This window comes from Bemisia tabaci, chromosome 7, assembly GCF_918797505.1.
Source record: "Bemisia tabaci chromosome 7, PGI_BMITA_v3".
Classification (NCBI taxonomy): Eukaryota; Metazoa; Arthropoda; class Insecta; order Hemiptera; family Aleyrodidae; genus Bemisia; species Bemisia tabaci.
The window spans coordinates 11885198-11946145 of record NC_092799.1 but is presented as its reverse complement, the minus strand read 5'-3'; the positions used below and the strand labels follow the sequence as shown (position 1 = coordinate 11946145).

Genomic DNA, 60948 nt, shown 5'->3' with positions numbered 1-60948 from the left:
TAAGGATATAGACTATATAGCTTAAGGATTGCGGATAAATTCAATAGGGGGGAGGGTGCAATGAGAGTATGTACAAATGTAGATATGCACATATGAGATATTTGGTGAAAGAAGGAGATTATGACAACAAAAGAAGTATAAATATGCGAATATAGACTATATAGACTTAAAGATACGCCAATAAATAAGATAGGGGAGGGGGGGGGGGGGTACAATGAGAGTATTATAGTTAAGCATATATGAGTTCTTGTTAAATGAAAGAGATGTTGACACCAAAAGAAGTATAAATATACGAATATAGACTATATATACTTAAAGATATGCCAATAAATAATATAGGGGAGGGGGGGGTACAATGAGAGTATTATAGTTAAGCATATATGAGATATTGTTAAATGAAAGAAATGTTGACACCAAGAGAAGTACAAATATAAGAATATAGACTATATAGACTTAAAATACGTTGACAAATTATATAGAGGAGGGGGGGGGGGGGGGGGGTACAATGAGAGTATATACAAAATGCAATTAGGCATATATGAAATGTTTGTTAAATGAAGAGGGATTTGATACTAAAGGAGTATAAACATAAGAATATAGACTATATACGCTTAAAAATACGCTAATAAATAATATAGGGGAGGGGGGGGGTACAATGAGAGTATGTATAAAATGTAGATAAGGGGCATACAGTGGTAGAGAATAAGTAAAATTAGACAGCAGTATGTAAGTATAGAGTGCAGAAGAATATGAGACTAGAATGTGCAAGCAAGTTTTAGGACGAACAGATACATGAAGATTATATATAGGGAGTAAATAGACATATATAGAGTATAGAAGAGGGTAATAGTAAAAATTCGCAGTACAAATGAGAAAGCAAAATGGGAAGAGAAAATAAGCATAAAATAAGTAAATATAATAGTAGATAGGTGGGTAGAAGGGTCTTACAGTAGCTAATATGAGTGAACATGAATATATGAGTAAGTAGATAGGTGCATATAAGGGTCATGATACAGGTAAGTGGTCATACATGAATAAATACGTAAAATAGAGTATACAGAGTTAAAAGTTACAGCAAAAATTGAGGTAATTTAAAAGTAGGTGTAGATAGACATATATAGGTGACATAGAAGTAATTAAAGTGTATGTACATTATAAGTAAGGGGAATATGCATATAAGGGTTAAAATATATAAGAAGCATGTACAATTGGTGATTATATGAGTGAATAACATCGAAGTGAGGTGAGAAATGAGTGAGTGACATAAGGGTGTTCATGTGGGGATTGGGATGGGGTCAGTGTGCTGAATGTCAAAGATGGTGCTAAAATAAAAGGGAGTTGTAAGATCAAATAGCCAGTCTAAATTGGGTTGGGTCCTAAGTTTAAGTTCTCGTTTTAGGAACATGAAGGACAGTGACGGAATTGCCGGATTAAGAGGGGAGTAAACTGATTCGTTTGAGGAGGGCGAGTGACTTAGGTTGTTACATAAATTAAGAGATAGGGAGGAATTGCATGAATATGGTTTGGGCCGAATATATTGATGTAAATCTAAGTATGTATGGGTGTAAACAGATATGTAATCTTTGGGATTTGTGTGCCAATCAGTGTAGTCGCTTAAATAAAGCCAATATAGCTTAAAAAGAAATGGTGCTTTTAAGTTATTTAAAACATAATATTCACTTTTATAGTATAAAAGTTGAGCTAGTAATTTATTTCTGTAAGCACGGAAATCGATAGTATAGTTACTTCTATGAAATAATTTAATGTACAATTTTCGTGCTCGTAATTCATGTAAATTGAGAACAAAAGGATTTTTACGAATATAAGAGATAATTTTATGAATCCAATGCTGCGGAATGGCTAAATCATGCGTTAGGAGGTGAATGACATATGAAGATTCATAATTTTCGAGAGCTGATGAGAAATGTGCTTCTAAAACTCTGTGGTCATAACACCATGTGTCAGTGTGTAAGATAAGTTTCTTACAGTAAAGAAATTGACATTGATTGAATATTTCAGGTTCGTCCCACATCTGAAAGATAGAAGTGGAGGTTAGATAACAAGAATGAGGGTGAATGGAATGACAGTTGCAGGGGCTGCATGTGCAGCAGGGAGACGAAAGTGCAATAAAAACGTCGTAAAATTGGTGAACAGAACGATGCGCTTAAATGAGAAGGGGGTTGGTACAAGAAGTTGCCAAATGGGCAGGAAAATTCCACGGATTACAAGGTTACGAGTTACAGATGGGACAAGAATTTGTGGTATGAGTAAAAGTTATGACGTAGTAGTTTTGAAAATTTTTCTTAATCAGTAAGGAATTTGGGAAACTCCATAATTGATAAGCGGAATGTGTGATTAGTGAAACTAATTTGGCTTGGAGTATCTGTTTATAAAGGAAATATGAATGTTGGAATTCTAATACAAGTGTAGTACAAAAATTCTCGTTTAACCCTTTGAGGGCCGCGCTAGGAGTACGGCCGCGCACCCCCCTAGACCGGGTTAGGAATGGGAGAACATGCAATTTTGTACTAGTTTCATAGAACTTCCCGTTGCCTGCAAATTTATGGTCCAATCGACTTGAAATTTTTTCAGAGGTATCATGATAGTTGTGAGATTGAAGAAATGGCAGTAGATTTTTTTAAACATTACTTAAATTTATTAAAAAAATTATCAAAACTTTTAAAATGGAAAATTTTTGCGAAAAAAAAACGAACCTGGAAATTTGAAGCCCAGGCTATAAATATATTTACTGGTAACTAATAATTACTGAGCAACTCCATGCTGTTGAGAAACATTGTTTCACATAAAAGGGCAACAAGTTTTAGTATAAAACACCATACCAGATGATAGGTAAAGTGATTAAAGTACCGAGGCAATTATAAAAAAGAACATTAAAATTTTTTGAGGGTGTGATACTCCTTGAAACAAGGAACCATGCACAAAGCAACACCACAGTCACTGCATTCAATCCTACTTTCTTTTCTCTTTCTGGGATGAAGAAGTGAGTTGGAACAGACATGACATACTCTAGTCGGGGCTTGCTTCTTTGGATTTGGAGGAATTTGTGACGGAAAATGCCTATCAATCAATCTTGTTGGCATCTCAGAGGACTTCCTGCCACCTTTAGGAGTTAAATTTGCTACTTTGTGCTCTTCAATGAGTTGTTCTATAAGATTCAGTCTGAAGTTGTGAAGAGATATCTTCTTTTTGGTCACAGTTTTGTACAAAACATGAGCATTTAACACAGATAAGTCCATCAAGTGAAAAAAAACCTTTTTGTACCATTTTATGGTCTTGCGAGCACTCTCAATGCTACTCAACAGCATGTCCGTCTTATCAACAGCACCCATGTTCTTATTGTAATTGACAACGCAAGAGGGTTTAAATTGGTCCTGCCTATTCTTTTTTTGCACCAATGTGCTGTCAAATTGGTCCATGGACGTCAACATGAGGACTTCTCTCTTGTCCATGTACCGCACGACCATCATATTCTCTGTATGTCTTTCTTGCATTTCTCCTCTCTCCAGTTTTACAACTTTAGGAGGTTTTTTTCCTGATGAGTTTCTGAGTTTTTTCTGCTTCACCACAAAACGTGGCATACCTTGCCTGTTGGATTTGACGGTGCCACATAAATTAGTATTTTTAAACCGAAGGATTTGGCAAAGAGTCGGGCTGGTATAAAAATTATCCGTAAATAAATTATATCCCTTCCCTAAGTACGGCTGCATTAATGTCATTACCACACATCCAGATTTGCCGGCTTTGTAATTGTCTGTGTATTCCGTCTTAGAACCTAGGTAGAGCAGGAAGTCCACAATGTACCCGCTGAGGCTGTCGCACAACTTATAGAACTTGATGCCCCACCGTGCTCTCTTTGTCTTTATGTACTGTTTGAAAGAGAGCCTTCCCTTAAAAAGCAGTAGACTTTCATCAATACATATATTCTGACCAGGCTTATATAATGCCTTGAATTTAGCCCTAATGTAATCAAGAACACTGCGAATTTTGAACATACGGTCTCCGTTAGTTTGATCTAAATTAGACGAGAAATGAAGGAAGCGCACAATAGCAAGGAATCTGTTTCTTGACATTAGCTGAGAAAAGATTGGATGTGTAAAATGGATCTTGTGGACCATGCTTCTTTCATGTCATTCAAGCCATGCACAGCAATTAAAAACCAAAGTCCAAGGAAGAGATACAGCTCACTGACATCAATGTCTTTCCAAAGGTTCACTGAACTGTGTTCGGAAACCCTACCGAGCGGAGCCTGGTCACCAACAAACTGTTGGAAACTATTAGTCTCGTCTGCAATTTTCTGCACAATGTCAGGGGACACAATCTCTTTGAAAAAATCCAACTCTGTAGAATGCTCAGTTAGAGTAGACTGGTAGCCTGGGTTATCTTCAGTAAACTGATAAGGTTTTGGCTTGAACTTACCCCGACGTTTCCACTTCACATTTGCCGGGTCAAAAACAAATTCTGGGACAGGAAGCTCAGCATTTTCTTCAAAATGAGATTGCACATCGTCAAGATGAGGTGCCATATCATTTAGACAATATTGAACTCCATCAAGACCATTATCAATCTCTATATCGGGCTCACTGTCATCTCTAGATTCTAAATCATCCGCGAAATCTGTATTGTCTTCATCCTCACTTTCGTTTTGAGTTATTATCTCTTGAATTTCAGAGTCTTTTAGAGACTCCATTACGAAACAGTAAAACGATTGACACACAAGGCCAGTAAACACTCAAAAAGTCGCACCATAAACGGCCAAACATTCGGCAAAAACACGCAAAGACTGAACGAGGTTAGACTAGCTTGTTTACGAATCTCATGCGTGTGACTCTCATCTTTCACACTGGATTCCTGAGAACCGATAGTGGCGCTCTCTGTCAAGGATAAGATAAAGATGTAGTTCATATCCTTGCCGACAGAATGCATATGCTGTATGCTCAATTTCATTGAAAAACAAGGGAGCTAGAGCGGGAAATACGAACGCGAGCCGCAGCACGAGAATACTCGGGCGTGGTCTGTGACGGTGGCTTTCCGCAACCCGAGTATTCTCGGGCGTGGTACTCAAAGGGTTAAAAGAATGTTTTTTACAAGAAAAATATTTAAGAGAAAAGTTTCAAGAGATTCCGTAAATTCCATGTTATTTTCACAAAGGCATATGGAAATTTTAAAACTAGTATCTGCAATGAGAAGTAGTTGCAGTGAATATTTGTTTTCGTGTACGAGGTTGATGGTGTTAGCCGTGAGTAAGCATGACAATGTTGGGTTTTCTGACAAAATTCTGATGCATCTATCAAAAATTGTATTTTGAAAGGACATATCAGTTGGTGGGAAGTGAATCTCTATTTTGACAGGTGGGGTGCTGTGATTTACGTCAAACAAGCTGAACATCAAGTCTAAATGATAATTGACAAAGCTTTTGGATTGCATGATTGTAGATGCACAGGAATCTGGAAGGATTTAAAAGAGGAAAAAAAAAAAAAAAAAAAAAAAAAAAAAGGGTTACAAGGGCGAAATGTGTAAGAAAGAGAAAGTTTATAGGAATAAAGGAAGATAAATATGTGATAGATGTGACTACATTGCAGTTACAAGGGACAATGATCCAGGGGGAATGAGGTGGGGTATTGACAAATGTATGTATTTGAAGAATAATTGTAGGGTAAAATGAACTTGGCAACCATGGAACAGAGAAAAATCGGACATGAAGTGAGTTGGGGGATTTAGATTCTGGGCGTACGTGATAAGTTATTTTGTTTTTTGTTTTGTTTTACACTCAACTCACTCTTTTCGGTTTACTTTTTTTTGTTTTGTATATTTTTTTTTTTTTTTTTTTTTTTTTTTTTTTTTATAAACACATAGAAAAGGTTACACAAGTGGAAAGGAAGAAAAAGATGCCCCCCAAGTAGAAAAATGAAGAAAAAGATACATTGTGACTTATAACTAAATTGGTATAAACATTACATAAAAAGAAATTTAATGGACTCTAGTACATGTTTTTCGGAGTCTTCGGTGCGGCGTCTTGTGGCATTTGTATGAAGTTGATATAAGATATCCGTTTCTGTATGGTGGAGAATTCTATTTTCGAAATCTTCATCGGATTCGTATGAAGATTTGGGTAGTGGGAATCCAAAGTGGTTTCGTACTTTGATGAAAAGGGCTGTATCCGGGGTTCGGTTTCTGAGTAAATACTCGATGAAGAACGTTTTGAAGATCTGTATGTACAGATTTTCAAGGGCCGATCGGAGATGTTGTTTTTCCAGACAAATTCGAGCGCGTCGGTTTAAGACGTCTGAATGGAGGCGGTCTAACTTTGGGTTTAATATGTCGGCGAGCGGGAGCTCATCCCAGAACGTAGGTACAGTTACGGGAGTATCCATTGCAGCGTGATTGCTGAGTTGTGTGTGCACTGAACGGGCGTTGAGAGCAGAATGAGGCTCTTTTTGGTTTGTGGTGGCGATTTTGGGTGATGTGACGGTAGCAGAAAGGGATGAACAAGGAAGGTTAGAGGGTGTGATCGGTTGAATGGAAGGGAGTGAATATGGGTAATGTATTAATGTGGTGGTATGAGGAGGAGGAGAAATGGAGGGTGTAGGATGCGCTTAGGAAGATTGAGACAATAGATGCAGATTGGGATTTATGACTGTGTGAGTGACGAATGAATGGGATGAGGGTAAATTGAGAGGAAGATATGAAAAAAAATCAATAGTTGAGTTGAGCGGGGGAGGTAGAAGGTTAAAGTTATGTTATACAAAATTTTGAAAGAAGGAAGTTAGTAGATGTTAAGAGGTATAAGGTAAAAAGTAAACATGAATTTTATGTTCAAGGGTATTTAATATTTCTAAATTTTGTTGAAGTTGGTCCTTTTGTGAAAATTTGACTTTAGTCCAGGGCCAAAATAAGGGAATGTTCTCACGAGCTTGGCGAAAGAGGCTATAAGTCAGTGGGAGATTATTAGTAATGGCATGAAGGAATAATCTTTCAACTTCTGTAGCATAATCATGGAAATTTGCAGAACATTTTTCCTCTAAAAATGCGATGTGGTTATGGTGTGTGAAGATTTGTTTCCAATTTGACAGAGAAAAATCATTTGTTAAAAATGGTATGCAGCATTTGTCAGAAGTAAGGTTGAAATTTTGAATAGAAGGATCCATAGATGTTAACTGTTTAATCGAGATTATAGGGGGTGGGGGAGGGGGGAAGTATCGCGGGCTGTAGTGTGAGTTCAAGTGAAGGATGGGTACGATCGATCACGAAGTTTACTGATAGAAAGATAGTGGAGTTATGATTAAGTATAAAAATTACCTTTTTTAACCAAAAAGTTGGTAACTAGAAGTTCTTCACTAAGAATGGAAACAATTATTGTAAAAATTGTGTTTCTTAAAATTTTGCAGTTAAGGGAGTTACTAAAAATAGTAAAATTTGTGTGAAAAAATTGTGATGGCAGACGAGAATATTTAAGCGTTAAAATGTCTGAACTCAGGTAGTTTGGCTAATGAACGCCAGTTAAGGGATACTGTCAGCCAACGTAGTATACCTTTGTTCGTTTTGGTAGTAGTTAAAATGTCTGAACTCAGGTAGTTTGGTCAAATGAACGCCAACTAAGGGATCTTTCAGCCAAAATAGTATACCTTTGTTCGTCTGAGTGAAAGTTGTAAAGTCTGAACTCAGGTAATTTGGTCAAATGAACGCCAGCTAAGGGATCTTTCAGCCAAAATAGTATACCTTTGTTCGTCTGAGTGAAAGTTGTAAAGTCTGAACTCAGGTAATTTGGTCAAATGAACGCCAACTAAGGGATCTTTCAGCCAAAATAGTATACCTTTGTTCGTCTGAGTGAAAGTTGTAAAGTCTGAACTCAGGTAATTTGGTCAAATGAACGCCAACTAAGGGATCTTTCAGCCAAAATAGTATACCTTTGTTCGTCTGAGTGAAAGTTGTAAAGTCTGAACTCAGGTAATTTGGTCAAATGAACGCCAACTAAGGGATCTTTCAGCCAAAATAGTATACCTTTGTTCGTCTGAGTGAAAGTTGTAAGGTCTGAACTCAGGTAATTTGGTCAAATGAACGCCAACTAAGGGATCTTTCAGCCAAAATAGTATACCTTTGTTCGTCTGAGTGAAAGTTGTAAAGTCTGAACTCAGGTAATTTGGTCAAATGAACGCCAACTAAGGGATCTTTCAGCCAAAATAGTATACCTTTGTTCGGTAAGAGTCAGGTTTGTCAGCAATCAGGTTGAGAAAAAGAAGTATGCAAAATAACTGGCTCGGGGCTAGTTTCGTCTATTTCAGGATTAAATTAATAATCAAGAAAATCATGGACAGTACTTGTCGCGTTCTGAATGGAGCAGAACCAACTTTCCCATAAACCCTGGTGAGGTAGCTATTTTACAAAATTCTGAGAAATGAAAAAAAAAGTAAATTAAAATTGGTCAGTGTTGGTAATTAAGTAATAGAGTAATAAAAGTTAAAAAGTGTAAAAGTTCAAGAGTTTGAGAGAAAGAAAGGAAAGGGAGAAAAAAAAAATTGTGTAAGATAGCTGGCTCGGGGCTAGTTTCGTCTATTTCAGGATTAAATTAATAATCAAGAAAATCGTGGACAGTACTTGTCGCGTTCTGCTTGGAGTAGAACCAACTTTCCCATAAACCCTGGTGAGGTGGCTATTTTACAAAATTTTGAGAAAAGAGAAAAGGAAAATAAATTTTTTTAAAAAAAATAGAGATGAAAAGAAGCAATGAAAATTATGTAGAACAACCGGCTTTGAATAAATTTCGGTTATTTTTACAAATAATCTGAAGGGATATAAAAATAAAAGGTTAAAAATAAAATAGAAAGAAAAAGAAGTTGATAAAAAGAGAATGAATTATTAAATCTTTAGGTTTTCAGTTATGGAGCTTTTAGTCAAGGGGACAAAAAAGGTTTTGTGGAGGGGATTTTTTTTTAGTTATGAGAGGTAGTTGGTGGAGATTTTTGAAGAAAGTAAAAAAAAAAAATTTTGGATTAATGGGGGGGGGGGGGGTTTAAGTTCTTTTTTAGTTGCGAGAGGTACTTAAGGAAAACTGCGCCTCCACCAATGTGAGAAGATGTTTGGGTTGCCTTTAATTAATATGATGAGTTTAATAGAAATTTATGATGGATTGAAATGAACTGCAACCAAAACAACTTTCACCTTCTTACCTAATTTATTCTAGATAAGGAATTCAAGGGAAATTAAATGAAGAGTCGGACTCAGTACGTTTGAAGTCTTTCGGCTATGTATATTGAGGAAAATAACAGATTTAGTATAACAGATATTACAAGAAAAATGGAGTTACAATTAATGAATTTACAGATAAATTGGTTACGGAAATTTTAGTATGATAGTTGGAGTGGAAAAATTGGTAGAGGAAAGATATGGGAAATAATGAAGGATTTTTAGGATGATGAGATGTTTTACCTTAGCGCACCATAAACTGAAGATGTTGAAGTTTTGCGTGTAACGTACGCGGCCGGATTTGCGTGTAACGAACGCGGTCGAATTTGCGTGTAACGTACGCGTCCGAATGTAACTTACGTGTTACCACCGAATTAACACTTAACGCGTGTAAAACGAAGTGAGTGTAAAGTACTCGGACTATTTGTGTTGTACGTAACACCGTCGAGGTTTGAGTTGTAACGAAACTCCGTCGCAGTTACTAAATTGTAACCGGAGCCTTAACGAGACTCAATCGAAACCACTAAATTGTGGCATAGTGCTTGAGGGCACAACCCTGGGTTTGGAGCAGAGATGCTTTAAGTAAGAAGGATAAAATAAGATTGAGTCAAGAGCGCATCGAGATTTGCTGAGGACATCTCGGACGCTTGACAGCGCAGGACATGAATTCGACATCGCATGAAGAATTTCGGCGCCTACGTTATTGATTTGAGGTGACTCATCAAGAAAGGCGAGGGAAAGAATTCAGTTAGCAACAGAGACTTCGGTTAGCAACAGAATTATTGACCTCACACTGTTAGCACCTCCAATTACTTCCCGCTTCTTTGTAAGTGCATACACAGGAGGCTTGATGTGTAATAATCTGTTTGAACGCCTCGGAAGATTGAAAAAATCGAGAGGAGGGAGGGGGGGGGGGGGGGGGGGGGCTGAGGTAGTAAAACATGAGATCCTTCAGTTGATAAATTTGCAACAAGTTCAAACGAATCATCTAGGCTGATAATTTCTGGCGTAAGAGGGCGGCTCATTTACTGATGACATATCATATTGTTTCAAAGTTAAAAGGCAGTAAAAAATTGTTAAAATGTGGATAAAATGTAGATAAAATCTGAACAAAATATTAAAAGAGCATTAGCTCTCTTTGGTAATTTCCGAGTCGTCGCGACGGCTTCTTCTTTACCTAGACAATTGTACCACGCGTATGCGTGGCAAAGTAGTATCACAGGCTAATAAAGTGCAATTAAAATAATAAAAAGAAGCGGGAAGTAATTGGAGGTGCTAACATATGCATTCCGCAAAAACATCAAAAGCTAAAACAGGGGAGGCGCAAAGGGTCGAGGTGATTGCGCATAGAGTCCCTCCCGTGCCTCCCCAACCTGCATTGGAGACATGAATGTTCTAATTCGAAGCTTTATAATCTGCCCTAATTCTTAGTTTTGGCATTTCTTTCCGATGTAGAATTCTGCTTTGGAACAAGCCGTGTCGGGCATTAAATCCACTAACTTGTCTCGAGACCTTTGATACTTCTTGAAACGATTCTTTCAACGCTTTGTGTGTGAGCAGGGTACTTTGGAATATGTAACATCGGCGAAATGTCTTGAGATGAATAGTCATAAATCTGTTGTGAGGAGACATTTCTTAGAATTGGAGATGCGAGGACAGTATCCTTCCAATGTATCATGTCTACGTAACTTTCAGCCTCAACATTACGAAACCATCCAGGTAGCGTAGATGGCGTGCTGCGATAATAAAATAAAAATTTGCTGACAGTGAGTAACAAGTTAGCCGATGAATTGGGTGAGGATAAGGAGTTTTCGTTGGGCATCAACATTTTTCAAGACCCCTTTTTGCAATTTGGGCCCCCCTCTCGGCTAGGCCGTTTGATTCTGGGCTGTGCAACAAGGCATTTTTCAGGGTAAATTTATTATAACGGCAACAAAAACTAGGTTGTACGAAATGGAATCTAGAAGAAAATCTTCAAAGGAGACCTAAGTCTGCTGCAAAAGTTGCCAGACTGGGCATATTCATAATAGGCCGATGAATGTAATTTTTGAATGTTAAATGTTGTACAGAAAATTTCATAGTCGGTGGAGTCAAAAGGTCAACCATTGTCGCTTACTAAAATTTTGGGGAGACCCAGAATCGCAAAAATACCAAGTAGTTCTCTTTCAATATCTGAGTATGTGCTGGCAGGAGTTAATGTTATTTGTAGCCACTTGGAGAAGGCAACACAGGTGTTAAAACATTTAACACTCTTAAACTCGAATAAATCAATGTGGGACTGTTCTAATAGAAAAGTGGCCTCTGGCCACGGTACCTAGGTTTTTTTTGGGTTTAAAATTGACAATTGCACAGTTGGGACACGCCGAGCACAAGTTTTCAATATCTGTAATTCATACCCTGAAATAGACAGATGCTGAGCGGTTTTTTTTTATTTATCAGGGTGCGGAGCAGATGTTGATACCTATTTTAATCTATTTCTTCTTTAAACGATCCATTTCCTAATTTCTTAGTCCTCGTGGCGGCAAAAGAGATGGAATGACTTTTCCTTGTAGATGTATTAAACAATGAATCCAGCCCCTTGGAAGTAGAGGACAGTTTTTATGAACGTAGCAGTAGCACTTACTATGTACGAAGCAATTTGCTTTAAATGTTATTTTTTCAAAGTTTGTTTTAAATTTAAAAAAAAAAAAACGCGCAGAATGTTCGATTAATACTGTTGCCTTTGAATTGTTGAATAATAAAAATTGTGTTTTGTTTTACTTCTTTTGCTTTGATTTATTTTTTCATGAAATATGAAAGAAAATTAATGATACCTCATGATATAAATGTAAGAAGTTGACTCCTAGATCACTTTTGATGATCAAGGATGATCACATAGGATGAGCTACCACATCTGCGGGCAGATTATTGAAACTGATGGACAAAGCTATAGACAAAGACGACAAAAGGGATTTGGAGGGATCCTATTGGTGGAAGTGGGTGGTGGCAATGGGCATGGGAGGTAGGTAATGGACTAACTAACGGCAACCCACGAGAAACCTAACAGTTAGTCCATCATTTTCTTCCTTAGACTATAAGATCCAATCATGTCAACCAGTAGGATCGCTCTATACTCCCTATGTCTTCTTTGTCTATCAGTTTCAATAATCGGCCCGCAGGCTACAATACCAATAACTATTTAGACTAGAGCGCCTAGATGCAACCGTTCGTGTTCCGAAGCCGCTTTAGTTACCCTGGTAAAAATTGGCAGTAGAATCTGTGTTCCAAAATACCATAGGCCTACAGCCGGCTGTAAGATTTCCAATAGCTTCTATAGCCGGCAACACAATTTCTTATAGCATTTTATAGCCGAAGGCGAGTAAGCAACAGCCTGGCAATAAAGTGTATGCTAAACGTTACTAATTACGGATGCTAGGACTTAGTGAGTTTTTAAAGTACCGCTCTCTTTTTGGGTCGTAGTATCTTGATTTATTTTGCGAGGAAAGCTCCGTACTTTTGAAGGATGCCTGCCATTCCTAATATGTTGGAGCGCCTTCAATTTCGTATGATACTGTGCAATACCTCTGGTGTGAAATAGTTGCTTCAAGCGCCGTGGTACGCTGCGGCGCGGCGCGGCGGGCGGGCAGCCAGCAGAAAACGCGCATTGGCGCCTACAAACCTAACAGGGATACTTCACGCATCGCGCCATGCGTGAAGTATCCCTGTTAGGTTTGTAGGCGCTGGTGCGCGCTTATCGCTGGCAGCACGCCGCTCCGCTCTGTGGTAGGCTCCAATATAATCTTGCGGAGTCAGCGTTTTTCAAATCATGATTTCAAAATGTTTGCACATCCTGTTTGGATTATTCTCATTTTAATTGATGAAAAAAAATATGTATTGAAGGAAAGTATAATGTGTGTTTTGTAAATTTTAAGGTGTATAGCGATAGGAACTATAGCCCGCCTTCATAATGTTTTATCGCTTCGTATAGCCCGGCTCTATGATTTTCTCCGCTTTCTACAGCCAGCTATATGATTTTCTATCGCCTCCTTTAGCCGGCTATACGAATTCTTATAGTATTTTGAAACGCAGCTCCTATCGCCAATTTTTACCAGGGATTCATTGGCGGATCCAGCAACTTGGCACCACTGTTTCCCTCCATCTAAACCAGTGAATAGATATCGATTCTTGGAGGGGCCAGGTGCTCCGACAAGAATCGATTATTTAACATAGGTTTTAATGAAGGGAATTCGGTGTCGCCAAATTGCTGGGTCCGCATCTGCTTATGTCGCCCAGGCATTAACTGAAAGCGGGTTGCCTCTCCTTGCGCTTACAGCGTTCCAGCTCCGAACAAAAACAACACTATGCAACCACATGTGAACAGACTTTCTCCAGACAAAATAGCACGAAAATCACTTCGGGCCAGTTCTGGCGCATAAAAAAAGTCTGAAATTTATACTCCTTTGCTCGCAATATGCGTAGTTTGGAAAGTTTTCAAATTAATCGCGCCTGCGGACAGCTTGTTTCACCGGCCGGCAGTCAGATTTGCACCTCCGGGCAGGTTTTCTCATCGTTCGGCAGTCAGATTTCCACACAGAGAGACTTGAGAAAATCTGACCTAGACAAACGAATGATCTCACAAACTGGTAAAAGTTTCCTCGCGATCGATTTAAAGCTTTTGTCTTGCAAAACATCTGGAAAGAAAGAACGAAAATAGTGAAATACCACGTTAGAGAAAGTTTTCGAAATTGCGTGTTTATTCAGGTTTGGTTTTCTTACCCCTCTTTCTGGGCAAACCTGGTCGTCAGCGGTTGAGAAAATTTTCCGCAGACGCGGGAAATTTTTAGAAAGCTCGTTTCAAACTAGGCAGAATGCGCGCTACGATTGAATTTTAGACTTTTTTAATTTGTCCATTTTGATTTTCTCGCAATTTTACCCTCGCATAAGCCCATTCATATGCCTATATATCTTCTGCTTAAAACAAACCCATTCTGAGAGTTTTTTTTGCAAAACTGTTCGCAGAATTCTCCTCTAGGTAGTGGTGCTTGTGATTAACAGCTGTTCATGGGCACAACACGGTCGTTAAAGAACACTTCCTTTTCCCAGTCATGAACGTTTTGATGAAATTCTTGCAGTTACATGCGCAAAACAAGGAAAACTTACTATAAAAAGCGAGGATTACTAAGTTATCAGCACGCACATATGTGACACCAAAAATTAAGGATCTTTAATTTCACTTCTCACAAAAAATCCGTGTTAATTGAAAACTTCTTTTAGTGATTTTTTTACCCCTTCACTCAATGAAATAACAGTCGAACGTAACACATCGATGCAGTGTGCATGGGGACACTCATTTTGACAACACCTGAAGGTGCGACACAAGTTTAAAAGAAATGAATTGCCAAAGCGATGACATAGAGCTGTCACGCAATCTGCATGCCACATGGAATATGCATACTTAAGAGCTCGGATTATGAAAGGCGGCACCAGTTACTCAAACAGCCAATAATGGGTGCGATCAAAGTGGTTTATTTAGTGACATTGTCCGTGCTCCTCTTGGACGTAAGTGAATTTTTTTGACATTGACATTGACATTGCTCCTCTGACGTCGAGGGAATATCTTCATATCCATATGAGCCCCAAAAAGCATGGAGCTTTCTGGAAAACAGGGCTCACGTAGAAATGAACATATTCCCAAAAGTCAGCGGGACGACGATTCGTGGTTGTGCAGTGGGTTTAAGATGTGTACGCTTAAAACTTCTCGATATTTGATCAAATTCCTGAACCAATTACCATAAAAAAGCCAAGAGTTAAAAAATCGTTACATTATTTATTTAAAAAATGAAAACTTAGCAGAAATGTCTCATGCGGCAGGAAACGACGAATGGTGACATTCAATTCTAATTTTGCCCGTCTAATTTTGATCAGAGAGGAGTGTTGCATATGGTGACCATCAATCTTCAACAGTAAGGCCGGATTAAGGGGGTGGCCACATGGGCCACGGCCCATGGCGGCAAATTTTGCCATTTTTTTCAAACGTAGGTTTAAAAAAGAATTACAAACGAGAAGAGGCGACAAAATCTCTCATTTCCTGAAAGTGTAGTAATTTCTAATTCTGTCGTCTTTCGGTGATACAAGAGACAGCACATTTAAGTAGTCGAGTTAAAAAAGAAACCTAACACGCGATTTGGCTTGGAGCGGCGCGGTGCAGAGAGCAGTGATGACGAGGATTTGAGATGAATAGGAGAGGCCCGCGGCACGGCGGTCGGCATGTAACACATATTAGCGCCTACAAGACTGCATGAATACTTCACGCATTGCGTCAAACACAGTGCGGTCAGCGCGACGCAGCAGCGGAAGTTACAATTGTTAAACCACATTTATGTTTGTTCTTTCATAATTTGTTTGTTAATTTCTTATAAATGGAGGACCTTGTCCACACAGGGATAGGTTTACGGAACTTAACTTTCGCTCAAAGTTCCGTAAACTTTTGATAGGAGTGTTGACAGGACTTTCGCAAAAAATGTGTCCAACACGAGTAAACGCGTCTCATGCATCCATTCCCCTCCGGCACGTTCATTTGATGGTTTTTATTGATGTTTCAAAACGAATGAGAAGGGGGCGGCAAAATACAGGTGGCCCATAAGCGGCAAGTAGGTAAATCCGGCCCTGATCAACAGGTCTACTTTGATCAGGATTGGTTCGGAATTTGATCGTGTAACTATAGGTACTAGGAGACTAAATTCCAGGGAATAAGTTTTTCAGGGGGGTGAATTTGCTGGAAGATCGGTAGAAGATCACATGGAAGAAAAACAGCTGCAATGTTCGAATATTGACGTATCTAGATAGTATCAGTAAAAATAATTTTATTAGGATGATGGTGGTGATCTATTCTAAGAAAGGAAATCAATATCTTGGCATTTTGAGCTGTAAAGTGCAAGGGATTGTACAAGAGTCACAAAACTGAATGACTTTGTAAGGAGTACTAATCCAAACTTTGAAAAAACCCCAATTTTATCCTGGGATTCGATTTTGAGCAGAGTCGTCATTTTTCAAAGTTAACGCGTTGTGCATGAGTCTTGAAAATTTCGAGTTCTAAGACCAACTGGACTACATTTTGCAATTTGGAGCTATAAATTCTAGCCCGGTTTAAAAACAACGTATGTGCCATTAGTTTCCCCATGCACATAAGTGTTTTTCCAGAAGAGCCAGAATTTATAGTTCCAAATTGCAAAATGCAGTCCAACTGTGCCTCAGGATTAACCACGAGCTGCCAGTTTTGGCGTGTCAATGCTTCTCTGGATAATTTCTAAAGAAAATGATCGACACTTTTGCAGGTTTAAACTTCCCATCATTTGTGGTTTTAAAATGCTATTTTGGAAATTTCAGATAGCATGCGTTGATGCACGTGCTAATAAGCGTGCTGATGCGCATTCTGATGAGCGATCTGTTACAAGTGGCAATAAGCGTACTGATGCGCATCCTGATGAGCGATCCAGCACAGGTGGCAACAAGCGTGCTGATGCGCATTCTGATGAGCGATCTGGTACAAGTGTCAATAAGCGCCTAGACGCACATTCTGATGAGCAATCTAACACGAGTTCTAATAAAAGTGTTGATGCACAGTCTGATAAACGATCTGGTACAAGTGGCAATAAGCGCCTAGACGCACATTCTGATGAGCAATCTAACACGAGTTCTAATGAAAGTGTTGATACACAGTCTGATAAACGATCTGGTACAAGTGGCAATAAGCGTCTTGATGCACGTTCTGATGAACGATCTAACACGAGTTCTAATAAAAGTGTTGATACACAGTCTGATAAACGATCTGGTGCGGGAGGCACTAAGCGTGTTGATGCGCATTCCGATGAGCGACCTAATGCGAGTTCAAATAAGCGTGTTGATGCCCATTCCGATGAGCGACCTAATGCGAGTTCAAATAAGCGTGTTGATGCGCAGTCTGACAAGGGATCTGTTGCGAGCGCCAACAAGCGTGCTGATGCACGCTCTGATGAGAGTGTTGATGACAAATCATCAGAGCTTCAGGATGAGAGGTCGAGTTCAGACATGAGACCCGAGCTGGGAGATATGATCCTGCAACAACTGGACAAGACCAACGAAGAGCTTGCTTCCAGCGCGGATCGACGCAAGGATCAAGTCCCAAAATTCCTGGAAAAAGTCAACTCGTGGGCCCAAACTCTAGACGATATGCTGCAGAGTAAGTTGCACTATAATTCCGTATCGAAAATAAAGAAGGTGTTCGCGAAGTACCTACGTAACGCTAGAGTCCCTTTATACTGAGAGTCAAGACAACACCCCTCATGGAGTCACAAACGGGAATAAAGATTACAGAAATTGAACGTTTTTCGTAATCTTTGATCGGCCCATTCTCAAACTCCTTTCTCCGTTCCTTCTCTCATTCCTTTTGTTCCTTGCCGAACCCGTGATTCCCTGGTCCATTCCAGATTATAATCTTTGCAATCGGTGAAAATGTAATCTTTATTCCCGTTTGTGACACTGCGAAGGCCTAAAATACAGGAACCAATCAGAAATGGATTCACATAGTCTTGACTCTCAGTATAAAGGGACTCTACGTAACGCTGGTGTCTGAACCTGTGACACAGGTGCGTTACAGGAAGGAGGACGCGTGCAGGGCTGCGTTTCGTAATACTAGAATGAGCGCGTGGCGCTAATTTGTCAAAATTCTAACATGAAATTCTAAAGCGAGAAGGTGTTTTTTCACCCCCGAAGTCACCACAAAATGCAAGTTAAGGGAGGTGGGTCGGATCGACTGAGCGTTACTTATTTTTCAGGGTATTGCACATAATTGTGTCACCGGTTTTTCTCACTAGAATAGGTTTGTGGCGCCAATTTTTCCACAATCTGAAGTGAAAAATTAAAGCGAGGTGGTAATTCTCCATCCAAAATGCATCATAAAACGACCATCTAGGGGAGGGGCGATCTGAGTCATGAGATGGGTAAAAAATTAGATTTTCAGCGGTACGTATTTCATGAACGACCTCACGGACTTTTTTTCTACGTGCCCACAAAAACCAGGTAATGCGCCGAACACAATCACCTTTTTAAACGCCACCAGAAGTAAATTAAATTCCCAAAATTGTTCGTAGTTAAGACTTTTGTCAGATGGATTCATAGTTTTTGAGATATCTCTGATCAAAACTTTTCTGAGTGACGTCTCATTGTAAAACGACTCTCAATATGACCATAATAAGTTAACCCGCGATCACTTTTTTTTCTCCATGTGACGGTCTAGCCTCGTGAAATTTAGGTACGATAAAGTAATTCTGCTTTGCCTAAGGAGATCGCCGTCTAAAATTGCAAACGTTACATTTTACTCAATGAAATACGCGTTTTTCCGAAAATTTGTGAACATTTTTCCTCGAATTTGCGCTATAAAAGCGGCTTTATGTATGTAAGTCGTTTCTCATCCCCCAGTGAAGCAGTCTCTGAATCGGTCTTTAACTTTCGCGGAGGGGAAGATCAATGCTGCGTACAAAGAAGCGAAAGACAAATTATGCGGTCATCATAAAACGGTCAAGGGGTACCTGGAGCTTTTCCCTCCGGCTGATCCTGAAGTGGCTAAACTGATAACCAGCTACGGCAAGAAGGGAACACAACAGGGGCTCGTTGTCAAAAAGCTCGATGAACTATTGAATCAGGTGAAGTATCTTTTGCATAGTAAAATCTTTAAATGAAGAGGTCACAGAGATGATAGAGCCCCGGTAAAAATTGGCGATAGGAGCTGCGTTTCAAAATACCATAGGAGTTCTTTTAGCCGACTGACGAAGGCGATAGAAAATCATATATAGCTGGCTGTAGAAAGTGGAAAAAATCATACTGCCGGGTTACACGAAGCGATAAAACAAGCAGGAAGCTCCAACGCATTGGCGTCGGAGAGCGGCTCTGGGGGCAGTAGTTGTAGTCAAGAATGAGGGCCTAGACACATTTTGTCATTGATGTACAATCCGACAACTGTCGATTCATGTTTTGTAACTTAGCAGATTTACGTAGCCGGTGTATAAATGTGTATTGGGCTTTGATATGGCGAATACATGGCATTATCACTTGTTGTATACTTTTAATTTTGAAAGCTCTTTGGAGGTCCGTTCCTAAAAAATCTCTGGTTGATAAGTCGTTTAGCGAGGCTGCAAAAAATTTGCATTTTTATATCTGAAAGTGTAGGTATTGGTTTTTTGTATAATTGTTTTTTTGGATTGCTGGAAAAGTAACGCATACTTCTATAATTTAGGACTGAGTCAGGGAAATATAAGGTTCGTTAAATAGTAAATATTCCTAGTACCGTGTGACACTATTGTTAACGAAAAGTTTTTGCAACTTGTCAAAGAGGTTGTTGAATGATCTTCGAATAACTTTTGATGAGCTAGAGGTAATGGTTCTATCTGCAGCTCGTGGACTTCTGTACGATATTGTCCAGAATCATCTAAATTTTCAAAAAGTGTCCGCTTGTTCGATACCCAATTTGCTCATTCATGCATACAAGGAGAAGCGCATGAAAGCTTTAGCAGACATTTTGGAGATGAATCAAGAATTAGATGAAGAATTTATGACTTAAATCACGGCACCTTAATCACGGGATGACCTTAATTACGGCAACTATTTATTGTCCATGAGATGCAGATGGTTCCATTTCCCTAGCTCATCAAAAGGTATTCGAAGATCAATTTCATCAGCCACCCGTACGAACCACGTTTCTAGTGACCCGTACTTGCTTCGCACGTATGAAACATACAATCAGAGAAAACAGAATTCATCTTACAATAATCAATAATCAGTAGGACATGAATCGTTGCGATGTATAATACGACATTATAATGCGGCATTACTATTGTAATTCATTTTAATGGATTAGGGGCATTATAAATCATTATTGCCACGTCGGAATGAAATGTTGTAGACTGAATTGAAAAGCATGTTGGCAAAATTTATTATAAAAATAGTATAACATGTAGGTACATAACATAAAGGTAATACAAATTAAATGATTAGAGCGTGTATATTTCATTACATTATAGGTATATTACAATCATTTTTGTCATTGTTGGAAATTTTGATAGTTTGAAATTTGATAGTTGATAGTTGATAGTTTGAGAGTTGAAAATTTGGTTATTTTATTTAGTTAAGGTGATTCGATAGACGCCATATTTTGTGTCAGAATGGCATGCGACATATCCCATCAATTGGTTCCATTTTTTCATTTACTCATCATTTTTCTCCAATTTTAAGTTTCGCAATTCTGTTTTCAGGAGACTAAAGCACTCACTTATCAATTTGTATATTTATATTGAGTTAAGGGTAGAGACGTATTCCTCACCGGAATTGAGGAATGGAGGTGTTACAGTAAGTCCGGCATTAGGTTCCATTTCGACATCAGCGACGATCAACGCTACGATACTGGAAGCCAGTCTTCCGATATTAAATCCCTAGCGGGGAAGAAAAAAAATGCCTAGATTTCGCTAAAAATCCCTAAATCCCCAGATTTGCTCAAATATACTTAAAAAATCCCTAGATTTTGCAAAAAGCGCCATTTTTAACGAAGAATCATGATGTCATTCGATGTAGCGATTTGCAATATTTAAATCTGATTGGCTCGTTTGAATTTTGGCGCTCTCTGAAAGCAGTGCTAATCCAGACCAATAAAATGAAAGAATATTAGTTGATTTCTTATTATTAACAGGTTGAATGCAGTTGAATGTCAAGTACATCGAAGGACGCAATCGTTTTAATTTCCGGCTTATTTGCGGGGAAAATAGTGTTGCCAAAAAGGCCTACAAAATATAGATGAAAAAATGTTTTCGATTGTCGAAGCTAGAATTGAGGTTAAAAAGTTGATTTTTGGTATATAAATGAGGTACTCACCGAATTTATTCGTACAGAACATTCAAAAATCCCGTGAAAAAACAGCTCACAAATAAAAGCAAATTGCCATAGAAACTTCTTCACGAAATCACACACACAACGAAGAACGAGGCGCTACAGACGAGTCCGTCCAGGACAAGTTAAAAAATTCCCATGAGCCGAGTGCCGTAGGTTAAGGGCCCGTTCGCCAAAACTAATCGGAACTGTATGAATGAATTGCTCCTTTTAAAAATCAAAACAATATCGAATTGCGATATATTACACAGTTAAGATAGGGCTATGTCCTGTCGTAAGCGGCGACATACAGTCGATATCATTTCAATAATCGCCCCAATGGCCACGATAGTTGTTAGACGTTTACGGTTTCCCTGGTAACCTTTGTTTGCTATCAGCTGATATCAAGTAATATGACTAGGAAGCTCCAACCCAGTAGTTAAAGCTTCCTTAACCGCGAAAACTTTAAAATTCAAATTTTCAAATTTTGAACGTAAAGTACATTTTTTCCATCACGAGATAAAAGCACAAACAAGTTTTGAATTGTTGACTGTATCACCATGATTCCAAAAATACAATACACAACATAGCATTGACTAACAATAAAACAGTATGCAATAAAATAAAGTCATGACAAGGAACATAGCCGAAAATGGCGCCGATTCCCATCAACCAACGCGCGGTCTCTACAATGTAACATGCTGCATTGATACTCCCCAGCTGGGACCGTCCGGAATAGCAGCTCTAGTGCAAGCACCAGAGCCGCAATTATACAGCCGGGCTGTAGTTCCTATCGCCGGGCTTTACACTTTATCGCCTAGCTGTTGCTTTTTTTCCATCGGCTATAAAAGGTTATAAGAAATTGTGTAGAAATTCGTGTGCTTTGTAAATCCTTAAGTTTGTACGGAATCACCTTAATATTTAAAAACGCACATTATATTTTCCTTTACTGCATATTTTTTTCATCAATTAAAATGAGAATAATCCATACAGAGTGTGCAAACATTTCAAAGTCATGGGTTGAAAAACGCTGACTCCACGAGATTAAATATTAGAGCCTAACACAAAGCGGAGCGGCGGCGCACTGGCACCTACAAACCTAACAGGGATACTTCACGCATTGCGCAATGCGTGAAGTATCCCTGTTAGGTTTGTAGGCGCCAATGCGCGTTTTGCGCTGGCTGCCCGCCCGCCGCGCCGCTGCGTACCACGGCGCTTGAAGTAACTAGTTCACACCAGAGGTATTGCACAGTATCGTACGAAATTGAAGGCGCTCCAACATATTACGAATGACAGGCATCCTTCAAAAGTACGGAGCTTTCCTCGCAAAATAAATCAAGATACTACGGCCCAAAAAGAAAGCGACTCTAAAAACTCCCTAAGTCCTAGCATATTCCGTAATTAGTAACGTTTAGCATACACTTTATCGCCAGGCTGTTGCTTACTCGCCTTGGGCTATAAAAGGCTATAAGAAATTATGTTGCCGGCTATAGAAGCCATTGGATATCTTACAGCCGGCTGTAGGTCTATGGTATTTTGGAACACAGATTCTACTGCCAATTCGTACCAGGGGCGAGTTAATTAGGTTTTTTACAACATTACGTATTTTGGCGCGTATACGTAGTATACCGCCTTTGCGATCGTTTCGACCCCCCACTCGATACAATAACCGAGTCCCTTAGTTCCTTACCGAAAAGTGACTACCGCGAACTTCTGAGATTTTCCAAAGCCTGTAAAAAGTTTATTTATCCGTCAATAATTATGATTTAAAGTTGTTTCTCATTCTGGGGTTCTCTAGTTTTTGTGCAGTGAATACCAAGAGTCTACGTTACTTGGTTTTTTTATAAAAAGCCTAAGAGTACGACGCGCTGATTTAAAATATGCATATATAAGCAGAAACAAGCGAACTGATTCGAGGATGGCTGATCAGGTCGGCACTCGTTGAATGAGAATTTCACTTCTTCGTTTTGTTTAAAACGTTGCTTTGACAGATCTCCACAACCCTGTTAAGATTTTCAAAATTTGGTACCCCTTGCTCTGATAGCCGGGGCCAGCAGGATAGTGGTAAGTGCAATCTGTGATGAGCCTCGAGACTCATTAGACCATGTGCTAACCGTGGCCCATACAGAAATTCACTCCCCTATCAGGCCAAAACAGTGCACAGGCAGGCACAAAACCCAGGTAGTGTCCCGGTCCTGGCTCGGTTCGCCGCGTCGCTTCCCAGCTGAAGAACAAAAGGCGACCCTCGCGGTCCTCGTCACAGTCAGACCTAATTACTTTCACTCGATTACCCATTTCACCGTCACGCTGGGATCCATCAAATTTTCGAAAAAATTGTTTCGCGAGTACTTAACAATTTTTTCCTTACTCTCCGTTCAAAGACGAATTGAAAGAGGTCTCATTCATAAAAATCGGCCGAATAGAAGAGAAGTTGCAGTATTCGAAATTCGAAGAAATCAACGAAACTTCTCCAAACAAAAAATAAAATGAAGGGGAAAAAAGAAATGTATAAATTACAATTAAATATAATTGACCTCAGAATTTGGCAAGCAATTCAACTATATAACGGAGAAAAAATTGGGAGAAATTACAAAAAATTCGCCTCTTGCAAGGGGCTTCCTTGTAAGAATTTTGATCTGAAGGCAAGGATTGAATACCAGCGCAATACACCATACAATACATGGTGTGCCTGAACGAACATTTTTTTGTGTGTTAAAATCGAAAATTCTTTATATTTTTTAACTACAGTGTCCCTTGAGTCGTTTAAGCCAAAAAAAAAATTCCGTCAAGATTCTGGAAAGTAAAGGCGCTTTAAAAGTATTCTGGGGCTATGTATCCTAACTGTGTCCACACATGGTTTCTGTTCAGCATATCCATGTGTAAGTATTTTTACACGTAGAATCTAATTTTCACGTCAGGGAGTCGACACATCTCGATTTTTTCGATTTTATACGGAAAATTGATGGTTTTTCGGGATTGAAATTATTATTTTTTCATGAAAAATAAATGCACCCAAAATGACTATAGCATATTGATTTTTATATATTTGCACTCACGAAATTGGTTGGTAAATTCAACGAGTGGGTGCATCGACTTGGTATATCGAGTTTCTGCAATTTTTTACGGCAAATCGGTAGATTTTCGGGATGTAGATTGCTCACTTTCAATTCATGAATGAATAAAGCATGGACATGGTTGAACTTCTTTGCATGGAAATACGTTTAAAATAACAAAATCAAGACATATCTAATGCAATTGCATTTATACCGAGTCAATTTCTTTTCAATAATATATCGGGATTTATAATAGGTACCGGTGATTTGGATATTTCAGCCCCAAAAATACCTTTAAATCGACTGTATCTTTCAGGAGTTCGACAGAATTTTTCCTTTCTTCGCTTAAATTATTCCGTAGCACTTTTCTTTAAGAATCTGATAAGATATTGCTGGGGGCAGATCAAAAAACTTAAACTCGTTCGAATGGCTTTCTACATTCACAATACACGGTCTCGTCAAAGTGCGTCGTCGAAGAGTTGGATCGTATGAATTCTCTTGTTGTGCTACTTGCCTATTTTGAAATCTCTGTAAATGAAAACTACAGGGGTTGATATGTGTGAGTTAATGACGCGCCTTATCAACACATTGTGTTGGAGTTCACTGCTTGTTTTTATTTTAATTGCGTAGTTTTACCGGACAACCAAGGGTCAGATTCGGATTCATCTCTCGATCCTCTTTTTTTCTCAGCGAGCTGATTATTGAAATTGATAGACAAAGCTATAGACAAAGATGATGACGTGACGAAGCGGGTGGTTGCAGTAGACAAAGGGGGTAAGTCGTGGACGACCTAACGGCATCCCCTGAGAGACCCGATTCTGCCGTCCAATGTAGATGTTGCATGTGTGAGGGATTTACGATTTGACTGTTGATTCTTTTGTAAAAGTTCGCGGGAAACATGATGGTGCCACTGATTTTCTCTGAAATAATCTCCCAAGCTCAAAAAAAGCTCTCTAAGTGAGGCCAAAATGGAGGGGATATCCCACCCTACCCTGAGAGTCCACCTCTACATCAAGACAAACTCTCCATGCAAAGATAGGGAGCAAGTACATTAGCAGGGTTGCCGTGTTTTCAGTTTTGGAGTCCCCAAATAAAGTGGCAGCCCTGTCAATGTATTTGCTCCGTAGGTATCTTTGCATGGAGAGTTTGTCTTGATGTAGAGGTGGACTCTCAGGGTAGGGTGGGATATCCCCTCCATTTTGGCCTCACTTGGAGAGCTTTTTTTGAGCTTGGGAGATTATTTCAGAGAAAATCAGTGGCACCATCGTGTTTCCCGCGAACTTTTACATAAGAATCAATGGTGTGCTCTGCGGCCGGCTAGCGCATACACACAAAACAATGATAAAAAAGGCGATAGGAATAAATAAAAAGATAAATATATATGCTAAATAATAATGACAACCGAACAAGAAAATAGCAACATGAGCAAATAACAAAACACTAAACCGCAAACTTAACTACCGTACCCGACCTAACATTTTGTAAGCTAAGGAGCTAAATGAGAGAAGTTGGCCCAAAGGGCCAACTTAATTCAGGGACTTACATTTCTCGACGTTCCGAATCCGCGATAGTTATTCGAGTGAGAGCCCCCTTGAACCCACCGAGGCATCAGGGAGAGATTGTTGACCAAGCCCAAGTGACTCTTATCAAATCACTTCCGATTGGCCCCAATCACCACCCACGCTCATCAGCCCTCCAATCGGGGAGACCGATGAGTACCTCGGAAATGCAAGACAACGGGAAAAAGAGAAACTGCATTCCACTGCACCCAGCTGCAGCCCTCCTTTGTTTTCCTCCCTTGCGTCTTACGGCAAGTTTCTTAGAGGGACGCAAAATGAGAGCAGCAAGCCAGCAAGTGCAGTGCGGCCAGGTCTCCTCCCCCACTGTCTCCCATTTCCTGGAGGGTTCCAAAGGGACTCTCAGGGCTCCCGCCACTTGCTAAGGTCGAGCACTCCAGCCTTGTCTCTGGGACCTGGTTACAATGGTCAAATCGCTAATCCCTCACACATGCAACATCTCTATTATGCTGTCGGTTTATTTTCATTGCTGCATAGTATAATACATTTTGGCTACTGTAGCGATTCCTGAATTTGGTTGAAGGACATTCCGACAACGATTTTTGTCCGCACACCTGCTTCTTCTAGTAGTGTATGGCCACGGGTTTTTTCGGCAGGGAAGTTCGTGCTGTAGTACCTTAATTTATTTTTCGAGGACAGCTTCGTACTCTTAAAGGATACCTATTATTCTTAAAATGTTGGAGCGCCTTCAATTTCGTTTGATACTGTGCAACACCTCTGTTGTGAAATAGTTGCTTGAGGCGCCGTGGCACGCTGCGGCGCACTATGGTCCGAATAGCCGGTTTAAGCGGCAATAAATCAAAAAAGTGAAGTTTGGAAAAAGTTAGATTTTAAGCGGTAGATCGATAGTACATACTGTAGAGAAGACTCCTGTAAAATTTCAATTCGATTAAAGCACTAATAAAGATGTGACAGGGAGGCTGGGAAGTGCGGCGCGCGGAGCACTTTATGAGTGCGATTCCAGTTACCGAGCGGCAGTGCTGTGTTTAAGGCTTGTTTTCGTCGTTTCACCGTACCTGAAAGTGTTTGGGAACTTGATTCACAAAATACAAGATAAGTTTAAGATGTTTCATGCTGAAACTGTTCTTTTTCATCATATCTAATGTTCTAGATTAACCCTTAGACATAGTCACTTTTTCAATAAAATCGCAAAAGTAGGACCCAAAAAATATCCTTTGCACCTCTGAGCACCTCGTAATTTTACTCGGAAGTTATTGTCATGACTCTATACTACCTTTTAGTCTGAGTGGCAGATCAATCACACACAATCGCCTCAAGTTATTTCTCATGAAAAATGACGTTTTCGCGTTTCTTATCACTTACTACAATTAGCTATCATATGCCATTGACGATGACTTTTATCATGTTCCATTGTCATATTCTAGCAAATCGAATGCATTAGACATGCAATCGGCCCAGGCAGAATAATACGAGTTGATGGGGTTGATCGGGACCAATTGAAACTTTGTGCTCAAGAACAGCAAAGAATCGCCTCGGGAGGCTACTTTGAGGCCCCGTAAAAGTTTTTTTTTTTTTGACGTTTTAAGTGTTTCAAACATATAATCTATCAGTGTAGATATATGTTAGCATAAGTTTAGCTTGGCAGACGAAAACAAGTCTAAACGGTTGATCGATGGGACTTGAATGTAAGGCTCCCGAGCAACGAAATTGTCTTAGGAAGCCACTTTGAGGTCCCGTAAACGTTTTTTTTTTTTACGTTTACCCATGTTTCAAACAAATAATCTATCAAAATTGATATATTTAAGCTTAAGTTTCGCTTGGCAGACGAAAAAAAGTTCAAACGGCTGATCGGTGGGACTTGAAAGTAGCCTCTGGAGCCATGAAACGTAGAAGTATTATCCTGAGCTGTCTTTTTCAAGTTCCCTTGATAGTAGTGTTTGACGAGGCTCTACTTTTAGCTTCTTATAGTCCATCCAATGTAAAATTAATTTTTAAACTTATAAAAAAAAAAAAAAAAATCTATCGAGAATCGAACCCGGGACATCAAGAAGATAAGTGAGACGCGATGCCAACTGCTCCACCGCTCCAACTTGAATTAATAGCCTCAATATAAGGTTTCTGAACAAATTATTACCACAGTTATATAAAGTATAAAAATGTTAAAAATGGATTTTTCCTGAAGAATATTAGCATTTTTGCACTCAGCGACCCTAAAAACCCCTGAAAACTCATGTTGGAGGTTTAAACATACGTATCTGATTTAATGCCGCTTAAACCAGCTATTCGGACCATAGTGCGGCGCGGCGGGCCATCTCCCAACGCGCAATGGCGCCCACAAACCCAAGGGGATACTTCAAGCATTGCGCAATGCGTAAAGTATCCCCTCAGGTTTACATAAGAATCAATGGTCAAATCGCAAATCCCTCACACATGCAACATCTCCATTGTGAAAATACCGTAACACCGTTCTAGATATTTTCAGCTGTTTACTGACAAAATGTTTTACGACCGAGAAGGTAGGTAATGACCATTTATCCTTCTCAATGCTAATGTAACTGCGGCCGTAAACTGAGAATGCATGTTTACAAAATGAAGCATCATAGTAATTAGGCTCTCTTGAAATAGAACAGTATGTGTGGAAGAACGATGCAAAGTCCTGATTAAAGTTACGGCGTTTTTCCTGCACGCGGCAGTATTACCCTTCCTCTATTTTTTCCCTCAGTCTCCCGTTTCAACCAATAGCATTGTTCCATTTTACCTTCACGTATCGCTTTGTCTATCAATTTCAAGAATCAGCCTGCAAGAAGGCCCTATTTGCTTGGTGATTTACTGTCATTTAAGGCGGCCAATAATGAAGTATTGTGCTAATGATAATTTTTACGAAGATTTGGGAACACTCAGCAGCACAAAGAGGGTTATTCATATAGCGAAAAATGTACCCAGCCCGGAATGTACGAAACTTTGTGAGCTGATAGTACTAGTTGAGAGAGGCTTATCCCTAGCTCCGTTTTTGCAGGACCCCAGGGAAACAGCGTTGCCATTTTTTAAAGTCGTAACCTTCAAACACCCATAACTTTCGCAGAAATGCAGTTACAGAGCTCGTATTTATACCAAAAGATGCAAAAAATTACGTTCTATCGACCAATGCCAAAGAAATTTTAATTTGACTCCATTGTTGCCACGTTTTGGCCATTTTTTTAATTTTCGTAATTATTTAAAATCACGTTACCAGCCTAAAAAAGTGTTTGCGGTTGGTGGGGATTGAATAAAAACCTGTCGGAATTATTGTTCGTTCGATTTCGCATCCATCGATATATTATACTTTTCTGAGAGACTTAGGGAACACGAGTTATAGCGATTTGAAAATTCGGCAACACGCCCTATACCCCGATATTGACGCTCGTTTAGGTACGTTTCGCAACTCCGTGTTAAAGCAAAACGCCTAGAACAAACAAAATTCGAAAAGTCAGTTCATGTTTTGCGCTTTTTTGAAACTTTCACATGATTTTTAGGAATCAAGGAGCGGCGGTGTTGCCGGTTTTCAATGAAAACCACCGCTGCCATGACAATTTAAAGTAGTACTCATTTAATCTTATCCAGCTACATTTGCTAACCTAAACTGACCATTTGCGACATGGTGTTGACAACATTGCCTAATTTCCGTCGGAATTTGCGTAGAGGCGGGGTTGCCAGTTTTCATGGAAACCGCCACCGCAATCACAAAAAAAATGTATTACTTATTTAATCACGTTCAGCCTTACTCTGTAGTTGGAATTGTTTATTTATCGGATCGATGGTTTCTTCTATCCCTCTGCAACGGCAGTGGTGACCGACAGTAACGAGGTATCGAAATTTAAAGCTACCGAATCACTCAAGCGGTCCGATGAGTAGTTTTGGCGAGGGGCCTAGATCCATTGCTCTTGATCTCTATACAATATCGATATCTCGGTACTGTCAGGCACCACTGCCGTTGCAGAGAGATAGATGAAACCATCGATTCGATAAATTAACAATTCCAACTACAGAATATGGCTGAACGTGATTAAATAAGTAATACATTTTTGTTTGTGATTGCGGTGGCGGTTTCCATGAAAACTGGCAACCCCGCCTCTACGCGAATTCCGACGGAAATTAGGCAATGTTGTCAACACCATGTCGCAAATGGTCAGTTTAGGTTAGCAAATGTAGCTGGATAAGATTAAATGAGTACTACTTTAAATTGTCATGGCAGCGGTGGTTTTCATTGAAAACCGGCAACACCGCCGCTTCTTGAATTCCTAAAAATCATGTGAAAGTTTCAAAAAAGCGCAAAATATGAACTGACTTTTCGAATTTTGTTTGTTCTAGGCGTTTTGCTTTAACACGGAGTTGCGAAACGTACCTAAACGAGCGTCAATATCGGGGTATAGGGCGTGTTGCCGAATTTTCAAATCGCTATAACTCGTGTTCCCTAAGTCTCTCAGAAAAGTATAATATATCGATGGATGCGAAATCGAACGAACAATAATTCCGACAGGTTTTTATTCAATCCCCACCAACCGCAAACACTTTTTTAGGCGGTAACGTGATTTTAAATAATTACGAAAATTAAAAAAATGGCCAAAACGTGGCAACAATGGAGTCAAATTAAAATTTCTTTGGCATTGGTCGATAGAACGTAATTTTTTGCATCTTTTGGTACAAATACGAGCTCTGTAACTGCATTTCTGCGAAAGATATGGGTGTTTGAAGGTTACGACTTTAAAAAATGGCAACGCTGTTTCCCTGGGGTTCCTGCAAAAACGGAGCTAGGGATAAGCCTCTCTCAACTAGTACTATCAGCTCACAAAGTTTCGTACATTCCGGGCTGGGTACATTTTTCGCTATATGAATAACCCTCTTTAAAATTAGATACTAACTTGCAAATGATTACTATGCTTGAAAAAAAATTAGTATAATAACGTCATGTGAAGGAAAAATTCTGGGATGTCGAGAGATCGTTTATTACCTAAAAATTTAGTTTTCCCTGGAAAAGCCTGTTTTTACAAGAAAATTGATTTTTCAGATAATCCCGATATAATGGAGCAACTCTGTCATCATTTTTGGACTCAGTGTCAAAATACACACAAAAAAAATATATCCGTCAAATGTTGAGGTTTATGTCCTGAAAGTTGAGATTTCCCTGGAAAACCTTCTGTTTTACAAGAAAATCGATTTTCCAGAAAATCCTGACGGAATAGAGAAAAATGGATAGAGTTTTCGGACTCAGCGTAAACAAGTACATGGAAAAATACCGATCACATGTTGAACTTTGTTTTCGGATGCAGACCTCAGACCTTTTTTTTTGAGGTATCCATTACAAATTTTTCCACTCAATTTTTCCTGCTAAAGCCGTATATTACATGAGATTTTTCAGACCTAGAAATTACACATTTTTCGGGAAATGAGTTTGTCTGAAAAGAAGTGTTTTTCAATGTAAAATCCCATGTAAAAAAGATGGCTCTTTCGGCACGGGCTACTATTATCCAATTTGCCTGAAACTTAGCAGAGAGTGTTTTTTGATTAACCGGATCAGTTTTAGGGGGTAAGACCAAACACATTCTGACGTTGCCAAATTTGGGGCACCCTAGTGGAAGGGATATAGTGGTGGATGACGGAGAGGGAGGGTGGGATCAAGCCAAGGATGACGTAAGCTTTCCTGCAGGCAGACTGGCTGCAAACTCTTGCTAGAATTTTGAGGGGGATTTTTTATTCTATTTTTCAATAAATAATTCCAATTTTTCTCAAAGAAAAATAAACTGAGAATGTTGCAGGGGTTTAAATGAAAAATAAAATGCAATAGGAAATGAGACAACGTGGACTAATATTGATTTCGTCTATGAAAAAAAAAAAAACTGTGGAAAGTTTGTTAAGTACGCTCTTGAAAACGACATTTTTTTACCTTTTGGCCTCGAGAAGCGTTTCTTAAATTCTTATACTTTCTTTTTTCAATGCCATTGTCCCGTTCGATATTTTACAACTCATGACACCATGTTCACCAGCTCCAAGGTCTACTAGCCCGCTACGGCCGCCATAAGTCCCCTGAAGAGTCCGAGGACCCGACCACCTTGGATAAGTGGAAAGCGTATTTCATGAGGAAAAGCAGAGAGGCACAGGCCACTTTCAGCATTGAGATCGACAACATCAAAGAATCAGCGAGGAGCGTCCTGGAGGCATTGTCCAACGCGATCATCATTTCGAATAACCTCAAAACGGCTCCAAAAGGTGGCCTGGAACTCAAGAATAGCAAGGACAAGGCAGCGTTTCTGAGAATGGTGTCTCAGCTTGATACTAAACTGGGCTGCAGTGGAAACCAGAAAAAATAGTGTACCTATAATGATTCGAAAAAGGCTCGAATTTAAGCGAATTGGGAAAATTTTCTGACCCATCGTCATATCCGAAAAATTCGGAGTGAATCGTAAGTAGATCTCCAAGATCCGTGTTACAATAATAATCGTCTCCCTTTTTAAGAAAATTGATCGAAAGTTGATGTTCAAAAACGCCTACTTCAAATTGCTACGTTGAGGATTTCCTTCTAAATTTTATTTTTTTAAAGGAAAAATTTTCAGGCGAATCCAGGGATTTCGCCTGAAATTTTTTTCCAGAATTTCTTTCACTCGTTCTAAGAAAATTTATAAAATTGCAAGGGAACTTTGTGATTAGTTTCCCTAGAAAAAAATAAAACATGGGCTGAGATATTTAAACTTTGCAATTCAGGAACGCATTTTTCGGACTCAGCTGTCAAAGTTTCTGTAAAGTCCTACAATGTATCAAGCTCAAAGAATGTCAAATAATTATGAACATGTAACATCAAACTATTTTTTTAAAATAAATTGAAAATTCTCTTACGTAAAGCTCTTTGTAATGGGATATTTTTTAATTTAAGAGTAAGTAAATGTTGACCTTTCAGCCAAAATCGAATTTTAATTTACTTGTAATTTTGAAAACTGTCAATTCATCATTTTGAAATCACAGCTACGAGCAGACAGAGAGAGCCCTACCATCCCTGCTAAAAATGACAAGTAGGCTATGCAGAATTCGCCAACTCACATGAGTAGAACCTCCTACTTCTATGAGTAGAAATCCTACTCATATGAGAAAAAATTCTACTCAGATCATTAGAATATTCTACTCATAAGAGTAGTAAAGTTCAACTCATATGAATTCAATTTTTTTCATTTTTCAGAAGTGTGTTTTTGACCAGGAGACACCAACTGTACCTGTAAATTTGAAAAATAAAACATTTTGTTCTTATGGTTATTTTGATGCGGTAACTAGTTTCTGAGTTATCGGACTCGGTAGATTCAACGCTGAACTCATGCTAGTTGAAATCTCTAGTCATATGAGTTGGAATCTCTAATCATATAAGTTGGCGAAAACCGAATAGAGAAATTCTGCTCATATGAGTTAAATTATATTCATTTAAGTTGAAATTCTAATCATATGAGTTGAAATTCTATTCACATGACTTTGATTTTCTACTTATTTGTACTCACCATTTTTAGCAGGGATACCCTCGATTTATTTTTGTAAGTTTTTTGGCGATGAAACTGCAAAAACACTTATCTCAGTTTTTAACTCGGAAGGTTTCCTGACATTTTTTTGTTCAACTGGAAAAATAGGTACTTTAAAACTTCATTCCCTCAGGAAACTTCCTCGTTTTTTTCTCTGCGAGAAATACTGTATGAAAATGTCGAGCAATAAAGTTTTATAGTTTGTCCTCTTTTGATGAAATAAAATGTGAGGAGATTTTGAAACATCGCAAGTAAAATACGTCCTTTTGCAGTTTCATCGTCGAGTTTTTGCTTCCAACATGGCCTGACATGCGATGGTCGGATGACGCATTCGTCTCTCCCGTCATGCGAACGATTTCTCCGTCCCGCAGAACTATCTTTTGAAAAGTAACGAGAATGAAAAAAAGCTAGCGGAAAATTTCAGGATATCCTCTCACCGATCAAAAAATGTTCGTGAAAGGCATTTTAGCTTTTTTCCGGGAACGGTACCACCAGCGCTCACTGATTCAAAACGCGCTGAAAATTGGATTTCAAAACTCGCTCGATGCTTTACAATTTTCATGATTCCTCTTTTTTTTGTGTGAAGTGCATTTTTATTCCTCTTTTGAGAAACATAAAATAATAGGCACCTAAACATCAGCAGGTATAACTGATAAATTTTAGAGTGCTTAGGGGGTGATTATTTCTGCCAAGACAGGAAGTTTCTGTATATTTCATTTATCACGTTCTCATTTTCGCATTGGCTTTTTTCACAAAACCAAGTCACGAAAATGAAGCCTGACATGATTAAGTAGAATTCATCAAGACTAAAATCGGAAAGTAAGAACTTTTCAATTTTAATAGTTTAGGCGACGTTTAGTTTGGCGACGTTTAGTTAGGCGAAGATCATAACGATGATTCAGTCTGAATCTCTACACTATTTTCAAACATCAGAGAGCCGCTTATTTTATTCGACACATAATGAGGAGGTACCAAAAGTTTTTTTGCAAGATTTTTTTGGCGCGTATACGTAGTATACCGCCTTTGCGATCGTTTCGAACCCTGCTCGATACAATAACCGAGTCCCTTAGTTCCTTACCGAAAAGTGACTACCGCGAACTTCTGAGATTTTCCAAAGCATGTAAAAAGTTTATTTATCCGTCAATAATTATGATTTAAAGTTGTTTCTCATTCTGGGGCTTTCTAGTTTATGTGCAGTGAATACCAAGAGTCTACGTTACTTGGATTTTTCAAAAATAGCCTGAGAATGCGACGCGCTGATTTAAAATATGCATATATAAGCAGAAACAAGCGAACTGATTCGAGGATGGCTGACCAGGCCGGCACTCTAGGAATGAGAATTTTACTCCTCCGTTTCGTTCATAACGTTGCTTTGACAGATCTCCACATCACTGTTAGGCTTTTCAAAAGTTGGTACCTTTCCTCTGATAGGGAAGGCCACGCAGTATAGACGTAAGTGCAATCTGTGATGAGCCTCAAAACTCTTTAGACCATGTGCTAACCATAACACATACAGAAATCAGTTTGCTTTTACAGAAAACCACTTACCCTTCTCCTCCCCGCACACCGGACCTCTGTCCCGACACCGAGGCAGTGACTTTTGTCCTCCCGAGCGACCCGACCCGGACCCTCACCCTTGATTTTACGCTTGATTAACCATTTCACCGTCACGCTAGGATTCGTCCAATTTAAAAAAAAAAATTGTTTCGCGTGTACTTAGCAATTTTTTCCTTACTCTCCGTTAAAAGACGAATTAAAAGAGGTCTCATTCATAAAAATCGGCCGAATAGAAGAGAAGTTACAGTATTCGAAATCCGAGGAAATCAACGAAACTTCTCCAGACAAAAAATAAAATGAAGGGAAAAAAAGAAATGTATAAATTACAATTAAATATAATTGACCTCAGAATTTGACAAGCAATTCAATTATATAACGGAGAAAAAATTGGGAGAAATTACAAAAAATTCGCCTCTTGCAAGGGGCTTCCTTGTAAGAATTTTGACCTGAAGATAAGGTCGAGGTTTGAATAGCAGCAGTACTCCATACAATACACGGTGTGCCTGAACGAACATTTTTTTTTGTCAAAATCAAAAATTCTTTATATTTTTTAACTACAGTGTCTCTTAAGTCGTTTAAGCTAAAAAAAAAAAAAAATTTCGTCAAGATTCTGGAAAGTAAAGGCGCTTTAAAAGTATTCTGGGGCTATAATAGCTAAATCACCGGTAGTAAATCCCGTTATATTATTAAAAAGAAACTGACTCCATAGTTTAATGCCTTAGTTTCTTGAATACGATTATTTTAAGCACTCAAACATTTATACCACCAATTATAGCCATGGGGTGATTTCCCGAGAGCCGATAATATCACGAATTTCTCATAGAACCTTTCAAAAATGGCTTGTTTTTTGGGCAGCCGATTCGGTCATCGAACCGGGATTTAAATGGAAGGTGATAATAACACAAAGTAGCAGTATGTTGGAATATTTTCCGCTAATGTGCGTTAAAAACTCAGCATTAAGCTGAAAATTCTCACAACAGAGGGAATAACTCCACCGCAATCAGTTTGTGTAATAACACAAAGCTCTGAGAAAAATTTTGAGATGAGTATAGGAACGGTTTGTAAATAACGAGGAGAGGCGGGCAAAGCGGCTAAAATCCTATCTAATTTTTACCATTATTCTGTTGAATGGATGTTGCCGCGGACTGCTAACTGTGTCCACACATGGCTTCTGTTCTGGTTCTGGTTTTCTGATATGCATATCGATACGTGAGTATTTTTACACGTAGAATCCAATGTTCACGTCAGGGAGTCGACACATTTCGATTTTTTCGATTTTATACGGAAAATTGATGGTTTTTCGGGATTGAAATTATTATTGTTTCATGAAAAGTAAATGCACCGAAAATGACTATAGCATATTGATTTTTACATATTTGCACTCACGAAATTGGTTGGTAAATTCAACGAGTGGGTGCATCGACTTGGTATATCACGTTTCTGCAATTTTTTAACGGCAAATCGGTAGATTTTCGGGATGTAGATTGCTTACTTTCAATTTATGAATGAATAAAGCATGGACATGGTTGAACTTCTTTGCATGGAAATACGTTTAAAATAACAAAATCAAGACATATCTAATGCAATTGCATTTATACCGAGTCAATTTCTTTTCAATAATATAACGGGATTTAAAATGCCGGCGATTTGGGTATTTTAGCCCCAAAATACCTTTAAATCGACTTCAGGAGTCTTTCAGGAGTTCGACAAAATTTTTTCTTTCTTCGCTTAAATTATTACGAAGCACTTTTCTTTAAGAATCTGATAAGGTTTTGCTTGGGGCAGATCAAAAAACTGAAACTCGTTCGAATGGCTTTTTACATTCACAATACACGGTCTCGTCAAAGTGCGTCGTCGAAGAGTTGGATCGTATGAATTCTCTTGTTGTGCTACTTGCCTATTTTGAAATCTCTGTAAATGAAAACTAAAGGGGTTGATATGTACGAGTTAATGGCGCGCCTTATCAACACATTGTGTTGGAGCTTGTTTTTTTTTTTTTTTTTTTTAATTATTATTTTTGTACTTTGAATGCATAGGTACCATGAGTTTGAACACAGCCCAAATATTTTAAGTTTTCGGTGCTCTGTGAATAAAATCTAGAGGAAAAATCATGGTACAAAGCTCCATGGCCATTGTTTACGCTTGTCCTCGCAACGTGCAGGTATGAAGTCTACAGATCTATTTGATATCGATGACAAAAGTGACACTGTTTGCGATTCTTCATTGCCTTTGCTTTAACTTCACACACGACATCTCAAAAAGGCCGCGATTCGCGAGTGTAGAAGTTTCCAACGATAAAAGTGGAACGTTTGGCCCTACGCAAGGAATCCCAAAGCTCCTTCAATTTTAAGTGTATGCAATATAAGCAACTTATGAGCACGATTAGTTGCATTCAATGGTTCTACTTTACTTTTACTTAATCGAATATTGTTCCTTCTCAGCCTTGTGTTGTTTAAAGTGTCAACTTAGCATAAACTAAGCCGAGCACCGAAACGGAGGTTGTCATACTGTTATACAACAGAGACTGTTACGATAAAGTTTAGTGACCAGTTTGACTCGCTGAAGCTTTTGTTTTTCATAAGCGGGATTTTTGTGTCCACATAACGAACAATATCGAACATTTTAGGAGTTAATGTCAGTAATTATTGTTGCGGAAATCATGTTTAACGCAAAGTCGTCGGGAAACATGCATGAGAATGCTCAAATTCGCACCTTTTCTGGTGCTTTGGTGGTCTATTCAGTCCAAAAATTGATTTAATTAGCTTTCAGGGCTTTACTTTTCGACGATTTTGTGTGAATACATCCGAATTCACAAAAGAACGTAATTAAATTGCAATGTTGCCAAATTAACTCGCAATACTACATTTTTGGAGAATCTTAAACATCTCTGACTGATAATTTTGCCTAGGTATTTCTCCTCTGATTTTGCGCTATAGGTAATAGCCCAGGCAATAGAGGATAGAATAGGGGTTTACCTTGCAAAATTTAGGTGAAATCAGGTTATGATTGATTCCTATGTAATTTTTTACGCTGAATCCGAATTTTGGTTTCCCAACAAATTTTCCTTGTGCTAAACTCCGGAAAATCGGAAAAACCGCGAAAAATCACGTTTTTCCGCGGTTTTCCCGAGATATCTCTGTTCCAGTGCGATATATCGAGAAAATAGTTATTTCCAAAAATAAAGCTGATAAAATTTCCTATAAAAATAATCTGAACGTTTTTTTCATACGTCCATTAGGTAGAGTGCTGGAGCCGTGGAAAGCTCTAAAAATTCGTAAAATCGCGATTTTCCACGGTTTTTCGCCATTTGAGTGAAATAAATTTGTATTTTCGCAAAATTTCAGGATAGTCTTACCTTAAAAATTAATGCTGCTTACTTTAAAGACAAAAATGATGCCAATTTTTTCATAATAAGTCCATTGGGAGCGGTTTTAAAGCCGTGAAAAGCTTGAAAATCGCGATTTACCAGCATATTTTCGTAACAAATCCGTTCCTGTACAAAAAACTCATTTAAAGTGACTTCAAAATTCAATCTTATAAAATTGTCAACATACATACGTAGAATTTGCTCCCATGGCGCGCCCTGGTGCTCTGCGACATCCAAACGCCAGTGTGCTTATCTACGTAAAGGTTAGTAGACAACGAACGACGTAATAAAATAGTGCAATTTTCAACCTACTTAAATGATGTTGAAATTTCCTTGTATATCTAAAGAAACAACGGATATGGATGGATGGAATGATGTTGTAATAGTGCAATCCTGCATTATTTACGCTTTCGACAAATCCATATTGTAAATAATGCAAAAAGTTAAAATTTAAAGAATGTACTACTACAATTTCTGGAATGATTTTTCTAGATTTGCGGCATATTTTCGTTACACATCCGTTCTTGGGCCAAAAACTCAGCTAATGGAGACTTCAAGATTTAATCTTATAAAATTTTCAACACATAATATGACGTGAAAAGCTTTTAGCATGGGTCAAAAAGTGCCGCATAGAGAATTATGGGTAGCTGGGAGAATTATGCGAAAAATTGTGATTTTCCACTTTTAAGCCGCGAATTAATCATCTTGTGTAAAAATATGGGGCTAAAAAAATACCTCAAAAATTTAAAATTCAATGAGATGATGTTTTCGGTGGATTAAATTGCACAATTATGTGTCGAAATTTTCATGGTACATGTGAGAATGCACTCGATGAGGACTTATCCGTGGAACTTGTCGTAGATGATCCTGATGATTTATGGAATATACTCCTGAATCTTTCACAGAAAGAACAGCGGACGACCAAAGAGATGAAAGAAGTTCGGAGACGTTTGCAGGTATTAATTTCACTCAATTTTTTATTTTTATTTGAATTGATAGAAATGGCCAGTGATGCTAAAAAAAATGTACTCATTGACATCATATACCGCAGAAATTCAAATCACGGTTTCTTCCACTTCGGTTTTATCAGTGATGTAAATGAAGCGACTCTAGGTAATTGAGAAAACGAGAATGAGAGTAATCACAGCACGCGCCCGTGAACAACTCATAATTTTGGGAGGCTTGTACTATGGATGTAGAATTTTAAATCATCATTTTAATTAATATCCTTGATTTCAGCAATCATGACATTACTCTATCAATTGCACAAGTGTCACATTATTTTCAAATAATTGTAGCGTCATTATGAACCAACCATCAATGGATAAATACTCATCGACAACAAAAATAAGATCCTGAAATGCCAAGGAAGCGAAAAATCGCGATTGTATCTGCGAACCGTATCAATACAGGTTGCTTTTATCATTGTTCTCCTCTCAGATTAATACCAAAAGATTTTCCTAGGCATACGTTTCTCTTATTTTAGTAAACGATGTTGCAAAAGCTCAAACGAGCAATTCAAATTCAGATAAATCCATACCAGAAGTTCCTGTTCTCCGATTTAGACGATGTCGTGCTGAAGTCGTAAAATACTGCAAAAATGGCAATGACGACAACGCAGGTGAGATTTTTCCCATCAATTTTACAATAGATTTTCCATGAGTTGATTAAGCAGAGAAAATTTACATTATAGTAGGCACAAATTAACATTCTCAAATAGCAGAAAAGAAAGAAAAAAACACCGATAACACCTATAACAATTCAACAATTACGTTCCTCTTGCCATTTTAAACCATGACCCAATTTTATAACTTAGTAGCTCTTTCACCGATAGAAAATATGTTAGGTTATGCCATTATACCCGTGCTTCTCAGTTCTCATTATGATTTCAGATCCTCAGGACATTCAGTCAGCAGAGTGCCTGACCATGCATCTGAATTATACTTCTTGACATTGAACATATTTACTATCATAGTTCTTATCTAATTATTACGATACTATTATAGTTGTTTTCGCATAATTGAAAACTTGTATCAATACATTCTTTAAATTTCAACTTTTTGCATTATTTACACTTTCGACGAATCCATATCCGTTGTTTCTTCAGATATACAAGGAAATTTCAACATCATTTAAGTAGGTTGAAAATTGCACTATTTTATTACGTCGTTCGTTGTCTACTAACCTTTACGTAGATAAGCACACCTGGCGTTTGGATGTCGCAGAGCACCAGGGCGCGCCATGGGAGCAAATTCTACGTATGTATGTTGACAATTTTATAAGATTGAATTTTGAAGTCACTTTAAATGAGTTTTTTGTACAGGAACGGATTTGTTACGAAAATATGCTGGAAAATCGCGATTTTCGAGCTTTTCACGGCTTTATAAAACCGCTCCCAATGGACCTATAATGAAAAAATTGGCATCATTTTTGTCTTAAAAGTAAGCAGCATTAATTTTTAAGGTAAGACTATCCTGAAATTTTGCGAAAATACAAATTTATTGCACTCAAATGGCGAAAAAACCGTGGAAAATCGCGATTTTACGAATTTTTAGAGCTTTCCACGGCTCCAGCACTCTACCTAATGGACGTATGAAAAAAACGTTCAGATCATTTTTATAGGAAATTTTATCAGCTTTATTTTTGGAAATAACTATTTTCTCGATATATCGCACTGGAACAGAGATATCTCGGGAAAACCGCGGAAAAACGTGATTTTTCGCGGTTTTTTCCGATTTTCCGGAGTTAGCACAAGGAAAATTTGTTGGGAAACCAAAAATTCGGATTCAGCGTAAAAAATTACATAGGAATCAATCATAACCTGATTTCACCTAAATTTTGCAAGGTAAAATCCTTTATTGCCTGGACTATAAGTAATTGAAAAAAAACTTGGACGAAAATTGCGCGGACTTATTCATGTAAAAAATGAAATGTTTAGAGTCAATTTTGTAACCTTGGAATAGAGTTACGATCTTCCGTCCGAAAGCATTTAAAAGCATGTTTTCTCTTGATTCTAATAACAAGAGACACTGTGCGCAGATGATTACTCACAAGTACAAATTGGAACACACTTCTGTTCCTTTTTCTTTTTATTTTAATTTCCCTTCCAGTCGGGTACGAATGCCAAATGTTGACGAGGGAAAGCCTATACTTTTTCTAGTCACTGTGCTTTCGCTGAAATTACAGTTTTAACGGTAATCGAAGTGACGCAGAAGGTTTGAAATGTAATATTTCTCAGTAAAAACGTGGCTATAGAACTACCGTGCTATGGAAGAACGCCGTATGAACATTCGAGAGTTGCCAAATTTCCTTCCATAAAATGTTTATTTTTGAGGTATGTTATGTATAGTTTTCATTGAAATTTTCAGGAACTTTACCCGAGATTGCGAACAAAATTATCTGAACAATTGAGAAGAATATATTTATAAGTTTACCAGGAAATTCGTGTTTCATCAAAGGAAATTTGGCAACGCCTGAAGGTTTTTACGGCGTTCTTCCTTAGCACGGCAACAAAAGTTGTACATAGAAATCTCGCTATTCAACTTGACGAGTGAACTGACATAGTCATTCCGCAGCGATGTCAAGCAAGGTCATAGCTGCGCAGAACATCCCTATATAAGAGCCCTGAGGTTTAATTGCGGTACCAGTTGCTCAAAAAGGTAACCATGGGTGTGATAAAAGTGGTTTTCTGTCTGACGCTGTTCGTACTTCTCTTGGAGGTAAGAGACTCTCTTCGACATTTCTTTCGGCTAGGGATTATGATGAGCTTGAAAAAAAGTTAATGAAATTGAATGAAAAATTTGAAAAAAGAAACTGAAAAAACCTATTAAAAACTAGGATTAGATACCCTAATATTAGACTAATCATAATAAAAGTAGTAAAAGAAAATCTTCAAACTTAAAAAATTTGGCGGTAGTTTAATCTAACTTTAGAGTAGTCTGCTTTGTAATTGACAATCCACAATCTGTTCAATTTTATTAAGATATATTTATACATCGCTGCCAATATTTCCTCTTTCCATGGTAATGACCGGCACACGCACATGGAAAAAAACCAAAAATGATAGCAGTTAAAATTCCTAATTGCGATCTCTAGCTCCGCAATAAGTACTGTCCAAAATTTAGCACTGAGAACTAGATTTACTGAGGATCATACATAATCAAGAACCTAGTCGCAAATATTATTTTCTTTTGTGTCAAAAAGGTTTTTTTGGCTACTGAACAACCTTTTTCCTGAACACTGAAAAAGGGTACGATATTTATTATATGATCCTCACCAGCAGTTAAAATTGTATTGTTCATTTTTTTCTTTCAAAATTATAAAACTCTGCGGGACATTTGACCTTAATTTTATTCGCCTTTACGCTGGTAAAATTATCTACGTTTAAAGCGTTCTCTGGCATTCCCAAAGGTATTCTTCCGTCAAAAGGGTGCAAGATTTTTGTCCATCTAAGTCTTAAGTTTTTAATTTTTGGATGATAGCGTCAATTCTATGATATATTTCTAAGATTTTTATTACTCCCTATAAAAATGGATAAAGTTTTTCGCACTGCCTTAAAGGAATAAATCTTTACAAGATCTCGACCGTGGAAGTTCTGTTGAACTCACACTGATTCTTGCGTGTCATCGGGAGAAAAATCTAAAATTTTCAATTAAGAACTTTCAACCTTTTCCTGGTAAAAGTTCAAGTAGTGAGAGGAAATTGTTCCATGTTGTTATGTCTCACGTTATTTTCTCTTTAAAACAAGAAGCTTTCTTGAAAAATAAATTTTTAAATTAAGAATAGGTTCAACGAAAAAGACCATTTAAAGCCATTCACGAGCACAAGTAGAGCAAGGTCCTTGCAGGGCACCTCTGCCGATGAGCGCACTACAATCGGATATTTTGCAGTAGGAAGCCACTATTTCTGGCCCCTAGTAGAAACAACACATGCGATATCAGCTACATCGTGTAGATAGGTCTGTGTTTTTATGGATGAGCCAAAAAATCAGCTCTCAACTGTAAAATCCAGCTCAATCGGAATAAACGTGGAATGCATCTATACTTGCTGTGAGGATATCCGTGTTGCATGTGCAGAAACTGAAGGCGTTTTCAATTTTTGTTATACCGCTGTGCCAAGAAAGAACGCCGTATGAGCATCCGAATGTTGCCAAAATTCCTACGATACGATCTTCATTTTCGAAAAAAAAATTAAGAATATTTCTCTTCGAAATTTCAAGATAGGTACTGATCAATTAAACTGCTAATAAATTCTCGGAAAATTTGAAGAAGAAAAAAAAAATTAGAGGTCTCTCAGAAAATGTGTCAGTGTCCCAAGCAAATATTTGGCATCGTCCATAGAAAAATAAAATTTCTGTGATATTAGCTGACTACAGAAGATATCTAAAATATTTAAAGGGCTGAAAAGATGAACCTCTTGGCACTGCATTTTTATTTTTTCTAGCTTTGTCAAATCTTAGGGAAAAATATAGGATACTTAACTGCTGGTATGAACTATCCTCTGATTTCATTGCAGGGTGTTGCAAACGTGTGGAATAAACTTTAAATATGTAATCAATTGAGATTAGAGCAAACCACAATAACCTGTTAGTTTTCCGATTCCCTGTGTGAGCTCTCAACGTCCAACTTGAGATGTGCCTATTTTAGCAGGCGTGACGGGGAAATTTCCAGAACTTTTTGATTTCACACCAAGCAACTTTATATTTTTCTCCACGCACACAAATCAAAATTGGACGTATTTATGCCGAAAGGAACTATGTCTGACGCAATCCTTATGTACATAGTTCATTTTAGTATAAATATACGTCCAATGGAGAATTTGCAGGTGTCTGAAATTTGATGAATTTCGTGTTTAAATGGAAACTACTGAGTGAACTGAACGCGAGGATACCCTTGGTTCATGATTTGAAAAATTATTGGAGTAGATATGACAAAATGATCTAATCTGGTAAAATACGTGTGTTTAAATGGGAAATGTCGCCAGATGACGTCACTGGGCGGTGAATTTATTCACTTTGAAATCTATTTTTATACTATTCTCCGTGTGAGAAAAGAATTATGAAATCAGCTCTTTAAGCACTTTCAGATGAATCATTACAAAATTTGCATGCAAATTCTCCACTGTCTTAAAATAAAAGTTGTACAATGCCTTTTTGGAAATTTTAGGGAGCACGAGCACGCGTTCCCCCTCAGAACGATTCGTCAGAGCAGACAGAGTCGAAGCGTGTGAGCCTGTCATCAAGTGACTTGTCACGTATGAATCTGTCATCACTGGAAAACACCTACGAGGAAATCGCTTCGGATGTCGACCACCGCAAGGGGCAAGTTGCGCCCTACGTGGGGCAAGCCCTCAAGTGGGGTCAAAGCCAGAGGTCCATTCCGAAGTGTAAGTCGCATAACACTTGCAGTCTTCAATGTGTTGGGTAGTTCGAAATAGAACTAAGTGTGTCCATGGGTGGAACTTGGAATTTCCTGTGAGGGGAAGTCTACAGGGTGCCTCTCTAAGAGGGATCTGGGTGGCACTAAAAGACTCCCCCCAGTGTAGTTAACTGCATCAGACGTTACCTTTTTCATATATTCCTCTTCTTCTTCATCTTTTTTCTTGAATTACTCGCAATCAGGGCACAGCTTTGTTCTGCCGTGCTAAGGAAAAACGCCGTATAAACATTCGAGAGTTGCCAAATTTCCTCCGATATAATGTGTATTTTCAAGGAAAATTGTGGATATTTTTCCTTGAAATTTTCAGGGACTTTGGGTGGAAATGCAAACAAAATTATCTGAAAAATTTGAAGGAAAAGATTCATGAGTTTACCAGGAAATTAGTGCATTTTCAAAGGAAATTTGGCAACGCCCGAAAGTTCATACGACGTTTTTCCTCAGTAGGTATTTGCCAAGCTCTCGAGTTGAGCTGGATTCTGGAGTAACTAAGAAATAATTTTCAAAGAAATACAAAAGAAAAAGCGAACTGAGCACTCAATTAATTATATATTGGAGAAAAGAGCCGGCTTTCCTCTGAACATCATTCCATTTTAAGATTTCGAAGTGGAAGCGCCATTGTAATTCTAATTTTTTCATACAATACTTTAAGAGAATTTGACGGAAAGCCAGGTTTTTGTACTTAGTTACCGGTAAAAACTAAAATATTATGAAAAACTTTTTCACGAGAAAATCAGTCATGACTGATTTGAGTATTAGTTAAAACTGTCCACATTAGATAGCGTTGAAAACGAGTATTCCCGACACTCTTTCATAACGTCAATACTTTATTGTCTTATCACTAGTGATCCAAATCGAAATTTTTATATGTTTACCGTATGTAAAATTTTTCATCATCTACATAGTGAATTCAAAATTTTAGAAAACAACTGGGAGCGTAACTTGGATCTCCGTCGCGATCAAAGTCGATTGATTTTGTTTTCCTTTTTGCCCTTCCCAGTGAAAAAAGCTCTAGCTCGGGGCTTGAACTACACAAAGAAGAATATCCTGGAAGCCCACAAAAAAGCCAAGGGAAAAATATGCGAACACCAAGCAACGGCTAAGAATATGATAGGTTTCTTCCCACCTTCAGATCCTGAATTGAAAAAACTGACCGACTCTACCGACAGCTATTCACAGGCTCCCGGTTTCCAAAAGCTTGATCAACTCATAATTCAGGTAAAGTGAAATGAATCGTATCACTTCCATCCAGGGAATTCTGTGAACCAGTGACGCTTCTTCAAAGTTGGCAACACGATTTTTCCTCCATTAGTATCTGTAAAAATATCGATTTTGAGCAAGGCAAAGCTGTCTCACCAAGAATCGATTATTTTACATATATTTAAATTGATACAAAACCGTGTTGCCAACCTTCAATCGCCATTAAACCAAAAGTCTGACTCATCACAACTCTAGTAGCAGAGCTACTTTTTATGAAATATTTAAACTTGTACTATTACACACAGGGTGATCGAGACCTCCCCTAGCAGCCTTTTTTCTAGCACGAGAGGGGGTGGTGACTTGAGAATTGACCTTAAGGAACCCTCATTTCATGGTGTGGCCCAAGGCCGTCATGGGGCCCCAAATACAGTCGGGCTGATATCGGTTAAATCTGTCAATTGCGTGATTTGTCTATGCGCTTACACTTAAAGGATGTCAACATAGACTGTATTTGCAGGTAAGAACAGTTAATATGAACGGAGGGTCATCACAATAGTCTCAAGAGCTTTGACTGAATTAATCTGTCCATTTTATTTTTTAACGAACATTTTCAAAACTTTGGAGGACTTTTAAAAATTAATTTTCGCATCTTTATTCATTCGGATACGGCTTGAAAAACACAGCTTCAAAAGTTATATCATCTCCGTTTCGCCAAATGTGGACTTGTACCCTACTGACAGTGCTTGCTTCGTGTCTGTGCGGATAAACGTGATTCATCACGTAAGAAACTACACCGTTAATACCTCACATCTTATGACGTCATGTTTTGCAGTTCGAGAGTGTGGAAGATCGCGCTGACAGCCAATTGAATCCCGTCACAGGCAGGATGCCAATCACCCTAACCAAATGGAAAGCGTACTTTGCGCGTAGGGGCAGAGAGGCGGAGAAACTATTTAACAGCGAGATGGATCTGATCAAGACCGCATCTCAGACCGTAATTGATACTTTATCTGATGCATTTATCATCAAGGACAACCTGGAAGAGCCCATGAAGATTGGCCAAAAATCGATGAACATTGAAGAAAAGGCAGCACTGTTGAGGATGGTAATTGCTCTTGGTGAAAAACTGGGATGCACTCATAAAAACTGGGACGATGACCGGTCTGATGAGGATGACTGATCTTGATGAAAAACTGGGATGTTGAGGAACACAGGAAAACTTACGGTCACGGTATACCGTTTCGTTTCACCGAAACGTAACGTTTGATAACCCTTCGCAATTTTTGGAGAAAAAAGAAACAAACATTATAATATGAAATGAAAATAAAGTTAATCTAAATTTTTGAATTGGCCTTTCCGATTTAATTTTAAACCGGTGCATTGTTACAATTATTTTCGACTAAAATATCAATTGACAATAATTATCTGCGCTCAAATATTTTTAGCTCGCTTTTTTCAAATGCAGTATATTCCAAATTTTACTCCGAAAAGTGTACTGTATCAGATCGCAAAAAATTTGCCCGAGTCTATTCGCCACTTAAGAAAATAGGCGTAGCGGCTGAAGCACGGGAAACATGATCACGTTTTTGTCAAATGTCGTTGATCGACAAAGCCCTGTCCTTAAACAACACCTGACAATCGCATTTGAAGCTCTTCCCTTCCCAGCGTTAAAATATCTAGTGGGTTTAATTTATTGAGACCTTGGTCGAATGAATTCGATCAACAAAGCCCCATTCCCAAATGCCATACCTATCAAAAATCATGCTTTCGAGCTTTGGTCGTCTTTTTGTTCCTTTCGTTAAAGTCTCCAGCGGGTCCATCTTTTAACATTTTTTTTTTAAATTCTTTGATCGACAAAGCCCAGTCTTTCAATTGAGCTATGTGCATTATGACGTGAGCCCTGTTATGCATATATTCTTATGGGTCTCAGGGCTCATGTGTTAATGCACATAGCTCCGTTTGGCAGAAATACGTCCAGTTTAGCGACCAAACAGTAAAGTCGCAAGCCCATTCGCGCGGCTGATACGATGACACCAATGATTTCCTTCACACTTTTTCCAGGCTAAGGACTGGCAAATTTGATCAATTTGGCATGTCTAAAATATTGGTTCGTTGTTTTAAACCATACCGCATGCTTTAAAAATTCTGTGAAACCATTTTAGTTTAATAGCACAATATGGGAACTTTACTGGAAATTAAGCTACTCGCACCTCTGGTTTTTTTCGAGATTACTGAGGCACTTCACGATGTCATTTGTATTGCTCAAATTTTTTCAAGGCACGCTTGATTCGTGCATCGATAGTGACTGATACTTTCTTTCTCTTAACTGAGGCTACACCAGCTTCAACTGGTGATCTGGAATGCAGCGTGAACAGCCTCCTCTTTCAGCTTTTTCAGTAGGAAGAAAATGTTGGGAGTTTTCCTGTCGGTATAATCTCGTTAAGACCAGTGGCGTGGCGTGAATAATCGATTATCGATATTTCGCCATTTGAAGCTATGGTAAAGAATCGATTACTAAGGTGTTCGCTGCGAACACCCTGATAATCGATCTTTCTTCATAGGTTTAAATGGCATAACAATCGATATATCGCAATTTACGCCACGCCACTGGTTAAGACGCCGGTGCCAGCCTTCGACAGCCTCTGAAACAATCATAGAGGATCTTGAGGAAAATGTACTTGTCGCAGGCAAATAGCAGGCATTTTGTCAAATGCCGAAGCAGATAGTCAAATTTTAACGGTCTACAAAATTTTGTGAATTTATGGCGAAGAGCTCACGATTTTTCATTATTTTTCTAAAAATAACTCATCAAACCTACGAAATCTTTTTGTCTCTTCCTCTTCAATTGCTTTGCATATATTTATAAATGCTGAAATTCCAAAAAAATTGTATTTTACAACATGCTGACATTTTCAAGATCAGTGTCTCTTCAGGAGCTAAAATTTGTTTAGAATACTATTGTGTTTGCAAATTTTTACTGAGAATTTTTTCTTGCAGGAGCAATGAATTATTTTGTCTGAAAATAGCAAAAGAATCAGAATTTCAATCTGAGTTAAAATCTTTGACTATTTGCCTAGGCATTTGACTATTTGCCAAGGCATTTGACTATTTGCCTAGGCATTTGCCAAATGCCTGATTTTACTATTTGCCTGCGACATACATAAAGCGGTTTGACTTTTGTAATGCGGGAATTAGCCACGGCCAACTCCCCTCAAAGTCGCAACGCGTTGCAACAAAATTGAAATATGTTGCAACTTTCCCTGCATGAAAAACACTTCTCATGATGACGTCTCAGCAGGAACGTGCGATCTCGAAACGTGGATCAATTTTCGCCCCAGACAGCCCGGTCTTTATGAATTAACCTTCAGATTCCGTTTTTATGACACCCATGTGCAACCGACCCATTGTCGGCACCAATTAGCTCCAAATCTGGTGGCACGTCGAGAGGGCAACGCGTAAGCGGTTTTTGCGGTAAACGGATCAACTGAATAGTGTGCGACTGGCCGCCGATCAGCTGATTGTGAGCCGGGCCTGGCCAGGGTTTTTCACGCTTTGGTTGGTGAGCCAATCATCCGGAAACCAGTGGAATCAATGAACTAGCGTTGCCCAAGAAAAAGAGCGGTGGTGTCATGATGGGCGGGTGAAGTAGGAAAAATGAATGTCTGTGAAGTTCTTAAAAAATCGCATTATTTGAAATATGCTACCCCGGCGAGTATAGAGACCCCGCGCGGACTATCCACTCAATGTGAACAGTAAATTTCGGTGTTAAACTGTGTTTTTTGCCAATGTGTGATCGCGAAGGGAAAACATTACTTTTCGAATGAACTTTCAATTTTTCTGATGTTCAAATTTTGGAATTCGTGTTTCTGCGGGTTGATCATTGAAATTGATAGACAAAGCTATAGAGAAAGAATACAAAGGGGAAATGGAGTGATACCGTTGTTCGAAACGAGCGGTTCTTATATAGACAACGGGCGAAAATAATAGACTAACCATAGGGTTTCTCGTGGGTTACTGTTACTTAGTCTATTACTTACCTCCTTTGTAAATTGTGACCACCCGCTTCCACCAAGAGGATCGCTCATTTTTCCTTCTGTCCAGAAATGTGAAAAAAGACCTTTGAACTACACTGCAAATGAAACAAAGTCAAAAGTCGCTAGGGAAGCGCGATGCGATACTCGAGGGTAAAAAGGTAGTAAAAGACCCAGAAGTTGGGCGCCTACGTCCTTACGTACACAAGCGTACACTTTAACGTGCGCATTACGTACGCACATAACGTACACGTTACCTAACATACGTAAACATTACGTACGCATGCGGTCGTTCGATTAAGACTTGGCTCGTGATAGGTGATGTTATTCAACTGTCAATCTTGTTGATCTTCGAATTAACTTTATTACGATTTACATTGGAGGAGGGTGGGGGGTAATGTGAATCCGGGACGAAAAATTTGAAAAGAGGTCGACTCTAACCGGGAATAAAAAATATACGTACAATAAGATAAGAAAATAAATGTTTTACAAGTTTTGAAAAAAACTGAAACATGAATTCAATAGAGGAGTTCTGTTACCATGGATCGATGAACCAACTGGATCATCACTTAGTGAGGCAACTGCGCTTTCTTTTGATCAAATTGAATGGTATCAACTTTTCACTCTTCAATCAGAGCAAAGTCATGCCCTATGATTACTGCCTTAAAGAATCATTGAGTTTAAAGGGTTTTTTCAGTTCAGTTAGTAAATGTTCAGCAGTTTCTTTTAATCGAAGTCAAAGTAGGCTAATCTCAGTGGGTAACCGATCTTGAAAATGAGGCTACGTTCTCAATGTTGCAATTTCTCGTATTCTAATTTAAATTTAAAATGCCATGAAATAAAAAAATTTAAAAAAATAAAACATTACACCCCGAAATTATCGGCCCCGAATTAATGGAACGGACGAGGGTAAACGATTTAGTGACGGTTGCATACTATGTTTGCCATATGTATGGTTAATACACACAGGATTTAAATTACCTTTACCAAAAAACATACCTGGAACCGAGATTAGAAAGACAAGGTAATCAAAATTTGAGGATCAAACCTTACAATTACCATACTTCTTTCCATAGATATTTCATCATAGTCTTTGGACCATCAAATAATATTGATGTGGGTGCCCGGTGTACCAATCTGACCTCCAGATTATTAGTGTCAATCTGCTTTACTGTTGTTCAGTCGCAGTGGTTTTCGCCGCCACGTCGATTGCACCATCGGTTATTCCATCCATCGTGACTGAACATCGTAAGGCGCGGTTTCTGAGGACTCGTGCGACCTATTGGACCATGGTTTTGTCTTCCACAATTTTTTGAAGAGTAATTTCTTCAAAATTTTACTGCAAGGGCTTTATAGTGAAAAGCATGGTTTTTAAAGCGTAAAATGCATGTCTGTTCAAAAAACAGTCGGACAAATGCAGTAACTTCCACAGTAATATAGGCAGAAAATTTTTCGTGGTTTTGTTAGACAGACAAGACTGACAGCTTCCTATCGAAACAAAAAGGATGAAAGTTCTGTTGTCTTCCAAAATTTTTTGAAGAGTAATTTCTTCAAAATTATACATCAAAGACTTTATGGTGAAAATTATGATCTTTCAAAGCGTAAACTACAGATCTGTTCAAAAAACAGTCGGGCAAATGCAATAACTTCCACAGTAATATAGATGGAAGCGTTTTCGTGGTTTTGTTAGACAGACAAAACTGATAGCTTTCTAATGAAACCAAGATCAACTCATTTGGTTGAAAAGAATAAAAGTTATGCAGGTTTGAACGGCGACTGTCGAGCTGCCACTTACGACTTTTAACAAGGCGTTTTACTCTTCGAAATTGGTCCCTAATACCACTGTTGGATGCAATGTTAAGCCTAAAACAATTTGAGACCCTAAAAACTACTTGACAACATGCTACTGTAGTCGTCATCCGACCAGGAGACCCAAGAATCTCAGAGTGACTATTCCGGTCGTTAGGTCGCAAAAAAATTGGGGAAATTTGACCATGCGAAAATACCTCTGGACGTTCGCTTGTACACCCCACTTACTGAGAGATTTTTGTTTCGTTTTGTGTTAATATTTGACGAAACCATAAAATGATGTTTTTCTACCAAATCACTGCCTTCTTTCACGTCGCTCACCCTTTAAAAGAATATTCCAAGAACTATGTTTCTTAACTATAATGATACGAGATGTGATTGAAATTTCTTCTTGTTTATCTGCCAATACACTAGTGTGCTGCCGTGCTGAGGAAAAACGCCGTAAGAGCCTTTGAACGTCGTCAGATTTCCTTCAATGAAAACCGGTATTATTCGGAAAATTTTAAATATATTCCCTCAAATTTTTCGGACGATTTTGCTTGCATTTTGATCGAAAATATCTGAAATTTCCGAGAAAATATGTACATCATTCTCACAAAAATATATGTTTTATCCAGGGAAATTTGGCAACTCCTGAATGTTCATACGGCGTTTTTCCTCAGCACGGCAGTATGGTAGTGTAAAGTGGGACGTGTTCTTACTTTAGCCTTTCTTTGTGCAAAAAGAACTAATAAATTATTATTATTATTGTCTTGTCAGGAGATATTTAAACATAGCACTAGAGATCCGTATTCTATCCGTGAAACTGCAAAAATGCATATCTCGGTCGAGGTGTTTCAAAATCTCCTCTCCTAATTTTTTTTTTTTTTTTTTTTTTTTTTTTTTTTTTTTTTTTTTTAAGGATGCTGAACCAACATCATAGCTTGAAATGTTCACTGAAGATTTTTCAGATATATAGAGAAGAAAAATCACCAATTTTTTCTAGAAATCACATTTGGTAGTAATTGGTGTAGAAACTCGAGGACGATAGGAAAACCACAACGCTGCAAATCGAGAAATGCATTTTTGCATTTTAACTCGGATTTGTTCAGCTTTAACCACCAACTCGGCATCGCTGAGGAGGAAACTAGTGGAAATGCACCGAGCGGCTTGTCATTTACACGATGATTAATCGGACGTATTTCTGCCAAATGGAACTACCTGCATTAAGACAAGAGCCCCAAGACCCATAAGAGTACACGCACAACAGGGCTCACGTTATAACGCACATAGTTCTCTTCGGCAGGAATCCGTCCAATTTGCATAGCCGCGCTGATCGGGCAACCGTCTGAGTATCGAATTATTTGGTCAATGAGCAAGGATATTACTCAAAAACGAACATTTTGCCAGGCAATGAGCCCGACGATTTTTGCAACCCGCGTCCGGCCGTCGGCGTTTCCTTCGCGTCGCCGTTTCCGCCAGTCGCCCGTCCGCGAGAAACGGAAACACTCGTCCAACTGTGAACTGACCCGGGCGATTTTATATAAACTCCCGCCGCATTCTTGGCTCTCGCTCACTCGGAAAAACCGCCGCGCACCGAACACACCACTCTCGCTCACACCGTTCCGTTGTTGTTGCGGCGACACACAATGCCGCGCTGTGCCCTCTCGTTCTAGACTCGCAAAATGGTTCGGGTTATCCTCACGATCCTCGCTGCGACGCTGGTCGACGCGCTCCCGGTAGCCAACGACACCAAGGCGCCCGACCAAGTCCCGGCCGCGGCCAAACACGCGAGACAGTCGGAAAAGTTCGGCGGTCAAAAGTTCGGCGGCGACGCTTTCGACGCCGACAAGGACGACGAAGGATTCTTCAAGACCCACAATTCCAACTCGGACGACGGCTACAAGAAGCTCGGGAAGTTCTCGAAGAAGGACGGCGACCACTACGGGTTCGAAGAACACACGGTGTACGGGAAAAAAGGCAACGGCGATAAGAACAAGAACCTCGCCTACCACCACACGACGTCCTACGACATCGACGACGCCAAGAAGAAAACCCGCGAGGCTGACGACAAGCCGACCTTCCGGGAGTGGCACTTCGAGTCCAACTCCAAGTCCCCGACGAAGAGCTCCCACAAGGTCTTCGAGGACGACGACTCGGACGACGAGGCTGTAGACGAGGCCTTCGCGTCGAAGAAGCTGTCGGGCTCCAGTGGGAAGAAGATCAAGCGGTCCAAGAAGCCGCACCCCGATGTGGAGGTCTCGAGTAACATGAGTCCCTTCGGGCCGAGGTTCCAGTCCCTGCCGGACGTGAGCCCGGAAGGGTTGAGGAGGAAGATGTCCAGGAAGACGAAGCGGGAGAAGAAGGATCCCACTGCGCTGTCGGCTAACGACGATCTCAACTATTATGATGACGGGGAGGATCCTGAGTTCGCCGGGATAGAGGACGGCGAGCAGGAAGCGGAGGGGGGTGACTACGATGAATACCCTGAGAACGAAGCTGATGACTATTACTGATGACGTGCGTTGATGACGCGTGCGGACGAGCAAGTGAAACCGGAACGATGACTTTTTACTGATGACGTGTGCTCGATGGAACGGACGCGTGCTGGATGACGCAAGTGGATTGTGCTACTGATGAAAACGTTGCCGACGACTGTTACCGATGACGTGTACTTAATGAAGTATTCATGACGTGGACTGCTGATGAAATGGACTACAATTTGCAATTTGGAAGTGTAAATTCTAGCCTGGTTTAAAAACAACGTATGTGCCATTAGTTTCTCTATGCACGTAAGTGTTTTTCCAGAAGAGCCAGTATTTATAGTTCCAAATTGCAAAATGCAGTCCAAATGTGTGGACTGTTTTTGTGATGACGTGCGCGAATCGAATTATTGATGGTGTGTGCGGGCGGAATAGTTGATGACGTGTACAAACCTTACTGTTGACCTATGTGGATTGTACTGTCGATTACTTGTGTGGACCGAACCTTCAATGACATGTGCGGACCGAATTATTGTTGGCTTATACTGTGCGAACCGTCGGACGGATAAAGTGCGCAGATCGAATCATTGATGATACTTATCTCCAACACGTTGCGAGGTAGCTCTTTGTGTTGACTAGTGACGTCACAGACGGTTTCAGCCATCGATTCGTTGTTTAAATGAGGCTGTAAAGCGTCTTGATGGCTTCAAATTTAAAGTATCACTAATGATTTCTTCTAATGACAACCGAAACTGATGTTAGGTGTAATCATGGTATTGTGCTATCAAGTGAACTTTAGAAGAAGTTATCGATTTGGTTTCCCTGTGATTTTACGCAGAGCGTCAAATTGCGGCTGTATCAAAAGTATTACTTTGAAAGTATTACCGATCAAAATATTATTATAACACAGTGATTCCGCGTCTCAGTGGTTCTGAACTATTGAAGATTCATCGGATGTAAGGCATTTTCGTCTACTGTTCGATGCTTTTTAAGGTGAATCTTAGCTTCGGCGCAATGCATTATGGTTACGATTGAAATATTTCAAATGAATAGATGGATGGATTATTTTGGGCAGGTTGGAATTTCGGTCTCCAGATCAATCATCGAGAAATGTCCATGCTAAATATCATTTTCCGAACTCATAAAACGAAGTCAAAAGTACTGTTTCCAATGAATCACCTCGATACATTAAATCAGTTGTAATATGGAAACGCCACGTTTAACTTCATTATAAGATTTTGGAAGATACTTTTTTGCACTAACATTCCTTTATGAGTGATCTAGCGACTGCGCATTCCGATATTTCAAAATAATCCTATGAACAGTCAGAATTTGGAAAATATCGATCCTACCCAGAATTCACTGCCAAAGGCTGAGAATTCACCCTCATGGCGTACACGGAGCACAGTGGATCGAGAATATAGGAGAAGTCCAGTGGCGTGGCGTGAATTGCGAGATATCGATTGTTATGTCATTTAAACCCATGGTAAAGAATCGATTATTAAGGGTTCGTTGCGAACACCCTGTTTATCGATCTTTTTCCGTTGGTTTGAATGACATAAAAATCGATTTATCGCAATTCACGCCACGCCATTGGAGAAGTCGGACAAAATCTGGAAACTTTGAAAGCTTATAGTTTTAAAAGTATGAAACAAACAACTTTCAAAGTGGTTTCATTGGTCTTTATTGTGAAATTTCCTTTCGGAAACACCTCTTCAGATTGAATTTGTGTAAAATAAACATCTAAATTTGAAATTTTAGCCAAAAATTTCATGTCCGACCTCTCCTGTTGACTCGATCCAAAGTGGGGGGGGGGGGGGCAGTACTTAATCAAGGAAATGTTTTCCGCTTCCATCGACGTGAATTTCAGTCGTCTTTTGCCTTTAAATGATTCATGAAGTACGTCCGTTGACCGTGCACTCTTACTCTTTTCCTAGAGTGTCAGGTGCGACACATACGCAATTAGTTTTGCACTCTGGTTGAATCAAGATACTTTTCATTGGCCAGGTTGCACTCTGGTGAATGATTGTGAAAAATCGATGACGCACAATTCCTCATAAGTCGGCGTTAAATCGATCTGCCGAATGCCACTCTTACTGTCGACTTTTCACCCCTATACTCGGAGAAAAAAAACCTTTTCCCGACTTTGTTGACGGTCATTTTTTCTGACGCAATACTCACCTATTGAAATCACGTGTGCAAATGTGCGAATGAATGCTTCTGACAAGTATGCACTGAGCATTTAATTATGGGGAAAACAGTCATGAATCGCTCTAAATTTCGTTGGGTCGTTATCGATGTTGCCATCTTTATTCTCTTTACGAGTAGACTTTCATGATGTCAAGCTGAGATCTACTTGGAAGGGACAAAAAAAGGGAAAACATTTTAAATTAATTTTTTCCTCTTCTTTTAATCCACAAATTCGCAAAATATGGGCGTTTTAACCAAAACACAGCTTTATTTGACCATATTATTTCCGTTGTAGTCAGGCCTCTCAGCTTTTGACCCCCATCCCTTCTTCTGGGGTGAATTTCGGTTCCGCGCTTCTTACAAAAATGTCTTACTGTTAGAAAACTTACATTTTCAAGTGGTCAAATAATTTTTTGAATAGAAAAAAGTTTAAATGCGATTTAGTGTTTGACCGAAGTGTAACCAAAGGCAATGATTTGATCGGAACGTTTTATTCAACATAACATTGATTCGTGGACGGCCTAACTTACAGGGCATCGATTAAATATGTTCAAAAACACGTGTGTCTCTTACTGTATCCTCTATTCATCTTTGAGTCACGAATTTATCTTTATCCAGACTGTTTTAAACTTTACATTTGTCGAACGTCAGAATTGTATGCATGGGAACGACAATAATACTGAAGAAACTTCACTTAACTGTACTTAACTCTACTTTGACTGTGACAATATCATTGACAGCAACAACAATTGGACTGCATTTTGCGATTTGGAACTATAAATTCTTGCTCATCTGAAAAAACACTTATGTGCATTGGAAAACCAATGGCGCATGCGTTATTTTTAAACCGGCTAGAATTTATAGTTCCAAATCGCAAAATGTAGTTTAATTAGTGTCCACCTTTTTACTCTATGCAGTGACACTCTGACTCCTACGATAATTTGACGTAAAATTCAGTGCTACGTTTACTCTTTACTGCCTTACCTTAAACTTGAAGCAACGAGACTTTGACGCCCTTGCACTCTCAAAAAAGTGTTTATCATGAACGGGGATAACCAGGCTAGGAAAAGAACCGCCCATAGGTTACAGTTCCGAAATTTTAACTCAAATTGAGAGCTGTGGATATCCTCTTTTTTACCAAATGGCTGTGAGAATTTGTTTGGAATTATTAAGATGGATTTTGTAACTTCTTCTACCCTGTGATATTACTGGATGAACATGGCGTAATTTTTGCTCTCCAAAAATTAACATAGCATCAAATAGTGATTCTTTCTGTTATCACCTGTGCATTAAGAAAACAAGAAAGAAAAATCGTTCTTATGAACCAATTGTTGGATGAGCAATATCGATTTAACTATTCAGCTTCTTATGGAAAACTTTAGATGCCTGTCCTCACACATTTTTTGCGGTTTATTTCTATCTGTAAGAATGGTGTAACAAACTAAACAGCTCTGACCACATTGAAAAAAGAAAATCTTTTGATTCATGTAGCTTCACTCTTTTCTTCAGTGGACATCTACATTGTAAGTCAAGAGTGTTTTTTTCTTAAAACTAGCGACTTTGCGGTTTCTATGATATCCGCTGTGGTTAAGATGAGAGACAGTTTATTGTACGTACCTAAATACACACAGGGGAAAAAAGAATCGATAGATACCTATAGCTTATTTTGGCGTCAGCCAAAAAATACGGTTGAATTCTCCATTTTTTCAGCGGAGATAAGTTAAAATTGACGCACTTTACCAGCGAGATGGTTGATTCAACCATATTTCACGGTTTGTACCAAAGTCAGCCATGAGCCGGCAAAACTTCATTTGTAATTTCTTTTTTTTACGTGTAACTTACGTTAAAGATCCAATGGTTTTTACAAATAAACTTGTTCAAGCTTTCAGCTTAAAGAGCATTTCTTTTTTTACCAAAGTTATATTTGCCTTCAATGTCAAGGCAGATATTGTAAGTTTTCTTTAATCTATAATTGAACAGATAAATTATTTTTGTACGTCATATTTTTTAGAAATGTAAAATTACAACCCTCTTTTTTACATTTGACTAAATAGTATGTTTTTTTCCTCCAATTTTTCCCCAAATTGTGAATTTTCCAACTGAGCTGTCAGCATCAAGTGAGAAGTGCAAGTAAGAAGGTTATACTTTACACTATATGCCAATATCTCATGAAAAAACTGCTCCTCTTCCTTCGCTGGACGCATCATAAAGAAAGAGTATTTCTAATAAAATGTGGTGATTCCAAGACTTATACTCGATCGAAATCCTTATGATGAGATTACTGTTTTTTATTTCCGTGAAACTAATTTACACCGTTGATGCCAATTAATGTCGGAGCATAACTCCTCAAAAACAGTCCCAAGTATTTCTTGGGTTACATCATACCCTCTTCCCCGTACTAGTCATAAAACACGTGTTTACAAATTTTCTTGAGTATTTAACTGAATAAATCAAAAAGAGGCAGCCATACCTGCATTTAAGTCGTTTCCTCGTTTGAATTAATCTAATTTTCCAATGTTTTCTTTAATAAACTTTTTTTTACAGGAAAAGGAGCAACTTAATGCCTGAAACTCTCTATGAATTTCTGCTAAGGGTAGTAAAGGTAGTAACTTATTCTCAAAACAAATTCAAGTTGTTTGCTGTTTCGTTTCCTTTTAAAGTAAATAAATTACGAGATAAAATTAGGGAAAGTTTGATGCCATTATACTGATTCTGCACAGTTATACGTTTTTAAAACAGCAGAGAGAACTTTGGAAAATTAGAGAATGGTAGTCAACTGTGAAAAGTCAGGAAATTTTGCTATGAAACCTTGAACTTGTTTTCTGTATCACATTTGGCCATACTTCTGCCAAACGGAACTATGTGCAGTAAGACATCAGCCCTGAGACCTATAAGAATGTAATGAGAGTAAGAATGTGTAAGAATGAACTTCACGGTTCACGTCACAATTCACATAGTTCCGTTTGGCAGAAATACGTGCATGTACACGAAACTAAATCAGCCTATACACCTTGCAGTTGCATTCGTTTATAGTTCCGGGTGAAGCATTTTCTTGTCCAAAATCCTTGAAAAGGCAGGCAATTTTTAGGAAGACCGTCATTGGCATTTTCTAAATAAAAAGTCGAAGAAAGCGAAATCAACACGAGAGGAATGAGTAAAAAGGCGGCAAATCTATATCTCCCTCGTTTTCCAAGTAAGCCAGTTAACTTCCTCCGTGCTTTGGTAATCATTCATTCAAAGATTTGTATATCTTACCGAATTTCCTAAATGCCTTGCTGTAAATTATGTCAGAGTGTAACCTATCAGTTCTGATGGTAGTCCTGTTTACTTATTCAAACAATGTAAAACGTGTGGTTTCAGGACTTTCCGTCAACGACTTTTTGTCCACGTGCCTGTATGGTCTAGTAGTTTACGTCCACGCGTATATACGCCTTAATGTTTACAAAACACACATTATATTATCCTTTGAAATGTTTTTTTCTTCTTTTTTTTCGTCAATTTAAATGAAAATAATCCATGCAGAGTGTGCTAACAGTTCAAAATCATGAGTTGAAAAACGCTGACTCCGCGAGTTTAAATATAAGAGCCTGGCATAGAGCGGAATGACGTGCTGCTGGATGGTAACGTGCAACGGCGCCTACAAACCTAACGGGATACTTCACGCACTGCGCAATGCGTGAAGTATCCCTGTTAGATTTGTAGGCGCCAATGCGTGTTTTGCGCTGGCCGACCGCCCGCCGCGCCGCAGCGTGCCACGGCGCGGCGCCTCAAGCAACTATTTCAAAACAGAGGTGTTGCTCAGTATCATACAAAATTGATTGCGCTCCGATATATTAAGAATGAATGGCATCCTTTCTGAGTACGGAGCTTTCTTCCCAAAATAGATCAAGATATTACGTATCAAAAAGAGAGCGGTAGTCAAAAAACTCACTAAGCCTTAGCATCCGTATTTAATACAGTTTCGCATATTTGTTGAATTACAGTAAAAAAAAGTGACTCGATTTAGGCAGAAACATTCTTCAGTATGCCGTCAAGAAGATTTTGTTTTTAACCAAGAATAGAACAGCTGATAGAAAGCGGATTTCTGCTTGATGTAAGGAACTTTTCTTTTTAAATACGCATATTGTCTTCTTTGAACAAGCATCATTTTCTTTATTGAGTCACAAAAAATCCTCTCGGCGGTAAATTTGAGCATGTTTCTGTTTGAATCAATTCACTATTTCCTCAAATGAAGCTCAAAAATCATGCTAGACGTTTTTGAATACAAATACTAGGAATTACTAAGTTTTTCGACTGCTGCTCTCTTTTTGTCGTCGTTACTCGATTTAATTTGCGAGGGAATTTCGTGCTTCTGAAAGGAGTCACCAATCATGAAACGTTGGGGTACCTTCAATCTCGTATGATACTGTGCAACACCTCCGTGGCAAAATAGTAGCTCGAAGCGCCGCAGCACGCCGGCGCGCCGTCGAGAAGTTATCGTACATAGGAAAAATGTAAAAGCTTACTTGAGGCAAATCAAAAGGTTTATCCGGTTCAGGTATAACACGACGGGATTTTCTTGAAAGATAATTAAGACCTGTTGCACCAAAAAGGTGTAGAGAGTTATAGTGAATTTTCTCTTATGGAATTGACGCTCCCCCTTTTTTACTAAAAATCTCAATTATACTTTTTTCTTCGTGGACCAAAAAAAAAAAAAAAAAACT

General features: G+C 38.8%; 3 protein-coding genes across 3 annotated transcripts; 2 read left to right on the top strand and 1 right to left on the bottom strand.

The window, feature by feature from the left end:
• Window positions 1-2887: 2887 nt before the first annotated feature.
• On the bottom strand, window positions 2888-11968 carry LOC140225172 (piggyBac transposable element-derived protein 4-like). The gene has a single exon (XM_072303035.1). It carries the CDS (start codon window positions 4134-4136, stop codon window positions 2892-2894), a length of 1245 nt encoding a protein of 414 aa, XP_072159136.1. The 5' UTR covers window positions 4137-11968; the 3' UTR covers window positions 2888-2891.
• Window positions 11969-14580: 2612 nt separating this feature from the next.
• On the top strand, window positions 14581-32597 carry LOC109035366 (uncharacterized). Its single transcript, XM_019048968.2, has 4 exons — window positions 14581-14739; window positions 16567-17398; window positions 18637-18860; window positions 31684-32597. Exons 1-4 carry the CDS (start codon window positions 14614-14616, stop codon window positions 32005-32007), a joined length of 1506 nt encoding a protein of 501 aa, XP_018904513.2. The 5' UTR covers window positions 14581-14613; the 3' UTR covers window positions 32008-32597.
• Window positions 32598-41680: 9083 nt separating this feature from the next.
• LOC109035375 (uncharacterized) lies at window positions 41681-47100 on the top strand. The gene is made up of 4 exons (XM_019048983.2): window positions 41681-41838; window positions 44284-44503; window positions 45554-45771; window positions 46586-47100. Exons 1-4 carry the CDS (start codon window positions 41785-41787, stop codon window positions 46931-46933), a joined length of 840 nt encoding a protein of 279 aa, XP_018904528.2. The 5' UTR covers window positions 41681-41784; the 3' UTR covers window positions 46934-47100.
• The last annotated feature ends 13848 nt before the right edge of the window (window positions 47101-60948 follow it).

What these genes read in the sequence shown, in the direction of transcription:
- LOC109035366 (XM_019048968.2), top strand. Translation starts at nt 14,614, where the DNA reads ATGCCACATGGAATATGCATACTTAAGAGCTCGGATTATGAAAGGCGG. An exon ending in TGTCCGTGCTCCTCTTGGAC is followed by an intron (nt 14,740 to 16,566) that starts GTAAGTGAATTT and finishes TGGAAATTTCAG; the next exon opens with ATAGCATGCGTTGATGCACG. An exon ending in TCTAGACGATATGCTGCAGA is followed by an intron (nt 17,399 to 18,636) that starts GTAAGTTGCACT and finishes CTCATCCCCCAG; the next exon opens with TGAAGCAGTCTCTGAATCGG.
- LOC140225172 (XM_072303035.1), bottom strand. Translation starts at nt 4,136, where the DNA reads ATGGTCCACAAGATCCATTTTACACATCCAATCTTTTCTCAGCTAATG.
- LOC109035375 (XM_019048983.2), top strand. Translation starts at nt 41,785, where the DNA reads ATGGGTGTGATAAAAGTGGTTTTCTGTCTGACGCTGTTCGTACTTCTC. An exon ending in TGTTCGTACTTCTCTTGGAG is followed by an intron (nt 41,839 to 44,283) that starts GTAAGAGACTCT and finishes TGGAAATTTTAG; the next exon opens with GGAGCACGAGCACGCGTTCC. An exon ending in TTGATCAACTCATAATTCAG is followed by an intron (nt 45,772 to 46,585) that starts GTAAAGTGAAAT and finishes CATGTTTTGCAG; the next exon opens with TTCGAGAGTGTGGAAGATCG.